This window comes from Bombina bombina, chromosome 2 (genome assembly GCF_027579735.1).
Source record: "Bombina bombina isolate aBomBom1 chromosome 2, aBomBom1.pri, whole genome shotgun sequence".
Taxonomy (NCBI): domain Eukaryota; kingdom Metazoa; phylum Chordata; class Amphibia; order Anura; family Bombinatoridae; genus Bombina; species Bombina bombina.
In genome coordinates this window covers 1,421,239,476-1,421,311,564 of record NC_069500.1, presented here as the reverse complement: position 1 = coordinate 1,421,311,564, position 72,089 = coordinate 1,421,239,476, and the positions used below count along the sequence as shown (strand labels likewise).

General features: G+C 40.0%; 1 long non-coding RNA gene across 1 annotated transcript; it reads left to right on the top strand.

The window, feature by feature from the left end:
- The first annotated feature begins 25,576 nt into the window (after positions 1–25,576).
- On the top strand, positions 25,577–26,444 carry LOC128648337 (uncharacterized). The gene is made up of 3 exons (XR_008400581.1): positions 25,577–25,626; positions 26,118–26,174; positions 26,321–26,444. It is a non-coding gene; the product is annotated as an uncharacterized LOC128648337 (long non-coding RNA).
- The last annotated feature ends 45,645 nt before the right edge of the window (positions 26,445–72,089 follow it).

Here is a 72,089-nt window from a genome sequence, read left to right as displayed (position 1 = left end):
TATATAATCAGTGGTATCTGCATCAGTATAATAACACCCATCGCTATATAATGACACAGTAGTCACACTGGCACATGGGTATAGCCAGAGGAGGGCTGATTATAGGATCAGTGGTATCTGCATCTGTATAATAACACCCAGCGCTATATAATGACACAGTAGTGACACTGGCACATGGGTATAGCCAGAGGAGGGCTGGTTATAGGATCCGTGGTATCTGCATCAGTATAATAACACCCAGCGCTATATAATGACACAGTAGTGACACTGGCACATGGGTATAGCCAGAGGAGGGCTGGTTATAGGATCCGTGGTATCTGCATCAGTATAATAACACCCATCGCTATATAATGACACAGTAGTGACACTGGAACATGGGTATAGCCAGAGGAGGGCTGGTTATATAATCAGTGGTATCTGCATCAGTATAATAACACCCAGCACTATATAATGACACAGTAGTGACACTGGCACATGGGTATAGCCAGAGGAGGGCTGGTTATAGGATCAGTGGTATCTGCATCAGTATAATAACACCAAACACTATAAAATAATGTTTTTAATTCCAAATGTACCTTGGTGTCCTTCACTAAGGTCTGTACTTTGGAAAATGTCCGCCACAGCCTTTGTCTGTGCCTATCCCTGGGTGGTTGTACAAAGAACCATTCACTTTAAAGAGGGGATGACCTGATTCAGGCAAGGAGTCCTACATTATAAACTAATAATTTGTAAGAGGGCAATCCAGTTATTCATATGAGGGTTATACCATGTATTTTGGGATGGTGCTAATTACCGTGATCACATTATGTAGGCACTTATGCCCACTCGTTACCAAACACATCCCTTGTGGCTAATTTGTTAGATAGAGCACAAGTAAGGTATAAGAAGAGACTATTAAAGAGTAAGAGACAAAACAAAACAGTAACAGAGGGAGAGGGGGGGTACTCTTCTGAATACACCCCCAAAGGGCTAAGAGAAGAACACAGCCCTAAGATGAACCAAGCTTCTGTCAATCATCTTTGTGTCTGGGACCATAGTTGCTCAGAGGCGCATTGTCTAGGAATATAGAGAATTATAGAGACAAATTACTCTCTGGAATTTAGGAAACAAAATGCCTATAGAAAAAATGACTATAGAAGCATTAACACAATATGATTAGCTTGGCTGCCATAAACTGGAAGACACCAAAAAATGTTGCTGTGGTTTGCAAAGTTTTGTAAGACCAGGTTGAGGAGGGCAACAGCAGGGAATTTTAAGACCTTATTAGCAAATGCAGCACATATGTTGTGTGCCGTCATCCCATGAAACATGGAGATGGGTCTTAACCATACCACTGCTCTCTTTAAAACAGAGAGCAGATGAGATGTAGAATTTTACACCAAAAGGCACGGTGCAAGGTGCCACATCAGTGAGATTTTAATTATAGAACTTATATACAGTGATGCAATGTACAGTTTGTTTAGTAAGAGAAGTTGCCCACTGACATAAATGGATGACAACTCATACTACAATTGCTAGACTGGTACACTTTTATAAAAACTAGGTGGGCAAAGTACATAAATATAGCAAGATGAGAGTGTTTGATCAATGTTCATCCAGAGTTCCACTCCCTCTCCCATAGTCAATAGTCAGGCAATGCCTGTGTCAAAGACTCAAGACATAAGTAAGCTTTTAAACCTTATACATTTAAGAGATAAGCTTTAGGGATCAGACTATTCTATTTTTAAACAAAAGGCCCAATATCCCTCTATTGGATGCAATAACTGAAACATGGATTTAAAACAAAGTATCTTCCACACACAATATATATATGAAAATGACCAAGCAATAACAAGGGAATAGTTATTGAAAACATTTAAAAGACAGACAAAACATACAAAAAGTGAGATAAAAAACAGCGGGGCTGAGTTGGCAATCGACCGAGATCACAGTGTGATCTGCTAGCTCAGAGAGCATAAGGGCCTTTAAGCACATAAAAAATGTCCTAAATAACACCAAGAGCTGTCATAAAGAAAGGGGCTGCTTTTGTACAGTTGGATGCCTTGGGCGAAGATTTCCTGGACACCAGGACCTTGGATGATTAATTAGTAAAAGCCATTGAAACCTTGCAGCAGCCACCATCTTGCCCAGCAGGAACACTGAACGATAGTTATAACTAGCCAATCTCCCGCAACTACATTGTTGTACCAAGAGATGTACGGATTTACAAGCCATCACAGAGGACGGATCTTTTAACAGTGCTAGCAGCCCTTGCCATGCAACTCCAAAGACCCTCCTCAGCTATCTCGTACACAGGCAACAGGTGGGGAGAGGTAAGGGACTCTAAGATTCAAGACCCTATAACAAATGCTGTACCAAGTAAGTAAACATATGTATGTATGAACTTTCTGGATTCTCAGCCAAGACACCTTACATCCAAAAGGACTTAACGAGAATTTTGATTTAGTATCTTCTTTATAGATAAAATATATTTGTATAGTGTAAGTTGGCTAACCATCAATAGTTAAAAAGAAGGGCTACTATATCCCTTCTATTTGTCTGCAATTTTACTTTTTCCAAAAATACATTAGAAAAATTATTTTATATCCTGCTTGGTCCATACTGGAAAGACATCAGAGATGCAATATGTTTATCAACAATTATTCATTTGCCTTGTATATTTGTCTGCAATTTGACTTCCTTAAAAATATATTAGAAACATTGTTTTATGTACTACTTGGTTCATTCTAGAAAGATATCAGAGATAAAATATGAGTTTTGACAATTTTTAAAAAAATCATTTGAAAATCATTTACATGCTTTGTATATTCAACTGTTCAAGCCGGCGGGACATCCAAATATGACAACGCAACCCAAAAGTGTAAAAACGATTTGAGTATTAAATAAGCTTCAAGTAGCCGATATAAATAAATTAACACAAATAATCCAAGAGCGCCAACTATAAGGCAAAGGAAAAATCTAACAAATACATCAGTGATTATAAAACATTATCAAACATTTAATTCAAAAACATATAGTTAAAAACATGGATCCATGTAACAGAATAGACTTGAAAAATGGAATTTCACAGTACTAGCAGATAAATACTAAAAACACAATGGTAGCAAAAAACGATAAAGGGTATAGGGGTATGTCACCAATTACGGGGATATACAAAATTATAGAAAAGTCCAGATATGTCAATAGAAGTCTATAAAAAGTCCAGTGAGTAAATCCAGTGGAAATAACCAGTGAAAAAATCAGTGAAAAAATCAAATGTTAAAAATAAAATACTAAAAATAAACTGATGATAAAAAGATCCCTTGGAGGGAGGTTGTGAAAAAAAGTATGAAAAAAGTGATGTAAAAATTGTAAAAAATTGTATAAAAATATGTAAAAAAATTGTATTAAAATTAAAAGTGGGGGACCCCCTAAAAATAGGTGTCAAAAATAGTGAAAAAATATAAAATCCGGTTAAACAAAAATTAAAAATTAAAAATTAAAAATTAAAAATATAAGAGAAATAATAAATAGTGTGTATATAGTATAATCCAAGTGAAAGTCTTAATAGTTAGGTATTAGTGAATGATCCTCCTTGTGGCTAACTCCGTATGAATGATGGCGATGAACTCTTTGAGATAGATGGTTTTACCTTCCTGTTCAATATAAACTCTTGTAATCCCTGTAAATCAAAAGAATAACATAGTGCAATAAAATTTCAAAAAGCAAGAAATAAAGAAATAATGCTCACCAAAAATGTCAACGCGTTTCGGCCTCAGTCTTGAAAAAGGCCTGTTAAAGAGGCCGAAACGCGTTGACATTTTTGGTGAGCATTATTTCTTTATTTCTGTGTTTTTGAATTAAATGTTTGATAATGTTTTATAATCACTGATGTATTTGTTAGATTTTTCCTTTGCCTTATAGTTGGCGCTCTTGGATTATTTGTGTTTTTTCTGTTGTTCTTACTAGGGTAAGCTAGATACCCTCTATCCAGGAGCTATAAGGAACCGGGCTGAGCGCTGTTAGATATCTTGTACTCGATATAAATAAATTATTAAGACTTCTTTTCATTTAAGTATCAGTTAGCATAATCAAAGGAAACCAAACAGTATATAATAAGAAATGTAATCAATACATATAGTTCTGTGTGAGCACCAAATGTTTGTTAGAAAATATGAAAGAAACATGTTGGAAAGAAACAAGTATACAGTGTGCATCTGTAAATAACATTTATGTTCCATTTGAAGAGCAATATAAAAATACCGGTGCCATGAGATCTATGTTAGACTTATTTAAAACAATGTCAGCCCTAATGTCTTATTTATGTATAAAAGACATATTGGGGGATATTTATCAAGCCGTCAACCGCAAATACACTGGAATTCCGCAGCGTAATTGTGGCGAGCTTGATCCGACCTAGTTATCAAAGCCTGCAGACTGGCAAAAGTCGAAATCTGTGAAGTAACATACGATCCGCTGGTCTCAATCCGACACAGATCGATGCTTACGTCATTACAGATGTTCCGAATACACATTCAGCACTATTTGACACTTTTAAAAAGTTATCAAATAGTTAACAGGTACGCTTGTGGCTATTCTGGCCCAGCGTACCTGGTTTTCAATCCGCCACCCTGGAGGCCACGAATGCCATAGGAATCAATGGGAGTCTGAAAGCAGCGAAAGCTCATGTTCGATGCTGCCAGTTATCCCATTGATTTCTATGGTTGAAAACAAGTAACGTTTACAACTAACACCCTGACATAAGCCTGAGTCTAAACACCCCTAATCTGCCGCCCGACATCGCCGCAACCTAAATAAAAGTTATTAACCCCTATTCCACCGTTCCCCGACACCGCCGCGACTAAATAAATGTATTAACCCCTATCCCGCCGCTCCCGGACCCTGCCACCACTAAATAAACGTATTAACCCCTAAACCTCTGGCCTCCCACATCACTACCATTAACTAAGCCTATTAACCCCTAAACCGCCAGCCCCCCACATCGCCATAAACTAAATTAAGCTATTAACCCCTAAACCTAACAACCCGCTAACTTTACATTAAAATTACAACATCCCAATCTTAAAATATATTACCTGTAGAATTAAAAGAAACTAATTATAAACTATTAATTAACCTACCCTAACTATTATACTAAAATTACATTAAACTAGCAATTAAATAAACTACATTACATATTAAAAAACCCTAACCCTACTCAAATTATTTAAATCTACTAATAAAAATTACTAAATTACAAAAAAAAAAATGCTAAGTTACAAAAAATAAAAAACACTAAATTACGAAAAAAACAAACCACAGTATCAAAAATAAAAACGAAATACACCTAATCTAATAGTCCTATCAAAATAAAAAAAGCCATGGGGTGGAGCCTGTAGCCGAGCAGGGACCATGTGTTTCTGCTCAGCTCCGACTATAGAAACTTATTTTATTTCACTTTGAACCTGAAAAAACCCTAAATTACACATCCACAACCTAGAGATTACAGGGGAAGTGATTTTGTACCTCCTCTTGAGCCGTATATATCTTGAAGAGCTAGCTTAGGATCAGGGCCTACAAAGCTGCTTCAACCTCACTCGTGGCCCAACTAGCCAATACAGTCATCGGACCTGCTGACACTCTTGGATCTGAGTTAGAATAGCAGCCTACTGTAAACGGCAGCTGGAGATACCACCACCGACAGATTCCATAGACCAGGCTTAGACTGACAGCTCACCATGAATAGTGGTGCAACACGGCCTGGGTCCTCAAACAGCTAAGCTATAGGATCTATTGAATCATGGCTACTTCCTCCACTCTACCACTGATCGTACCAGCGGCACTCTGAATCAAGCCTGCTGTCTTTGTTGGAAGGCATACTCTGCAGCTTAATGTCGGCTCCAATTTGTGGAAATCATCATTCTCATTAGAAAACTCCACGGCCTGCGCTAATTTAGCGATCCTGCATAATATTGGCTAACCGCTGATCACGGCCCACAGAACCATCACACCGTAGAGTTGCAGCTTCACGATAGCCACAGATGGCTCTGACAGCGGTGATTTTCCGAGTATTAGAGCGCATGCAGGCAAGCATGGAGGAGCAGTTCCGAGACCTCAGACAGGAAATAGCATACTTACTGCCTCGGACACCTGTTGCTTACAGACAGTTTCTTGCGGCCGATCCACCTACACAGGAGCAGGTTTCCGTATTGAAAATGCCTGAGGTGAGCACACACCAGAGGGCAGTAGTTCAAGATACCCCCTCAGAGACTGCTGGAAGCCAAGGAACATCTGTGGGCCGGACTGCTACCCTGGGCCACGGATTTCAAGCACTAGTAGGGTAATCATGGTATCCCAGTTTGCAGGTGAGAAACAGCAAGTAAAGCCTGTAACACAGCCAAAGTGTGTGATTCAGAGTGATTGGAGGGCTCTTCCTGGCTCCAAGAGGCTTTCAATATATTGAGTCTTCTCATACATTATCTCCCAAGCTCAGACTCGATTTGATACTATTGGTGTGGGTTAAAGAGAGACTTTATATAGTGCACCTCAAATCATAGGTCCTTTGCTGATCTGTATTCACTGTGCACCAGTAATAAGCCTACACCATAAGGCTACCCTTATGGGAAGTCTGTTGATACCTCCAGATAGCATGACAAGTGTTAGAACTTATGATGGTTACTTACCTGAAAGCCAAACCTAACATTGGACATTTCTGCATCCAGAGGCTCACTACTATTCTCTAACACCAAGGTTCATAATTAACTGAATTGCATAAATTGAAATTTGGCAGCTGATTATGAATAGAATTCTACTCCAACAGACAACTAGACTGTACATACTCACATGCCAAGCTTGTTTATTTTTTGTATTACTTTTTCACTGTCCTGTGCTTTACTAGAGGTTTATTTATAAGGTATTCTCCTAATTACTTGTTCATATATACTAACATATTCCATGTGATCTATGGTGATGTTCTATATGTAGGTTATACATGTCTTTCTATTCTCTCCTAAAAATATTAATCCAGAGAAATGACTGTTGTTCACTCCCTACCAACAGTATGCCCTGTGACATTCACAAGTTTATATAGTATATGCTATGTGTATTCATCTACTTATATTAGGGAATGAAGCCCAAGTCCCTTTTACAGCTCATTTACTGTAACCGACACAGTCTATATGGTCAATACTCACATGCACCCTTGTAATAACCCCTTACTCCTGCAAATAAATTGCCCTCCTCTGTCTCTCATGTCTCACTCAGGGGGCTGAATATAAGCTAATAAATTTAACTTGTTTTTCTTGGAGTCCTCTAGACTACAACCTACAGTTATTCACCCACCCCCTTAAGATTACCCTCAGTCCCCAATATGTTCTATGTTCACATGATCACCTTCTGGGGCTTCTTAAAACTTACCATTCCTGACCATTACCATTTATTTTTATGTTAGAACTAGAATCATAGGATGTATTTGAAGTAAGTTTTTTCTCTTTACTTAGAACCCTTACTTGATGTAAAAGCTGGCCTTACTGAACTGATTGGGTGTAATTACTGTGGTTGTATTATAAAAAGCCATAATACTCAGCATACGTTGGGACTTAGTCCATCCCAAAACTATTAATAAGTTGACTTATATGCTTGATATGGTTATTTACATAACTGACTACTGTAACCCCCCTTCTTATATTTTATTCAACTGTGTAAGAAATTGGGCTCACAATTAAACAACTCCACTATAGGACACCCACAAGTTACCTATAACTCCCAGCTAAGATTTATATATTCTCATTCTCTACAATCACTTCTCGGCGCTATGCAAATGGTTGTAAGTGCACTTCTATTTACTATTCTGATTACCCTTAGCCACATCTGACTATAATGTAATATTTCTACCATTACCTTTAATAATCGATGACACAAAATACCAATGTGCCTTTAGGTGGCCCTTGTGTCAACGGCCGAGACATGAGGGTTTACTTTATATAGCTCTTGGTAGTGTCAAGCAGGAATTTTATCAGTGATACTAAATTGCTGGTCTTGTCAGTCGGTTTTCCTATATATTGATATGAATTGTTTAGGGTAGATGTGATAGACACATTCTGATTTGCTTATAATCAGGGGGACCTATGACTTAGTCTCTCTCTCTGAGGTTATGTGTATCTTACTTGTCAGAGTACCATATAGACCTTCTTCTGTACACGTGCATCCTGCTGCCTTCACCACATTGCTCTGTCATTTTAGAAGGTTCCGTCCCTTCTTCCCTCCCTTATTTCACTCTGAGAGGCTCTCGCCCGCTGAATTCCCTCCCTCCTTATATAACGTGGTCCATGAGTGACCAAAACAAGAAAAGCTAACTCCCCTTGCCCTACCTTTACTTGACCAGATAGCAGATAGAGTGTAATCCATGGCATTGTGGGGACCATATTTCCATTTTTACATAATATAAAACTGAAGTTCCATTATATTGTATCCAAATCTTTACTGACACATTAGTCGAACCTAATCTGAGATTTCACTCTTATATCTTTATTTCATATTGCAGATCTTCTTATCTTCACACAAACAATTTACTTTATGGGTATAACCCCTTCACTGCTCTAGCTACACACCTATTTATTGTTTCGTTAACAATTACTTCTATATATGGCTCCTATGGAGCACAGAATTAATACCAAAAACCGTAACCTAACTAATACTTTGTTATGTTAATGTGTAAAGAGTGTTCATCTTATTGCTATGTGAATATTGTCTATGGATGAATCTTTTCTGTTTCATTTCTCTTAACTTCAATAAAAAATTGTTTTTTTTAAAAAAAAGCCCCCCCAAAATAAAAAAACCCTAGCCTACAATAAACTACCAATGGCCTTTTGCAGGGCAATTGCCCAATGAAATCAGCTCTTTCACCTGTTAAAAAAATATACAAACACCCCCCAACAATAAAACCCACCACCCAACCAACCAACTCCCCAAATAAAAAGCCTATCTAAAATAACCTAAGCTCCCCATTGCCCTAAAAGGGGCATTTGTATGGGCATTGCCCTTAAAAGGGCATTTAGCTCTTTACCTGCCCAGACCCTACTCTAAAAATAAAACCCACCCAAAAAAACTTAATAAACCTAACACTAACCCCCGACGATCCACTTACAGTTTTTGAAGTTCCGCTTGAAGGATCCATCCAGCCAACAAGAAGTCTTCATCTGAGCAGCCTCTTCCATCTTCATCCATCTGGCGAAGTCTTCATCCATGTGGCCTCTTCTATCTTCATCCATCCGGCGTGGAGCGGGTCCATCCTGAAGATATTCGACGCAGAGCTCCTCTTCAATACGGTCGCCGCCGTAAACTGGAACTTGAATGCAAGTGACGTCATCCAAGATGGCGTCCCTTGAATTCCTATTGGCTGAAAGGTTCCAATCAGCCAAAAGGATTAGAGCTGCTAAAATCCTATTGGTAGTTCCAATCAACCAATAGGATGAGAGCTCAATCCTATTGGCTGTTCCAAACAGCCAATAGGATTGAGCTCTCTTCTTATTGGCTGATTGGAACAGCCAATAGGATTGAGCTCTCATCCTATTGACTGATTGGAACCTTTCAGCCAATAGGAATGCAAGGGACGCCATCTTGTATAGCCTGAGGAAACAGCCCTTTGGAGGCTGAGAAATGCATTGCTTTGTTTTAAATAAAATATTGTTTTTATGATACACTCGCAGCTGCTTGGGACTTTTTTATCGTGTTGCTGGTAGTGGATCCTGAATATACAGTCTTCTGGGCAACTGAGAGGTCCCAGTCTGCTACTATTGCACCTGGAGGTGTGCCACACATTGTAAGTGTAACCATTAAGTATCTTCTTTAACTGTCTACACTGTGCTAGGCTATGGTGGATGTGTTTTTTACCCACAGGAATGGATATCTCGCCTGCTGACCCACCACAGAGTGAGCTGGACCACTGCTATTGATCCAGTCTGCTTCATTGGCACCATTGGGTGCTTCATCCGTGTGAGTACCCATTTAATTGTGTTGATACTTCTCTGTACAGACGTTACTAGGCCATATTGGCGCCTCTGTGTCTTCTTTTCTCTGAAGATAGAAGAGGCCGTATGGATGAAGACTTCGCCGGATGGATGAAGATGGAAGAGGCCGCCCGGATGAAGACTTCTTGACGCCTGGATGAAGACTTCTTGCCAGCTAGATAGATCCTTCAAGTGCAACTTCAAAAACTGTAAGTGGATCGTCGGGGGTTAGTGTTAGGTTTATTTAAGGGTTTTTTGGGTTCATTTTAGTAGGGTCTGGGCAGGTAAAAGAGCTAAGTGCCCTTTTAAGGGCAATGCCCATACAAATGCCATTTTCAGGGCAATGGGGAGCTTAGGTTATTTTAGATAGGCTTTTTATTTGGGGGTTGGTTGGTTGGGTGATGAGTTTTATTGTTGGGGGGTGTTTGTATTTATTTTACCAGTAAAAGAGCTGATTTCTTTGGGGCAATGTCACGCAAAAGGCCCTTTTAAGGGCCATTGGTAGTTTATTGTAGGCTAGGGTTTTTTTTTATTTTGGGGGGGCTTTTTTATTTTGATAGGGTTATTAGATTAGGTGTAATACGTTTTTATTTTTCATACTGTGGTTTTTTTTTCCGTAATTAAGTGTTTTTTATTTTTTGTAACTTAGCGTTTTTTAATTTAGTAATTTTTAATAGTAGATTTAAATAATTTGAGTAGGGTTATGTTTTTTTAATATGTAATATAGTTAATTTAATTGCTAGTTTAATGTAATTTTAGTATAATAGTTAGGGTAGGTTAATTAATAGTTTAGAATTAGTTTCTTTTAATTCTACAGGTAAGTTTAAATATATTTTAAGATAGGGATGTTGTAATTTTAATGTAAAGTTAGCGGGTTGTTAGGTTTAGGGGTTAATAGCTTAATTTTGTTTAAGGCAATTTGGGGGGCTGGAGGTTTAGGGGTTAATAGGTTTAATTAATGGTAGTGATGTGGGAGGCCAGAGGTTTAAGGGTTAATGTGTTTATTTAGTGGTGGCGGGGTCCGGGAGCGGCGGGATAGGTGTTAATAACTTTATTTAGGTTGTGGTGTAGTCTGGGAGCGGCGGGATAAGGGTTAATAACTTTATTAAAGTTGCGGCGGGGTCCGGGGGCGGCGGGATAGGGGTTAAACTTTTTGGAATAGTGGCGGCGTTTAGTGACAGGGTATAAATAAAGTTGGTAAAAAGCTGAATAGCAGCGAGATCGATGACTGTTCGTTAACAACAGTTTGATGCTCATCGCCCCGTACTTGGTGCGCTACTTTTTGCTGGCTTTTTTTATAATTATGGAGATCGTATTCAGATTCGCGATGTTAGGCGAGTGTATTGGTGCTGGCGAATGCAGCATAGTTGAGGCTTTGATAAATATCCCCCATAGGATTCGTCAATAAAAGCCTGATATTCTATAGATTTAATTGATTATTACAGTACATACACAGTTCAATAATTTATTAAATGAATAATACATAAATATGATTTTTCATGTTTTCTGTTACTTAACTGCAAAGGGCTTCAATCTAATTTTATAAATGTCTACATGTGTGTACATATGTATTTATGTATTTATATGTATATATGTGCCTGTAAATACATTTATACACATATAAACACATATGTACACACATATAAACACATATGTACACACATATAAACACATATGTACACACATATAAACACATATGTACACACATATAAACACATATGTACACACATATAAAAACATATGTACACACATATAAACACATATGTACACACATATAAACACATATGTACACACATATAAACACATATGTACACACATATAAACACATATGTACACACATATAAACACATATGTACACACATAAAAATACATATTTAGATATGTCTAGTTATGTATCTTTATGATAAAGCCCATGCAGCCCTTTTTTTCCTCTAACACCGGAGACATCTTATCTTTGACCCCTTATGTATACTACAATCGCGTTTGTAACGTGTCCGTCGCCATCGTAAGTTGTCCGGGCGGTTATGTGTTTATTTGTTAATGCTTAGTTTGGCTGCATTAACAAAAAATTACCTAACCGCCCACACGAAATATTGACAAAAAAAATTAATGCCCGCACAAAATAATAACAAGAAAACCTAACCTCTCGCACGAAGTATTAACAAAAAAAATATATAAACGCCCGTACAAAGTAATAACAAAAAAACACCTAACTGCCCGCACAAAGTATTAACAAAAAAACATAAACCGCCGCATGAAGTATTAACAAAAAAAAACATAAAGCCTGCACAAAGTATTAACAAAAAAATAACTGCCCGCACAAAGTATTAACAAAAAGCACCTATCCGCCCGCACAAAGTATTAACAAAAAACACCAAACTGCCCGCACAAAGGCATGTATTTATCAAGCCGTCAACCGCAAATACGCTGGAATTCCGCAGCATATTTGTGGCGAGGCTGATTCGCCTTAGTTATCAAACCCTACAGACCGGCAAAAGTAGAATTTAGTGACGTAACATACGATCCGCCGGACTCAGTCCGGAACAGATCGATGCTTACGTCACTACAGATTTTCCGAATGTAAGTTTGGCACTATCTAACTACTTTTGGAAGTTATCAAATTCCTACCAGGTACGCTCTGCACTATTCCGGCCCAGGGTACCTGGTTTTCAATCCGCCGCCCTGGATTTTTAAACTAATTACACCTAATCTAATCCCCCTAACAAAATAAAAAAGCCCCCCAAAATAATAAAAAGCCCTACCCTACACTAAATCACAAATAGCCATTAAAAGGGCTTTTTGCGGGGCATTGCCCCAAAGTAATCAGCTCTTTTACCTGTAAAAAAAGTACAATACCCCCCAACATTAAAACCCACCACCAACACACCCAACCCTACTCTAAAACCCACCCAATACCCCCTTAATAAAACCTAACACTAACCCCTTGAAGATCACCCTACCTTGAGACGTCTTCACCCAACTGTGCCGAAGTCCTCAACGAAGCCGGAGAAGTGGTCCTCCAGACAGGCAGAAGTCTTCATCCAAGTCGGGCAGAAGAGGTTTTCCAGACAGGCAGAAGTCTTCATCCAGGCGGCATCTTCTATCTTTATCCATCCGGCACGGAGCGGGTCCATCTTCAAGACATCCGACGCAGAGTATCCTCTTCTAACGACATCCAACGACTTAATGACGGTTCATCCAAGATGGTATCCCTTAAATTCCGATTGGCTGATAGAATTCTATCACCAGATGGATGAAGATAGAAGATGCCGCCTGGATGAAGACTTCTGCCCATCTGGACGACCACTTCGCCCGGCTTCGTTAAGAACTTTGGCCCGGTTGGTTGAAAACGTCTCAAGGTAGGGTGATCTTCAAGGGGGTTAGTGTTAGGTTTTTTTAAGGGGGGATTGGGTGGGTTTTAGAGTAGGGTTGGGTGTGTGGGTGGTGGGTTTTAATGTTGGGGGGTATTGTACTTTTTTTCAGGTAAAAGAGCTGATTACTTTGGGGCAATGCCCCGCAAAAAGCCCTTTTAATGGCTATTTGTGATTTAGTGTAGGGTAGGGCTTTTTATTATTTTGGGGGGCTTTTTTATTTTGTTAGGGGAATTAGATTAGGTGTAATTAGTTTAAAAATCTTGTAATTATTTTACTATTTTCTGTAATTTAGGGGGGGGTTGTACTTTAGATAATTTTATTTAATTTTATTTAATTTTAGTTAATTGTAGTTAATGCAGGTAATTAATTTAATTATAGTGTAGTGTTAGGTGTAATTGTATCTTAGGTTAGGTTTTATTTTACAGGTACTTTTGTATTTACTTTAACTAGGTAGATATTAAATAGTTAATAACTATGTAATAACTATTCTACCTAGTTAAAATAAATACAAAGTTGCCTGTAAAATAAAAATAAATGCTAAGATAGCTATAATGTAACTATTAGTTATATTGTAGCTATCTTACGGCTAGATTTGGAGTTTGGCGGTAAAAGGGCTGTTAACGCTCCGCGGGTTTTTTTCTGGCCGCACCATAAATTTAACTCTGGTATCGAGAGTTCAAACAAATGCTGCGTTAGGCTCCAAAAAAGGAGCGTAGAGCATTTTTACCGCAAATACAACTCTCGATACCAGAGTTGCTTACGGACGCGGCCGGCCTCAAAAACGTGCTCGTGCACGATTCTCCCATAGGAAACAATGGGGCTGTTTGAGCTGAAAAAAAACCTAACACCTGCAAAAAAGCAGCGTTCAGCTCCTAACGCAGCCCCATTGTTTCCTATGGGGAAACACTTCCTACGTCTGCACCTAACACTCTAACATGTACCCCGAGTCTAAACACCCCTAGCCTTACACTTATTAACCCCTAATCTGCCGCCCCCGCTATCGCTGACCCCTGCATTACACTTTTAACCCCTAATCTGCCGCTCCGTAAACCGCCGCCACCTACGTTATCCCTATGTACCCCTAATCTGCTGCCCCTAACCCCGCCGACCCCTATATTATATTTATTAACCCCTAACTTGCCCCCCACAACGTCGCCGCAAGCTACTTAAAATAATTAACCCCTAATCTTCCGACCGCAAATCGCCGCCACCTACGTTATCCCTATGTACCCCTAATCTTCTGCCCCTAACATCGCCGACCCCTATGTTATATTTATTAACCCCTAATCTGCCCCCCACAACGTCGCCGACACCTACCTACACTTATTAACCCCTAATCTGCCGAGCGGACCTGAGCGCTACTATAATAAAGTTATTAACCCCTACTCCGCCTCACTAACCCTATCATAAATAGTATTAACCCCTAATCTGCCCTCCCTAACATCGCCGACACCTACCTTCAATTATTAACCCCTAATCTGCCGACCGGAGCTCACCGCTATTCTAATAAATGTATTAACCCCTAAAGCTAAGTCTAACCCTAACACTAACACCCCCCTAAGTTAAATATAATTTTTATCTAACGAAATAAATTAACTCTTATTAAATAAATGATTCCTATTTAAAGCTAAATACTTACCTGTAAAATAAATCCTAATATAGCTACAATATAAATTACATTTATATTATAGCTATTTTAGGATTAATATTTATTTTACAGGTAACTTTGTATTTATTTTAACCAGGTACAATAGCTATTAAATAGTTAAGAACTATTTAATAGTTACCTAGTTAAAATAATTACAAATTTACCTGTAAAATAAATCCTAACCTAAGATATAATTAAACCTAACACTACCCTATCAATAAAATAATTAAATAAACTACCTACAATTACCTACAATTAACCTAACACTACACTATCAATAAATTAATTAAACACAATTGCTACAAATAAATACAATTAAATAAACTATCTAAAGTACAAAAAATAAAAAAGAACTAAGTTACAGAAAATAAAAAAATATTTACAAACATAAGAAAAATATTACAACAATTTTAAACTAATTACACCTACTCTAAGCCCCCTAATAAAATAACAAAGACCCCCAAAATAAAAAATGCCCTACCCTATTCTAAAATACAAAAATTACAAGCTCTTTTACCTTACCAGCCCTGAACAGGGCCCTTTGCGGGGCATGCCCCAAGAATTTCAGCTCTTTTGCCTGTAAAAAAAAACATACAATACCCCCCCCCCAACATTACAACCCACCACCCACATACCCCTAATCTAACCCAAACCCCCTTAAATAAACCTAACACTAATCCCCTAAAGATCTTCCTACCTTGTCTTCACCATCCAGGTATCACCGATCCGTCCTGGCTCCAAGATCTTCATCCAACCCAAGCGGGGGTTGGCGATCCATAATCCGGTGCTCCAAAGTCTTCCTCCTATCCGGCAAGAAGAGGACATCCGGACCGGCAAACATCTTCTCCAAGCGGCATCTTCTATGTTCTTCCATCCGATGACGACCGGCTCCATCTTGAAGACCTCCAGCGCGGATCCATCCTCTTCTTCCGACGACTAGACGACGAATGACGGTTCCTTTAAGGGACGTCATCCAAGATGGCGTCCCTCGAATTCCGATTGGCTGATAGGATTCTATCAGCCAATCGGAATTAAGGTAGGAATATTCTGATTGGCTGATGGAATCAGCCAATCAGAATCAAGTTCAATCCGATTGGCTGATCCAATCAGCCAATCAGATTGAGCTCGCATTCTATTGGCTGATCGGAACAGCCAATAGAATGCGAGCTCAATCTGATTGGCTGATTGGATCAGCCAATCGGATTGAACTTGATTCTGATTGGCTGATTCCATCAGCCAATCAGAAAATTCCTACCTTAATTCCGATTGGCTGATAGAATCCTATCAGCCAATCGGAATTCGAGGGACGCCATCTTGGATGACGTCCCTTAAAGGAACCGTCATTCGTCGTCTAGTCGTCGGAAGAAGAGGATGGATCCGCGCTGGAGGTCTTCAAGATGGAGCCGGTCGTCATCGGATGGAAGAACATAGAAGATGCCGCTTGGAGAAGATGTTTGCCGGTCCGGATGTCCTCTTCTTGCCGGATAGGAGGAAGACTTTGGAGCACCGGATTATGGATCGCCAACCCCCGCTTGGGTTGGATGAAGATCTTGGAGCCAGGACGGATCGGTGATACCTGGATGGTGAAGACAAGGTAGGAAGATCTTTAGGGGATTAGTGTTAGGTTTATTTAAGGGGGTTTGGGTTAGATTAGGGGTATGTGGGTGGTGGGTTGTAATGTTGGGGGGGGGGTATTGTATGTTTTTTTTACAGGCAAAAGAGCTGAAATTCTTGGGGCATGCCCCGCAAAGGGCCCTGTTCAGGGCTGGTAAGGTAAAAGAGCTTGTAATTTTTGTATTTTAGAATAGGGTAGGGCATTTTTTATTTTGGGGGTCTTTGTTATTTTATTAGGGGGCTTAGAGTAGGTGTAATTAGTTTAAAATTGTTGTAATATTTTTCTTATGTTTGTAAATATTTTTTTATTTTCTGTAACTTAGTTCTTTTTTATTTTTTGTACTTTAGATAGTTTATTTAATTGTATTTATTTGTAGCAATTGTGTTTAATTAATTTATTGATAGTGTAGTGTTAGGTTAATTGTAGGTAATTGTAGGTAGTTTATTTAATTATTTTATTGATAGGGTAGTGTTAGGTTTAATTATATCTTAGGTTAGGATTTATTTTACAGGTAAATTTGTAATTATTTTAACTAGGTAACTATTAAATAGTTCTTAACTATTTAATAGCTATTGTACCTGGTTAAAATAAATACAAAGTTACCTGTAAAATAAATATTAATCCTAAAATAGCTATAATATAAATGTAATTTATATTGTAGCTATATTAGGATTTATTTTACAGGTAAGTATTTAGCTTTAAATAGGAATCATTTATTTAATAAGAGTTAATTTATTTCGTTAGATAAAAATTATATTTAACTTAGGGGGGTGTTAGTGTTAGGGTTAGACTTAGCTTTAGGGGTTAATACATTTATTAGAATAGCGGTGAGCTCCGGTCGGCAGATTAGGGGTTAATAATTGAAGGTAGGTGTCGGCGATGTTAGGGAGGGCAGATTAGGGGTTAATACTATTTATGATAGGGTTAGTGAGGCGGATTAGGGGTTAATAACTTTATTATAGTAGCGCTCAGGTCCGCTCGGCAGATTAGGGGTTAATAAGTGTAGGTAGGTGTCGGCGACGTTGTGGGGGGCAGATTAGGGGTTAATAAATATAACATAGGGGTCGGCGATGTTAGGGGCAGAAGATTAGGGGTACATAGGGATAACGTAGGTGGCGGTCGGCAGATTAGGGGTTAAAAATTTTAATCGAGTGGCGGCGATGTGGGGGGACCTCGGTTTAGGGGTACATAGGTAGTTTATGGGTGTTAGTGTACTTTAGGGCACAGTAGTTAAGAGCTTTATAAACCGGCGTTAGCCAGAAAGCTCTTAACTCCTGCTTTTTTCAGGCGGCTGGAATCTTGTCGTTAGAGCTCTAACGCTCACTGCAGAAACGACTCTAAATACCAGCGTTAGAAAGATCCCATTGAAAAGATAGGCTACGCAAATGGCGTAGGGGGATCTGCGGTATGGAAAAGTCGCGGCTGTAAAGTGAGCGTTAGACCCTTTAATCACTGACTCCAAATACCAGCGGGCGGCCAAAACCAGCGTTAGGAGCCTCTAACGCTGGTTTTGACGGCTACCGCCGAACTCTAAATCTAGGCCTTAGAGTTTATTTTATAGGTAAGTATTTAGTTTTAAAAAGGAATAATTTATTTCGATTTATTTAAATTATATTTAAGTTAGGGGTTAAACACTTTATTTATTTGCGGTGGGTTCCGGGAGCAGCGGTTTAGGGGTTAAACACTTTATTTCGTTGCGGCTGGGTCCGGGAGAGGCAGGATAGGGGTTGATAACTTTATGTAGGTGGCAGCGGTATAGGGGGCGGAAGATTAGGGTTTGATATGTATAATGTAGGTGGCGGTGGGCTCTGGGAGCGGCGGTTTAGGGGTTAATACATTTATTAGAGTTGTGGTGGGCTCCGAGAGCGGTGGTTTTAGGGGTTAATAACTTTATTTTGGTGCGGCGGGGTCCAGGAGCGGCGGTATAGGGGGTAAACTGTATAGTATAGTGTGGATGTTTAGTGACAGGGTACCAAGAAAGCTGAAAAAAAGCCGAAGAGCAGCGAGATCGATGACTGTTAGTTAACAACAGTCCGCTGCTCATCGCACCGTACTTGGTGCGCGGCTTTTTGACAGCTTTTTTGGTAACTTTGGAGAACGTATTCAGGTCCACGGCCGCAATGTTAGGCGATCTTAGGCGAGCGTATTGGTGCCGTAGATGCCAAAATATTAACAAAAATACATAAACGCCCACACAAAGTATTAACAACAAAAAAACATAAACGCCCACACAAAGTATTAACAAAAAAAACATTAACGCCCGCACAAAGTATTAACAAAAAAAATAACCGCCCGCAAGAAATATTAACTAACACCTAACGCATGCGCAAAATGTACCTCTAAACCGCCAACCCCCACATCGGAAAATAATAAAGTGATTAACCCCTAATCCACAAATTAAGCAACAATGCAAATAACATAATTAAAATATTAACCATTAACCCGCCAAACCCCCACAAACTACCTAATTACACTATTTACCCATAAAACGCAAAAACTGCCACAACGCCAACTACCTCATTACAATATTAACCCCTAAACCACCAACCTCCCACAATGCAAAGAATTAATCTAATTACTAAGCCTCCTAACCTAACACCCCCTAAGTTAAAACCAATAACATAAAATAAAAAACTATCTTCTTAATAAATGAATGAAAAATTTACAAAAGATTTAAAAAACTAACATACAATTAAAATAAAAAGTCCTAATATTATTTAAAAAAAAAAATATTTTAAAATAAAAAAATCTAAAATTACAGAAAAAAACATGAAATTATCCAAAGTAAAAAAATAAAATAAACCTAACGTAATACCTCTATAAAAATAAAAAAGCACCCCCAAAATAAAAACACCCCCTAATCTAAATATAAACTACAAATAGCCCTTAAAAGCCCTAAAGCAATCAGCTCTTTTACTTAAATAAAGTACCAATTACCACATAAAAGTAACCCCCCTACCCACACAACCCCCCCAAAATAAAAAACCTAAGTATATAAAAACCTAAGCTACCTATTGCCCTTAAAATGGCAATCAGCTCTTTTGCTGCCCATTTAAATAAAAAGCCCTAATCTAAAAAAAAAAACACCCCAAAACAAACAAACCAAGTCTAACCCTAAATAGGTACTCACCGCCGGACTTAAGGAACTGTGAGTACCTATTTCGGGGGTTAGACTTAGGTTTTTGTTTTTTAGATTAGGGCTTTTTTATTTAAATGCTGCCCTTTTTTTTTGTGTGTGTGTTTTTTTTTTTTTAGATTAGGGATTTTTTTTTTTTAATGGCACTAAAGAGCTGATTGCCCTTTTAAAGGGACAGTCTAGGCCAAAATAAACTCTCATGATTCAGATAGAGCATGTAATTTTAAACAATTTTCCAATTTACTTTTATCACCAATTTTGCTTTGTTCTCTTGGTATTCTTAGTTGAAAGCTTAACCTAGGAGGTTCATATGCTAATTTCTTAGACCTTGAAGCCCACCTCTTTTCAGATTGCATTTTAACAGTTTTTCACCACTAGAGGGTGTTTGTTCACATATTTCATATAGATAACACTGTGCTTGTGCACGTGAAGTAATCTGGGAGCGGGCACTGATTGGCTAAACTGCAAGTCTGTCAAAAGAACTGAAAAAAGGGGCAGTTTGCAGAGGCTTAGATACAAGATAATCACAGAGGTTAAAAGTATATTATTATAAATGTGTTAGTTAAAGGGACACTGTACCCAAAAATTTTCTTTTGTGATTCAGATTGAGCATGAAATTTTAAGCAACTTTCTAATTTACTCCTATTATCACATTTTCTTCATTCTCTTGGTATCTTTATTTGAAATGCAAGAATGTAAGTTTAGATGCCGGCCCATTTTTGGTGAACAACCTGGGTTGTCCTTGCTGATTGGTGGATAAATTCATCCACCAATAAAAAATTGCTGTCCAGAGTACTGAAACCAAAAAAAAAGCTTAGATGCCTTCTTTTTCAAATAATGATAGCAAGAGAACGAAGAAAAATTGATAATAGGAGTAAATTAGAAAGTTGCTTAAAATTGCATGCTCTTTCTGAATTACAAAAGAAAAAATTTGGGTTCAGTGTCCCTTTAAGCAAAACTGGGAAATGGGTAATTATCTATCTTTTAAAACAATAAAAATTCTGGTGTAGACTGTCCCTTTAAGGGCAATGCCTATACAAATTCCCCTTAAGGAGCAATGGGTAGCTTAGGTTTTTTTTAGACTTAGTTATTTTATTTTTGGGGGTTGTATGGATGGGGGGGGTACTTTTAGGGGGCAATGCCCTACAAAAGGCCCTCTTAAGGGCTATTGGTAGTTTAGTGTTAGATTAGGGGGTGTTTTTATTGTGGGAGGGCATTTTTATTTTTATAGGGGTATTAGTTTAGGTTTAAAAAAAAAAAATTATTTGGATAATTACGTTTATTTTTTTCTGTAATTTTAGATTTTTTTAATTGTTTTTTAGTTTTACCTCACTTTAAAAAAATAGACTGCCCTCTGGGAAGGTTTACCGTCTAGTAACTTATAATGCAATTTCTTATGAGTGTAGCTGTACTATTAAATGCATTTTTTAGTTTTTTGTGCCCCTTTTTTGTCTTGCGTAACAGTTAACCAGTGATAACCTGACATAATTCAATTGCAATGACGGAAAGATCCGCTACAAGGAAAGCACATACAGCCGCATGTGACGAAGTGCCTCCGGGCAGGAAACGCGTCGGACGTTTCATTCTTTGTGCTCCCTCCCGAGCTTGTATGTACCTGGGCTTCACTTAGACTTTCAATAAAGTCGGCTTTTATTTGCAACTATTGCGGCTGTATGTGCTTTCCTTGTAGCGGATCTTTTCGTCATTGCTCAAGATTCCTTTCTAAGAGACTGAGGAGTGTCTCTATTTCCGACTACAAGGAGCCTTCTTACCATCCACGTAGAGACATACAACGGACATAAGGTAATCTTTTGAATATACCAAGATACCGATTTAACCGTCTACACTATTCACACTTTAAGTTAGTGGTTTTATGTTCTCTACTCATAAGTGGATCAGAGTTTTCTATATACAAGCAAGTTTGCACTTACATTGTTACATTGTTTGGAGTATTACTTAAATCTGAACTATAACTACAGGATACTTTGTATTTAAGTGCAAAGCAATCATAGTGTGTCTGAGTGTGACCAACAGAGCATTAATAATTCAATTGCACTCAAGTGCATGCGTTTACTTTCAACTCATAAAACATGCGCTATTTCTGTTGCATGCAAAAGGCCAAAAAATATCTAAAATTGCTTGCTCGCAACAGTTAGCACACCACTTGTAATTTAGCCTATAATAGGAAACACAATTTCCTGTGATTTCTTGGTATAGAACTCTCTAACAAGCCATGCAAGTTATTTAAAGCAAATTATCAGAAATTGCTTAACGACATTCTCTTTATGTTGTTCTCTTGATGAAGGTGGATTGGGTGTCTTAACATATCCCTCTACAATCAGGCAGTTACTCTCCAAAAGGTATTGGATTGGCACAGAAATATCTTTAAAGCTTGACTCACATATTCTTCATATCCCAATAGTTGGGATTCTTTATTGGACCTCTCCTCAACATAGACTTTCAACCACGCATAAAAGTACTTTATATAATTCATTTTTTTAGCTATTGGGTTTCACTAGGAAAGAAATATGGAAAACTATCCTCCCCTATATCATCACTTACACCAATCTCGTTCAACGCAGAATTCTTATGGACCACTCCGGGTCTGTTCAAAATCTTTAGGCCTTATGGACTTTGTCCCAATATATACCTTACAAGCTGGGTAGAGTATACAAGTGGTGTGGAGGTTTCCAGGGTTACCAGAATGCCAGTAGAATTGGTGCAACTAGGAGAGCCAATCAGAAGAGACGGCAACAAGATGGCAGTGACTCGGAACACTCTAACACGTCATCGGCAGGCGCTGATTCATCCCCTTTCGAGCTGAGTGGCGGCGAAAGCGATGCCGCCGGGTGGGCCGAAAACATCACAAGAAAAGGAATGAGCCAGTCATATCAGACGTCGGATCAAGTGAGGAAGTCACAAAGGAAAGCGGCATCGAAGAAGTGAACGGATCACAGGTCACTGTGGTAAATATTTCTAAACAAAATCTAACAAACCAAGAACTGTCTATGTTGAACAAGGGACTGTCTTATTGTCCTCGTAAAGAGATTGACTTTTTTGAGTTAACTAAAGACTTGCATAGACTGTTTAGGAATATTAGATTAAAATTGTATTTTGGAGAGGGCATGAATCATTCAGGAATTGAGAGAAACTTTGACAAAAATAAAACAATGTTATCTTTACAAAATTTAGACCTAAAGAAAAAAAGTTCTTTTTGTCCTAACATTTTTAACCATAGTATGAATACCTTCATCAATTTAGTGGAGAATGAGATCAAACAAATACAAACTATGGTTAAAAAGAAAGAGGTTATTAATAAACAACATACAAGAATGGGCAATTTCTCTAAATGTGATAATTTGGCACTCAAATCTCTAAAAACTAACAGCAATATCATTTTAAAGAGGGCTGATAAGGGAGGGGCTACTATCATAATGGACAGAGAGTATTATATAGAGGAAATAAGAACCCAGCTAGAAGACCCTGTCACCTATAGAAAGATCCCAGCCAACCCAGTCTATAAAATACAGAGGGATATTAAGCACATTTTGGATCAAATGGAGGCTCCATGTACTAAGCCGTCAATTCATCCGTCATTTTAGACGCGGCTAAACTCGCCGTTACTCGCCGCGGGCGAAATGGTGTCCGCTGTAGCTATGTACTAATAATCCCACAATAAATAGACACGTCTAGCCCGCCGCGAGCAGTGGCGGAATATTGATAAATTTGACGCCTCGCTCGCCGCGACTAAGCTGATGTACTTAACTTTCAGTTGAATTGTCTGGCCAATTGTTAACACGTGACATGTAAGGTGTCATGAACGTCATAGTAGTCACGGGAATAGAATTTTGCTCCTATAAATGTACAACTTTTCTAAACAACTTTATTATTGTTCCAAAATTTTTGGAGAGTAATTACAGAGCGCTCGTTTTTGTGATCTTTATTTACAATTTCGATATGGCTTCATCTGGATCTGAAACCGCTTCAAAATCCAAGAATCCTCACTTTTCTCATCAGCAAAACGTCGTTTTGATTGACATGATTATTGACTCTTATGATTATTTGTTTGGATGTCGTGTCAAACAGACAAATTTTTCTAGGAGGAAGCAGATCTGGCAAAGGATCAGCGACGCTGTTAGTGCCCAGGGTCCAGGAAAAAAGGATGTCGATCAGCTGAAGAAGCGTTACAACGACATTAAACGCTTCGCCAAAGCTAAATTGGCCAGAGAAAAAAATTTGGCACGTGCTACCGGAGGTGGACCAGCATATGTGGCAGACCTCAATGATTATGAGCAGAAGCTTGTTCAGCGTCTGGGACCAGAGATCATCACTGGCATAACAGATGATTGTGACAGTGATTTAAGAGGTAAATGTACAACATAGTTGACGTAAATGTTTTTTTTAAAGTTATGATAGGTCATTGTCTCCAATATATATTTCTTTAAAATAACATTATCTGACTTCTTACGCTTCAGTATCCTAATCTATATAGGCCATCTAGGCCCCAAATACTGTAATCATTTATCTCGCATATATGTATAAGGGATTGTACAAGCCATTTAGGCCCCAAATACTGTAATCATTTATGTCGCATATATGTATAAGGGATTGTACAAGCCATTTAGGCCCCAAATACTGTAATCATTTATGTCGCATATATGTATATATAGGGATTGTACAATAATAGTGTTGTTATACTGCCTTTTTTTAATGGTCTAACGGAACTAAAGATTTGTTGATTATTAATATAGTGATCCCTAAAGATAACACCCATGTGTTTATTTTCAAACCAGTATTGCATAGAAACCTTAAAGAGATAATGACAATAGAAATAATGTAATTTGAAACTATTAAAATAATATTGTTGTATGTCCGACATTAATCATGAGACTAACCCCAGATCACATGCCTTCTTAAATTTCTGATCTATTGATTTCCATGTTGCGTTATTTGACTATAGAATATTATTGTTAACATCTTTCCAAATTGTTCTCCGCTTTATAAACATATACTTTTTTCAGATATAGCTATGCACATAGTTGACGCAGTCACATGAACCATCTATGTGCATCAACCAATGATCATTTACTGTGCCTGTATAGATTTGCTTTTCCTCAAAGTATAAAAATCCAATGAATGCAAAAACATAATACAATTAAATATTTTTGAAAAAGCATTTTCTTATGCAATTTGTAAAGGTAATTATATTTGTTCATGTCCCTTTAAAGGGCCACTAAACCCAAAATCTTTTATTAATGATTCGGATAGAGAATTGAAATTTAAACAACATTACAAATTACTTCCATTATTTCTTTGGCTTCATTTTCTAGATATTCTTAGTTGAAGAAAAATAAATACACATGTTGAGCCAATCACACGAGGCTTCTTTGTGCATCAATCAAATGCTTTTCAACAAAGAATATCAAGAGAATAAAACAAATTAGATAATATAAGTAAATTATAAAGATGTTTATAACTGCATTCTCTTTCCAAATCATAAAAAAAGGTGGTTGGCATGTCCCTTTAATGATTGAGCCTGCATTCACTGCTGTAATTATTATTATTAACACTTTTAGCTTTCAGTTTCAACTAGAAATAAAAATACACCTAATTTTTTTTATTTTTTTTTAAAGCGACGCCAACAACACAAGCAGAGCCTGTGAGGAGTAACGAAGTGCCCACTTGTTCTACTTCATCTTCTGCGGTTTCAAGACCACCCAGTGCAGCTGTTTCCAGACCTTCGGCCAGTTTTACACATGGACAATTAATACGCTCAACATCTAATGTTACACACACAGCTTCCTCGGCGGACACACTTCCTGATCTAAGGACCAGCACTCCAGAAACTGGTGTTGGTAGAGCAACTGGTAAGTACTTTACAAATGAATAATTTCAATGTTGTGTGTTTTATCTCTTTTATCTCTCAATTTTTTTTTTTTTATTATTTTTTTTAAATGTCAAATGTCATTATTGACATATTCTATTTCGAGATCTTTTACAGATGGAATGTAATTTGAAGGACAAATAGCAATGATCATAGATTTTCATGAAAGGGACACTGTACAAATTTTTTTAAATGAGGATTCGTGTAGAGCATGCATGCTATTGTAATCAACTTTCTAATGGTTTTAAAATGTATCATTATTTTCTTTTTGAGAATTGATCATAGTATTACATAAGAAAGTTGATAGAAATTCCATGCAATATATCTTATTCTCAAAAAGATTATTTTTGCTTCAGTGTCCAGTTAATTGCAAAATACATTTCCATTAATAATTTTGAATATATAGTTACATTGACAAAAAAACATTTTAATTTTATTTATTTATTTATTTTTATGTTATTTATTTTTTTATAGGTGATTTGGGACGTCTTTTCCAGCGATTGACTGGACATTCATCTCCATTATTTGATGGTATGTATCACATATGTATATATATATAATATAACTTAAATTGGTGTATGACGGTTGTATCTGCTCTCTCCTTCTATTCTATTTCTGCAAGTGTTTTTATAACATTTTATTTTTATTTACTAACAATTTGTTATGTCTTGATCTAGAAGAAGAAAACTCATCAAGGGAGATCACTATCAATCTCATGCCGATAGTGGAAAATCCCATTCAAGATGAACCACCAGGAGGGCATGATGGAAGTGAGACTCCAGATATTCTTGAAGATTTGGGAGATGCACAACCGGATGAAATTCACACACCAGAAAACATTGAGGAACCTGTTGAAACACAGGCACCACCAATTGCACTGCAAACAGGTGGTGTAAATATTGACAATACACCGGCAGAAGGACTATTGGGCGATGTTGCATTGAGGGAAATGTTGACACTTGCAAGGCAATACAGAGAGGACAACAGAGAAATGCAAAATATTATTAACACTAATATTGACCGCTGGGCTGCTCTGTCAGAAAAAAATGTGGAAATAGAAATGCAAAGGAATGAGATAGAAATGCAGAAATTACAGCTGCAAAGAGAGATGTTCCAGTGGCAGAGGCAGATGGATGAAGACAAAAACCAGCAAATTAACAGAGCTTTAACCATCAGTGAAAGGACATTACAATCTCTGTTGGCTATTGTGAGTGAAAGGGAGGGTACAACAGACCCAAAGAGGCCACGTCTGGAGTGAACATTTAATTTATTATTTATAACACTATATTAGTCACTGTTCATTTTTTTTTCATCTATATATTGTTTAATAAGTTATTTTTGTATATTTTAAGTTTAAAATGTTATTATTTAATAAAGACAATTTTTTTTATGGCCAAAAAAAAAGTTTATTTACATAAATTCAAACTCACTTTTGATTCTTCAACACAAAAGTTTTTCTCATTTATTAATTGTCATTCTTCTGACAATCATCATGACAAAACAAAAAATGAAATCAAATAACATATTTACGGTATAAAAAATCTACTTGCTCCATTAACATTCCCAAAGTTGCCCTAATTTTAGAAATGTTTTGTTTAACATGATCTTCAAGACAACTCTGAATACTTTTGTCTGCAGTTTCAATAGTTGATGTTGAAGATAAATCTGTAGAAAAATAAATGCAAAGCAAATTTTAATTCAATTTTCATATACATATTCAATGTATGATAGGGTTTTTCATCACAAATATTACCTCCTGATGTGCTGTTATCTACGTTATCTACTATATTAGCTTCTACACTTATGTCCACTCCTTTAAAGCTTTCATCTGAGCCAACTCCTATTTGAAATATACAATATGTATTAGTTAAAACTTGGATTTTCTTAGATTTAAGATTACTGAGTATGAAACATACCTTTATCTACCATCATTGTTGGTAAAACTTCTATCCTTGGTTGAGTATCATCTGAAGTCAATGCTTCAAATATTGTCACACTATCAGGATTTTGAAATTCTTCCATTTCCATACTAGTTTCCATGTCTTCCATGGTAATATCTACGAACGTAATTACAAAGATAAAGATAGAAAACTATTAAATCAAAAACCTAGGATATATTATTTAAAACAATAATAATAATCATTAAAAGGGACATAGAACCCAATTTCTAAGTTTCATGATTCAGATAGTGCATGCAATTTAAATAAACTTTCTATTTTACTTCATTCTTTTTGTATCTTTATTTGAAAAGCAAGAATCTAAGTTTAGATGCCAGCCCATTTTTGGTGAACCAACTGTGTTGTACTTGCTAATTGGACAGAACCAATCAAAGAGTGCTGTCCATGGTGCTCAACCAAAAATTGGCTGGCTCCTTAGCTTAGATGCCTTCTTTTTCAAATAAAGATAGAAAGTTAATGAGGAAAAAAATGATAATAGAAGTAAACTAGCAACTTGATTAATATTGCATGCTAAAACTTTTTAAGCCAAAACCTAAAATATATGATTTAAAATTTAAATAATAAGTCATTACCTGTCTGTGTCTTTTTATGACAAATTTCATATGGATTTGGAGATAATTCAATATCCAATAGTGTTATTGGCAAAGGTGGAGAAAGAGCTTCACTTCTGGGTGTTTGCACCAACATTGACCTTAGGTAGCGTGGTGGGTGTGCACACTTCATTCTCCTACTTCTCATATCTATAAACATATATATAAAAAAAAATTGGAATAATTTTTTTTTTTAATTATTCCAAGTAATTTTTTGTTTTCAAAACATTCAGTTCTGCATGCTTACTTTTCTAACATGTTTCAATGGTATATAGTAATATATTTATATTTTATCCTACTAACTCAGTTCTGCATGTTTCAATGGTATATACTAATATAGTTATATTTTACTCTACTAACTTTTTGTATGCTAAGTTTTCTAACCTTTTAAGTGTATATAGTAATATAGTTAAATTTTAATCTACTAACTCATTTCTGCATGTTTACTTTTGTAACTTTTTGCAATTGTATATACTAATATAGTCAAAGTAACACTCAGAAAATAATATTGTCCTGGATTCGTCAATGATGACGCAGTTCAAAAATAAACCCTTTTTTTATATTATTAAAAATTATTTAATATATAATTTTGAAACTTACATGTCCTTATCAATCTTCGAATCGATTTATAGTACTTCGGTTCTCTTCTCTTCAAATCACTATATTTTCTAAGACACTGTCGTCTTGTTCTTTTAATTTTTGAAATACGATGCATTCTTCTCAGCATCTCGTATATAATTTTGTCTCTGCATTCCTGTCTCACTCCCCTCACACCACCAATCCGTTTAGGGAAATATTTATCCATGGCATAAACTAATATCACCAATTCTCCAGCACCAAAAGGTTCAGGACGCGACATGTTAGACGATGACGTGATTAATCGTTATGTCAATCATTAGCGCATTGATATAGATATGTATCCCCGAAAAATAGAGAAAAATATAATGTATATGTAGATTAATGTATTTTATGAAGGTTTGTAAATATCGATGTTTATAGTTATTACAAATTATATTTGTTTTCTATACATTTTCTTTGTTTCAGATGTGTTGATATGTATTAAAATTTACTTTGGTTTACAATTGTTATTTTGTTTCTAAACATTTTCTTTGTTTCATATGTGTTTATATGTATTAGAATTTATTTTGGTTTACAATTGTTATTTGGTTTCTAAACATTTCCTTTTTTTTCAGATGTGTTTATATGTATTACAAGTTACTTTGGTTTACAATTGTTAATATATAATGTTTAAAGATTCTAATTTTGTAATAAAATAATTTATTTTGCCATTATTTTCTATATGCCACTATTCTTTTAACAAATCTTGAATGCAAAAATATATTATAAAGGTTAAGAAAATAAGTGTTAAGAGTAAGCCCTTAAGGTATTTATTTGAATATGGGAAAACCTAGTAGCTGTTAAAAATAGAGGTTAGAATAAAACAAATAAAATTAGCAAGTCTTTTTAACTCAAAAATCCTATCTGATAACATAAAGCACTGTTGAATATACTGTCGCTTGTTACAGCTACAATTCAATGACACAATAAAATGAATTAGCATCAGCTATGGAGGGATTACATTACACTAATCACATTATGTAAAAGAGTGAGAGCAGCTGTAGACACTAGTGTGATGTCACAAAGACAATGTATTACCTATAATATATTGTCTGTAATAACTTTGATCATAAACTTTATTTATTTGAAACCTTTGATAATTGAAGAGCAACAACTATTATGTATTTAACTGTTTATCATGAGTGATTTTTAATAACCTTAATTCTTAAAAAAAAAATGGAGACAAGTTAATAAAGAAAGTTTTTTTATTGATCAACTGAAACTTTAATCCTCAAACACAAAATATTGTTCTGAAACCATGTCCCTTGTTGCATTTCCACGCCTATTAGCTTGTTCTACACATATTTCTTCTGGTAAATCATCAGCATCTATTGGATCTTCATCTTCTAATGGACAGCCTCTTTTAATTGCAATATTGTGCAGTATGCAGCAAACCAATATAATTTTTGCAACTTTCTCTGGTGCATACTGCATAGCACCACCAGAATGATCAAGACATCGAAACCGCATTTTCAAAATACCGAAAGTCCTCTCAATAATTCCCCTGGTAGATCGGTGAGCTTCATTGAAACATACTTGACTTCTGGTCTGTGGGTTGTTATAGGGAGTCAACAGCCATTCTGTACATGAGTACCCTCCATCTCCTAATAGAAGATATAATAAATATAAATATTAATATAAGAATAATTATAAAGATTCAGAACTATACAATACAAATTTAAACTATACAGATTACAGTCGACAAATTGGGCGCAATTTTGGTACATTGAAATGAGAAACATATTAGACGCCAGTTATGCTTACCTAGAAGCCATCCGTCAGGCATATTTCCGTCCTCGAACTTCCGGTATAACCCAGTCTGCCTTAAAATGTAAGAATCATGACAGGAGCCAGGAAAGTTAGAACAGACACTGATAATCCTCATGTTGGGGTCACAGACCATCTGGACATTCAAGGAATGGAAATGCTTTCTATTCCTATAGATCTCCTCACGAGCTTGAAGTGGTCTTACAGCAACATGGGTACAGTCTATGGCACCTAGGACATTGGGCATCCCAGCCATCCTATAGAAATTTGACTTTATAGATTGCCATTCTTCAGGGGTAGATGGCAAACAAACATATCGATGAAAAATAACCATCATAGCCCCTATTACTTTGGATAAGTGGCGTGAAAAAGCAGATTGACTCATTCCAATAATGACGCTAGAAACTGCCTGAAAAGAGCCTGTTGCAAAAAAATGCAATGCAGCTAATAGTTCCAGAAGTCCCGGAATAGCTTGTGAACGAGCAGTCATCGGCTCCAAATGATCTTCAATCTCTCGATACAGGTGTAATATCGATTCACGATCAAGCCGGAATCTTTGTATGATCTCTCGGTCAGAAAGGCCGTGCAAACCAACCCGTGGAAGGAATACACGGGGGACTCAAACTCTCCTTCTTCTAACCAATCGATTAGCTACATTTCCAGTATTCTGTCTTCTAGCCCGGATTTGCATCAAACGGAGAATAAACAAAAACAGAATTCTCTCCATAGCTGCTGAAATGAACAATGTAAGTACAATGCTGATATTACTGCCTTTTATATATGTATAGACTGGCGTCTAGTGGCTTTCCTATTGTTTTGTACCTTGGTACGAGGTGGGGGCGGAGATTGACGCGAGCGGACAAATAGATTTTTTAGTACATTCGTTTTTGGCGAGTTGGTGGTCAAATGTGTCTAATTACAGTAAAAAATGGAGAGGTAGCGAGGTATGGCGGATAAGTACGCTCGCAATTTTAAAGATGTGAGTTTTTACATAATTGACGGCTTTGTACATATCAGTTTTGCGAGTTTGGACGCGAGATTTGTTGCGGGTAGCTCGCTGATTGCTTAGTACATGGAGCCCAATAATGATCAGAAATTGGCCGAGTATTTATATGCAGAGAAACCAAGGACCCCAATCTTTTATACGGTCCCAAAAATTCATAAGGATCTTTATAGACCCCCGGGGAGGCCCATAGTCTCCAGTATAGAATCTGTGTTTACAAATATCTCTAAATTCATAGACAAATTGCTGCAACCAGAGGTCATGAAAATGGCCAGTTTTTTTTAGAAAGAGCTAAAATGTTAGAACTGCCTACTAGCCGGTATCTATTATTTACTATGAATGTGAGGAGTCTATACACCTCCATCAAGCACGAAACTGGAGTAGCTATTATGAGAAAGACTCTCATAGTAAGTGGTAGATACACGGTAGAACAATGTTGTTTTATTGAAAAATTGCTCTGTTTAGTCTTATACTGGAATTATTCCCTCTTTCAGGATGACTGGTTTGTCCAGGTGAAGGGAACCGCCATGGGCTCCAACGTCGCCCCATAATACGCCAACTTGTATATGAATGAGTTTGAGGAAAGAAGGGTCTATGAGAATCAGCTATTCAAAAACAACGGGGCTGTTTGGCTTCGTTACATAGACGACGTGTTTGGCGTGTGGTGGGGCGATGTTGGATCCCTTACTAGATTTGTTGGGGAGCTTAACTCAGAGGTAAGGGACCTTCATTTTACAATGATTTATAGTGAAGAATCTGTCACCTTTCTTGACACCAGAATCACCAAATGTGCAAATGGTTTAAAATTTGATCTTTTTACCAAGGATACTGACAAGAACACATTACTAAAACACGATAGCTTCCATCCTAGGAGACTAATCGAGTCACTCCCTAAAAGTCAACTCCTCAGAGTACAGAGGATTGTTAGTGAAGAAGAGGATAAATCATTAACGCCTAGATTTAGAGTTTGGCGTTAGCCGTCAAAACCAGTGTTAGAGGCTCCTAACGCTGGTTTTGGGCTACCACTGGTATTTAGAGTCGTGTAGGTAAGGGTCTAACGCTCACTTTGCAGCCGCGACTTTTCCATACCGCAGATCCCCCTACGCTATTTGCGTATCCTATCTTTTCAATGGGATCTTTCTAATGCCGGTATTTAGAGTCTTGGCTGAAGTGAGCGTTAGAAATCTAACGACAAGACTCCAGCCGCAGAGAAAAGCCAGGAGTTAAAAGCTTTCTGGGCTAACGCCGGTTCATAAAGCTCTTAACTACTGTGCTCTAAAGTACACTAACACCCATAAACTACCTATGTACCCCTAAACCGAGGTCCCCCCACATCGCCGCCACTCTAATAAAGATTTTTAACCCCTAATCTGCCGACCACACACCGCCGCTACCTACATTATCCCTATGTACCCCTAATCTGCTGCCCCCAACACCGCCGACCCCTATATTATATTTATTAACCCCTAATCTGCTGCCCCCAACGTCGCTGCTACCTTACCTACAATTATTAACCCCTAATCTGCCAACTGGACCTCACCGCTACTATAATAAAGTTATTAACCCCTAATCCGCCTCACTAACCCTATAATAAATAGTATTAACCCCTAATCTGCCCTCCCTAACATCACCGACACATCACCGACACCTAACTTCAAGTATTAACCCCTAATCTTCTGACCGGACCTCACCGCTACTCTATTAAATTTATTAACCCCTAAAGCTAAGTCTAACCCTAACACTAACACCCTAAGTTAAATATAATTTAAATCTAACGAAATAAATTAACTCTTATTAAATAAATTAATCCTAATTAAAGATAAATACTTACCTGTAAAATAAACCCTAATATAGCTACAATATAAATTATAATAATATTGTAGCTATTTTAGGATTTATATTTATTTTACAGGCAACTTTGTATTTATTTTAACCAGGTACAATAGCTATTAAATAGTTAATAACTATTTAATAGCTACCTAGTTAAAATAATTACAAAATTACCTGTAAAATAAATCCTAACCTAAGTTACAATTAAACCTAACACTACACTATCAATAAATTAATTAAATACAATACCTACAAATAAATACAATTAAATAAACTAACTAAAGTACAAAAAATAAAAAAGAACTAAGTTACAAAAAATAAAAAAATAATTTACAAACATTAGAAAAATATTACAACAATTTTAAGCTAATTACACCTACTCTAAGCCCCCTAATAAAATAAAAAGCCCCCCAAAATAAAAAATTGCCCTACCCTATTCTAAAATTAAAATAGAAAAGCTCTTTTACCTTACCAGCCCTTAAAAGGGCCTTTTGCGGGGCATGCCCCAAAGAAAACAGCTCTTTTGCCTGTAAAAAATAACATACAATAACCACCCCAACATTACAACCCACCACCCACATACCCCTAATCTAACCCAAACCCCCCTTAAATAAAGTCTTGATCCAAGCGGGAGCTGAAGAGGTCCATGATCCGGCTGAAGTCTTCTATCAAGCGGCATCTTCAATCTTTTTTCTTCCGGATCCATCTTCATCCCGCCGACGCAGAACATCCTTCTTCACCGACGACTTCCCGACGAATGACGGTTCCTTTAAGGGGTGTCATCCAAGATGGCGTCCCTCGAATTCCGATTGGCTGATTGGATCAGCTAATCAGATTGAGCTCGCATTCTATTGGCTGATCGGAACAGCCAATAGAATGCAAGCTCAATCTGATTGGCTGATTGGATCAGCCAATCGGATTGAACTTGAATCTGATTGGCTGATTCAATCAGCCAATCAGAATTTTCCTACCTTAATTCCGATTGGCTGATAGAATCCTATCAGCCAATCCGCATTCTCCGCTCTCCGCATTCATCATTGCACCAGCATCTCTTGTGAAGTGCTGGTGCAACGCCACCCCCTTGCAGATTCGTGGCCAATCGGCTGCTAGCAGGGGGTGTCAATCAACCCGATCGTATTCGAGGGTCAGAGGATCGTATTTGAAATTGTAGCAGGCGGACAGGTTATGGAGCAGTAGTCTTTAGACCGCTGCTTCATAACTGGTGTTTCTGGCCCTCGAGCTCTGTACGGAGCTTGATAAATGGGCCCCTTAATCACTAGAGACTGGGTTAATGAGTTATTGTCTATGGTGGGATGTGGGTATAACAAGAGGAAAAAGATAGATTTCTTTTACAATATTCACTTTTACTGGGACCATTAACAGTCAGTGTGCGCAACTAGTCCTGGATTATCCTCATAATCAGACATGATTCTAGTAAATATACCTCAGGATTATCCTCATCAGACATGATTCTAGTAAATATACCTCAGGATTATCCTCATCAGACATGATTCTAGTAAATATACCTCGGGATTATCCTCATCAGACATGATTCTAGTAAATATACCTCGGGATTATCCTCATAATCAGACATGATTCTAGTAAATATACCTCGGGATTATCCTCATAATCAGACATGATTCTAGTAAATATACCTCGGGATTATCCTCATCAGACATGATTCTAGTAAATATACCTCGGGATTATCCTCATCAGACATGATTCTAGTAAATATACTTTGGGATTATCCTCATCAAACATGATTCTAGTAAATATACTTTGGGATTATCCTCATAATCAGACATGATTCTAGTAAATATACCTCGGGATTATCCTCATAATCAGACATGATTCTAGTAAATATACCTCAGGATTATCCTCATCAGACATGATTCTAGTAAATATACCTCGGGATTATCCTCATCAGACATGATTCTAGTAAATATACCTCAGGATTATCCTCATCAGACATGATTCTAGTAAATATACCTCGGGATTATCCTCATCAGACATGATTCTAGTAAATATACCTCGGGATTATCCTCATCAGACATGATTCTAGTAAATATACCTCGGGATTATCCTCATCAGACATGATTCTAGTAAATATACCTCGGGATTATCCTCATCAGACATGATTCTAGTAAATATACCTCGGGATTATCCTCATCAAACAGGATTCTAGTAAATATACCTCGGGATTATCCTTATCAGACATGATTCTAGTAAATATACCTCGGGATTATCCTCATCAGCCATGATTCTAGTAAATATACCTTGGGATTATCCTCATCAGACATGATTCTAGTAAATATACCTCGGGATTATCCTCATCAGACATGATTCTAGTAAATATACCTCGGGATTATCCTCATAATCAGACATGATTCTAGTAAATATACCTTGGGATTATCCTCATCAGACATGATTCTAGTAAATATACCTCGGGATTATCCTCATCAGACATGATTCTAGTAAATATACCTCGGGATTATCCTCATAATCAGACATGATTCTAGTAAATATACCTCGGGATTATCCTCATCAGACATGATTCTAGTAAATATACCTCGGGATTATCCTCATAATCAGACATGATTCTAGTAAATATACCTCGGGATTATCCTCATCAGACATGATTCTAGTAAATATACCTCAGGATTATCCTCATCAGACATGATTCTAGTAAATATACCTCAGGATTATCCTCATCAGACATGATTCTAGTAAATATACCTCAGGATTATCCTCATCAGACATGATTCTAGTAAATATACCTCGGGATTATCCTCATCAGACATGATTCTAGTAAATATACCTCGGGATTATCCTCATCAGACATGATTCTAGTAAATATACCTCGGGATTATCCTCATCAGACATGATTCTAGTAAATATACCTCGGGATTATCCTCATCAGACAGGATTCTAGTAAATATACCTCGGGATTATCCTCATCAGACATGATTCTAGTAAATATACCTCGGGATTATCCTCATCAGACATGATTCTAGTAAATATACCTCGGGATTATCCTCATCAGACATGATTCTAGTAAATATACCTCGGATTATCCTCATAATCAGACATGATTCTAGTAAATATACATCGGGATTAAACTCATCAGACATGATTCTAGTAAATATACCTCGGGATTATCCTCATAATCAGACATGATTCTAGTAAATATACCTCGGGATTATCCTCATCAGACATGATTCTAGTAAATATACCTCGGATTATCCTCATAATCAGACATGATTCTAGTAAATATACCTCGGGATTATCCTCATCAGACATGATTCTAGTAAATATACCTCGGGATTATCCTCATAATCAGACATGATTCTAGTAAATATACCTCGGGATTATCCTCATCAGACATGATTCTAGTAAATATACCTCGGGATTATCCTCATCAGACATGATTCTAGTAAATATACCTCTTGACGACATTCTTCTGAAGACGTGGTAAACCATATGGATTTTAGCCATTTCTAAATCTGGCTTTTCCATTATCCCTACTTTATTCATCTTACTATCTGTATCTTTGCATGTATCTACAGTAAACTGACATTATACTTAGCGTCATTTAAAGGGACACTGAAACCAATTTTTGTCTTTCGTGATTCAGATAGAGCATGTAATTTTAATCAACTTTCTAATTTACACCTATTATCAATTTTTCTGCGTTCTCTTGTTTTCTTTATTTGAAAAAGAAGGCATCAAAGCTATTTTTTTTGTTCAGACCATGAACAGCACAACCCAGTTTGTTCACCAAAAATGGCCCGGCAACTAAATTTACATTCTTGCATTTCAAATAAAGATACCAAGAGAATGAAGACAATTTGATAATAGGAGTCAATTAGAAAGTTGCTTAAAATGGCATGCTCTAAAAAATTGGGTTCAGTATCCCTGTAAGTGAAGATAAGAGAGTTGTAAGTTTCAATCATTTTAGCAATTCCAGGTTTAGAGCATTGTCAGAATTTCTGTATTTATCCTGAGTATGTAAAATATTACTTTTATTTTAAACTAATACAGATTAATAAATTAAAAAAGAAAACAAGGGGCACAGAATGCATCACCCATACGCTTTCATGTGGAGCTTTTCATCACTGCAGCAGGATACTTTCTAACAACCTCCTTAAATACCAATTACAACCGCATGTGTAAATTGTACCCCTTATAATCCACTTTGTAGCTAACACAACAGCTCATATTTTTCTTTAAATACTAGATGAGAATTATCCAAGAATATAAGATCCATTATAAATCAAATTCTAACTTCTACCAGATAGTATACATACACAGAAAAAATACTGTACTTAAAGGGACAGTCAACAGAATTTTTGTTGTTTAAAAAGAAAAATAATTCCTTTATTACCCATTCCCCAGTTTTGCATAACCAACACAGTTATAGAAATACCCTTTTTACCTCTGTGATTACCTTGTACAGGCTTGCATTTTAGCCAATTAGTGCTCACTACAGGGTAACTTCACGTGCATGAGCTCAATGTTATTTATATGAAACACATGAACTAATGCCCTCTAGGGGTCAAAATGCATTCAGATTAGAGGCAGTCTTCAAGGTCTAAGAAATTAGCATAAGAACCTCCTTTAGCTTTCAACTAAGGATACCAAGAGAACAAAGCAAAATTGGTTATACAAGTAAATTGGAAAGTTGTTTAAAATTGCATTCCCTATTTAAATCATGAAATTTATTTTTTGGACTTGACTGTCCCTTTAAAGGCCAATGCATAAACAGTCAAACTAAAGAAATACATTTACATCTGCTTCTAGAGCATATGATGCCCTGGTGTGAAAATAAAAAATCCAAGAAAAAGGAAGTGATTAATAAATTGTACCGGGAAAAATGAAGTATAACTAGCTTAACATTCATTAAAATGTTGTAACATAGGTGTTTGATGTCACTAACTGTACCTAGGTTTTCCAACATACTGTTTTTGGCACCCTCTAGAGGTAATTAACTACATTACATGAGAGGTTTGACAATTAGATAAAAAGTGTCACTAGCATTGACAAAAGGACACATCTATAAAACCACTTCTCTTAGAGGGTCAAGTACCAATGGTTTTAGCTTTCCTAGAAATAAAGATACATACTACTTTCAATATGGTATCCTGCAATGTAATTTTGGTTAAAGCCTTAAGAATATCACAGATCTTTTGATACTGCAAACTGTAAGAGCTAATAAACCTCAGTTTATGATATTTAGATCCTGCGCCTATTCTTCCCTTTTTCAGATTGTAATAGATCACTTCTTGAGATTTTAGCCACTTCTGTGAATTTTGTAACAAATTAGATTTTCCATCACCACTATCCTGAATGCAACCAATTCTGTGGCTTGTTTCTGATATGTAAGTTCACTTGTGCATAATCTTCTTATTCTCATCAACTGGCCCTTAGATCTTAGTCTTAAGTACATGTTTAGGAGGACAAGTTTGTAAATAACAATAGTATTACCAGATGTCGGTTACTGAAACATAAGTACTACCTGACTCTATATCCGTTAGTTAATAATCAAAAATTGCACCATGTTGGGGTAATGATAGCCAGCAAAATAGAATTGAAATACAAATATTGCAAAATAAAACTCATCTGTAGTTTGATCCTGGTCCCATACAATGATGACATCATCAATGTTAACTCCATAATATAAAATGTGATGATAAAACTGTTTCTTCTCTACAAAAACATGAAATATCAACCACAAAACCATATATACAATATACAGGTTGGCATAAGATGGGGCACTACGAGCAATGAGAAATTGCCTCTTACTCTAGTAACCTCCTGAATGTAAGTGATGACATCATGCACCACTTAATGACATCATCACACAATACTGACTGACAATGACCCCACTATAAAGAGAAAATATGTGGAACCAGCTGGCACCAAGGATTCAGGGTCAATTTCTGTTAGAACTCACGGTGATCAGATGGTTTGACTGAAACTTGTCTGAATATCAGATCTCTTTCTAGATTAACTGAATTTGCAGAGTAGTAAAATCATCTAAATCTGGCACTTATTCTATTCGGAATAAAAAAGTACAAAATATTTACATCCTTAACTACTTACTTAAAAAAAAACATGAAACCCACATTTTTTTCTGATTCATATTCATGATTCAGATAGAACATAACATTTAAAAAAAAAAAAACTTTTCAATTTACTTTTATCATCAGATTTGCTTCATTCTCTTGGTATCATTTGTTGAAGGAGCAGCAACACTACTGAGAGCTAGCTGAACACATCGGGTGAGCCAATTAGATAATTCAAATAAACTGAAAGTTTTTTTAAAATTGCATGCTCTGGGGCCTATTTAACAAAGGTCCGTCAGACCTTGCTGTATGCGGAAAGCAGTACGCTCTCCGTATTCAGCATTGCACCAGCAGCTCTTGTGAGCTGCTGGTGAAACGCCGCCCCCTGCAGATTTGCGGCCAATCAGCCCGGGGGTGTCAATCAACCCGTTTGTACTCTATCGGGTTGAATTGCAGCGATGTCTGTCCGCCTCCTCAGAGCAGGCGGACAGGTTATGGAGCAGTCGTCTTTAGACCGCTGCTTCATAACTAGTGTTTCTGGCGAGCCTGCAGGCTCGCCAGAAACACGGGCCCTTAAGCTCCATCCGGATCTTGATAAATGGGCCGCTCTATCTGAATCATGTTTCATTTTGACTAGACTGTCCCTTTAATAGTGGTGCAACTTGTTTTTACTTTAAATGATTAACAGTTGTAAGCATCCTAACTTGTTGCTAAGATTTAGTTGATGTAAGCACCAATGCTTCAGAAACTTGTCCAATATGTCCTGCAATACCCTGTTGTGTTCTCATCCAAAAAATCTGTTTAGCACAAGATTCCAACGCATTTCATTTGTCAACTACAGAAAGGAATTGTGGGTAAAGACATACAAACCACATGTTCAGTGCCACAGGGTGTAGGTGCGTAAGCTAGGAAAGTTGATGATGTCATTAACCCGATTCTTTTAAATCAGGTGGCAGGAGTACAATGTACAAGACTTGAGTTATTATGCTTTATGAATCAGAACCTATAGACTCCACTTTAAATACCTGCCATGTGCATCCCCCAGTATAAGTGGGCAGTAAGCACAGGTCAGTGCAATAAGATTAGGGAGAACCTGGAATTGGTAAATGTTAGATACAATACTGAGGTACACAAATTTATGCTTCATATTCAAACAGGCTTTTTTCTGCTACACAATCTCTTTAATGAACCGTCAAATAAACTGTTTAGCACAAAATCCAAAGACAATTCATCAGGGGTCAAGTCCTACAAAAAAGGTGTGGGAACTTACCAAGACATCCTCCTCACAATTAAAATTGTTTTATACACACACACATACTTACATACACACACACACATATGTCCACACACACACACACACATATATCCACACACACATAGTACATACACACACACATACTTACATACACACACACACATATATCCACACACACACACATAGTACATACACACACACATACTTACATACACACAGACACACATACTTACACATGCATACATACTTACATACAGATACATACTTACATACACACACATACTTACACACACACACATACTTACATACAGATACATACTTACATACACACACATACTTACATTCGGAAACACACACACATACTTACATACAGACACACACATACTTACATACAGACACATACTTACATACACACACATACTTACACACACACATACTTACATACAGATACATACTTACATACACACAGACACACATACTTACACATGCATACATACTTACATACAGATACATACTTACATACACACACATACTTACACACACACACATACTTACACACACACACATACTTACATACAGATACATACTTACATACACACACATACTTACATTCGGAAACATACACATACTTACATACAGGCACACACATACTTACATACACACACATACTTACATACACACACACACACACACATACTTACATACAGACACACACATACGTACATACAGACACACACATACATACTTACATACAGACACACACATACTTACATAAACACACATACTTACATACAGACACACACATACATACTTACATACACACACACACTTACATACAGACACACGCACATACTTACATACACACACATACTTACATACAGACACACACATATATACTTACATACACACACACACACTTACATGCAGACACACACACACATACGTACATACACACACATACTTACATACAGACACACACATACAAACATACACACACATACTTAAATACAGACACAAACACACATACTTACATACATACACACACACACACACACACATACTTACATACAGACACACACATATGCTTACATACACACACATACTTACATACAGACACACACATGCTTACATACAGACACACACAAACTCACATACAGACACACACACACACACACACACATTCTTACACACACATACATACACACATACATTCTTACATACACACACACATACTTACATACACACAGACACACATACTTACATGCACACACATACTTACATACACACATACATACTTACACACACATACTTACATACACACACATACTTACATACAGATACATACTTACATACACACACATACTTACATTCGGAAACACACACACATACTTACATACAGACACACACATACTTACATACAGACACACACATACATACTTACATACAGACACACACACATACTTACATACACACACATACTTACATACAGACACACACACACATACATACACACACACACACACACACACACATACTTAAATACAGACACACACATACATACTTACATACACACACACACTTACATACAGACACACACACACACATACTTACATACACACACATACTTACATACAGACACACACATATATACTTACATACACACACACACTTACATACAGACACACACACACATACTTACATACACACACATACTTACATACAGACACACACATACACACACATACTTACATACAGACACAAACACACATACTTACATACATACACACACACACATACTTACATACAGACACACACACATGCTTACATACACACACATGCTTACATACAGACACACACAAACTCACATACAGACACACACAGACACACATTCTTACACACACATACATACACACATACATTCTTACATACACACAGACACACATACTTACATGCACACACATACTTACATACACACACATACATACTTACACACACACACACATACTTACATACAGACACACACACATACATACACACACATATTTACATACACACACACATACATACATACACACACATACTTACATACACACACATACTTACATACATACACACACATACATACACACACACACATACTTACATACAGACAGACACACACATACTTACATACAGACACACACACACATACATACACACACATACATACACACACATACTTACATACATACACATACATACATACACACACACGCATACTTACATACAGACACACACAAATTCACATACAGACACACACATACATACATACATACATACATACTTACATACAGACACACACACACATACTTAAATACAGACACACACACACATACATACACACACATACCTACATACATACACAGTCACACACATACATACATACATACACACACATACTTACATACAGACACACACATACTTACATACAGACACACACACACATACATACACACACACACACATACTTAAATACAGACACACACACACACATACATACACACATACATACACACACATACTTAAATACAGACATAAAACACATACATACACACATACATACACACACATACTTACATACATACACAGTCACACACATACATACATACACACACATACTTACATACAGACACACACATACTTACATACAGACACACACATACATACACACACACACACATACATACATACACACATACATACACACACATACTTAAATACAGACACACACACACATACATACACACATACATACACACACATACTTACATACAGACACACACACACATACATACACACACACACACATACTTACATACATACACAGTCACACACATACATACACACACACACATACATACACACATACATACACACACATACTTACATACATACACAGTCACACACATACATACATACACACACATACTTACATACAGACACACACATACTTACATACAGACACACACACACATACATACACACACATACATACACACACATACTTATATACAGACACACACAAACGCACATACAGACACACACACACATACTTACATACATGATACATGTAGACACACACTGTATTTATATGTGTATAATCTATACACTCCCGTTAATGAAAGCTAATTAAAACTAATGAAGGGCTGAATGGTTGCCTTTGGGCCTGAGAATGGACACCCATGGTTACAATTTTACATGGCTGGGGTGACATTTTTATTTGTAATTTAGGATTCAACTAATACTAAATACTGAGAAGCCAAACAAAAACTTTTTTAGAACACATGAAGGGGCATTTGTATATAGTGAAGGGGCATTTGTATATAGTGAAGACGCATTTGTATATAGTGAAGGGGCATTTGTATATACTGTAGTGAAGACGCATTTGTATATAGTGAAGGGGCATTTGTATATAGTGAAGGGGCATTTGTATATAGTGAAGGGGCATTTGTATATAGTGAAGGAGCATTTGTATATAGTGAAGGGGCATTTGTATATAGTGAAGGGGCATTTGTATATAGTGAAGGGGCATTTGTATATACTGTAGTGAAGGGGCATTTGTATATACTGTAGTGAAGGGGCATTTGTATATAGTGAAGGGGCATTTGTATATAGTGAAGGGGCATTTGTATATAGTGAAGGGGCATTTGTATATAGTGAAGGGGCATTTGTATATAGATGATGTTGAATAATCCAAAAAGCTCAGCGCTTTTGTAAAATGTTAGGATATTTTACTACCTGGCTCTAGGATGTGTAAGTCTCTGTAATGAAAACAACTGATATCGTGATCTTTATTAGGGTTGTGTGTGCACTCACACTGTAATAAAAAAACAATGACAATGTGATTCAAAGGGACAGTCTAGTTAACATTAAACTATCATGGCTCTAAAGATCGCTGCTCCATAACCCTGACCGCCTGCTCTGAGCAGGCGGACAGACATCGCCGAAAATCAACCCGATCGAGTATGATCGGGTTGATTGACACCTCCCTGCTGGTGACTGATTGGCTGCGAATCTGCAGGGGGCGGTGTTGCACCAGCAGCTCACAAGAGCTGCTGGTGCAATGCTGAATACGGAGAGTGTAATGCTCTCTGCATTCAGCAAGGTCTGACGGAGCTGATCCGCCAGACCTTTGATAAATATCCCCCAAAGGGGCGGATTTAACATGCTGCGAATGCAGCAGTTTCCACGCGAGCTGTCAGGCTCGCCAGAAACATAAGCTAAGAAGCAGCAATCTTAAGACCGCTGCTCCTTAACTTATTTGCCATCTCTGAGGCTGCGGACAGCAATCATCCCGATCAGATATGATCGTGATGATTGACACCCCCTGCCACGAATCTGCAGGGGGCGGCATTGCACAAGCATTTAACTATTAATCTGTTCACTAGAAATGCTTGTGCAATGTTAAATGCCGACAGCAATTAGCGATGTCGGGCAGACACGATCCACTACAGAAGATCATGTCCACCCGCATCATAATAAATTGGCCCCAGGGAATGCAATTTTAACCCCTTAATGACCACAGCACTTTTCCATTTTCTGTCCGTTTGGGACCAAGGCTATTTTTACATTTTTGCGGTGTTTGTGTTTAGCTGTAATTTTCCTCTTACTCATTTACTGTACCCACATATATTATATACCGTTTTTCTCGCCATTAAATGGACTTTCTAAAGATAACATTATTTTCATCATATCTTATAATTTACTATAAATTTTTTTTATAAAATATGAGGAAAAAATGGAATAAAAACACTTTTTCTAACTTTGACCCCCAAAACCTGTTACACATCTACAACCACCAAAAAACACCCATGCTAAATAGTTTCTAAATTTTGTCCTGAGTTTAGAAATACCCAATGTTTACATGTTCTTTGTTTTTTTTGCAAGTTATAGGGCCATAAATACAAGTAGCACTTTGCTATTTCCAAACCATTATTTTTTCAAAATGAGCGCTAGTTACATTGGAACACTGATATCTGTCAGGAATCCCTGAATATCCATTGACATGTATATATTTTTTTTAGAAGACATCCCAAAGTATTCATCTAGGCCCATTTTAGTATATTTCATGCCACCATTTCACCGCCAAATGCGATTAAATACAAAAAATTGTTCACTTTTTCACTAATTTTTTCACAATCTTTTGGTTTCTCACTGAAATTATTTACAAACAGCTTGTGCAATTATGGCATAAATGGTTGTAAATTCTTCTCTGGCATCCCCTTTGTTCAGAAATAGCAGACATATATGGCTTTGGCGTTGCTTTTTAGTAATTAGAAGGCCACTAAATGCCACTGCACACCACACGTGTATTATGCCCAGCAGTAAAGGGGTTAATTAGGGAGCATGTAGGGAGCTTTTTGGGATAATTGTAGCTTTAGTGTAGTGTAGTAGACAACCCCAAGTATTGATCTAGGCCCATTTTGGTATATTTCATGCCACCATTTCACCGTAAATGCGATGAAATAAAAAAAAACGTTACATTTTTCACAATTTTAGGTTTCTCACTGAAATCATTTACAAACAGCTTGTGCAATTATGGCACAAATGGTTGTAAATGCTTCTCTGGGATCCCCTTTGTTCAGAAATAGCAGACATATATGGCTTTGGCGTCGCTTTTTGTTAATTACAAGGCCACTAAATGCTGATGCACATCACACGTGTATTATGGCTAGCAGTGAAGGGGTTAATTATGTAGCTTGTAGGGAGCTTGCAGGGTTAATTTTAGCTTTAGTGTCGATCTCAGCCTCCCACCTGAAACATCAGACCCCCTGATCCCTCCCAAACAGCTCCCTTCCCTCCCCCACCCCACAATTGTCCCCATCTTAAGTAGTGGCAGAAACTCTGCCAGTACAAAAATAAAAGGTATATTTGTTTTTTTTTTTAGGTTTTTTTTAAGCATATTTACATATGCTGCTTTGTAGTATCCCCCTTAGCCCCCAACCTCACTGATCCCACACCAAGCAGCTCTCTAACCCTCCACCTCTGCCTTAGCGGGCGCCATCTTGGGTACTGGCAGCTGTCTGCCAGTACCCAGTTTAGTAAAAAAAGGAATCTTTTTTTTTTTTTTTTAAATCCCCTTTTCTGTAGTGTAGCTTCCCCCCGACCAACGTCCCACCAGTTGCAGATCACTTAGAAACTTTACATAACATTTTTACTTTCTTATTTATTATAGCTATTTTCAGATTTTTTTTCTGTAGTGTAGAGGTTCCCTCCCGCTCCCGCCCCATGCACGCGCCCGCCCGCCACCCCCCGTGCACGTGCGCGCTCCCGTCGGTCCCGCCCCCGATCCCGCCCCCTGCACATTACACGGCGCATTGATGGCTGCCCACCCGCCTCCCAAGTCCGCTCCCACCCACCAACGATACCGGCCATCGATGTCTGGTGCAGAGAGGGCCACAGAGTGGCTCTCTCTGCATCGGATGGCCATTTAAGGTTATTGCAGGATGCCTCCATATCGAGGCATCACTGCAATAACCGGAAAGCAGCTGCAAGCGAGCAGGATAGCTTCCAGCTGCTTTCCACACCGAGGACGTTCAGGGTACGTCCTCAGGCGTTAACTGCCTTTTTTTTGAGGACGTACCCTGCACGTCCTCGGTCGTTAAGGGGTTAAACATCTTTCCAATTAACTTTTATCATCAAATTGGCTTTGTTCTCTTGGTATTATTTGTTGAAAGCTAAACCAAGGTAGACTCATATGCTAATTTCTAAGATCTTGAAAGCCTCCCCTTATTTCAATGCATTTGGCAGTTTTTCACAGCTAGATGGCATTAGTTCATGTGTGCCATACAGATAACATTAAGACCACCCCCCATGGAGTTACAAAAGAGAGAACACTGATTGGCTAAATGCAAGTCTGACAAAAGAACTGAAATAAGGGGGCAGTCTGCATGGGCTTAGATACAAGGTAATCATAGAGGTTAAAAGTATATTAATATAACCATGTAGGTCATGCAAAACAGGGGAATATGTAATCATGGGATTATCTATCTTTTTAAACAAGAACAATTCTGGAGTAGACTGTCCCTTTAAAGTAAAATTATGGTAACAAGGCATCAGAGTGCCGTTTTATTTTACCATTAACACATATACCAAGTAAAAAAAAAACAGTTCACCTTGTACTTTGGGATGAAACTGGTGAGATTGAATCTGCAGCAATTACATTATCTTGCACAGGTCAGCATTCTGCAGAGAATCTGGCCTGCTGACCATACATTTAAAGACATACAGACACCAACATAGAAAAACAGACTGTACGTACTATTGGCATATTTAATAAAGTAATGGGGCATATCTTCAATATGTTTCACAAACACCTTTAATTGCAAGTATTATTTCCCTTTGTGTGTACACATGTATTTCCCTTACAAACCTCATCCCAGCTATCTCTGGAAGAACTAAAAGGGATTGCAATCAAAGAGAAAGCAGAAACCTGGAAGGACATGACTCTTCCCTGCTTGATGAGCACATTTTTTCTTTGGTGAAACACTGGACTTGTTTTAAAACTTTAAAATAACTAAGCTAGACACACATGAACACCTGTTTAATGTCAAGATCCAGGGTTTACATACTTTGTTTTTAACTCAAATGGTGCATAGCCAGTTTAGCTTCAGTTCCTCACACCCTTTTTCCTTCCCTCTCCTTCCTTTCCAGGGTGGGCTGAAACCTTTGTGTCTGACAGCAACTCTAGACTCCTCCTCTGTCGCAGAGTCTCACCCACTTAAGGTGCAATAATACTATTTCTGCTGAGGGGAGATAAATAACCCCAGAGCAAGCCACCCAGTGTGATGTTATTTAGTGTATTGTAGAAAGTCTTACTGACGATTATTAGAGGATCTCACTATCCCTGCTCCTCCCACCAGCAACAACAGTGTTTACTGAAGTGTTTCTGTTATTTCTCAAGGGGGAGCTTAGTTCCTTCTGCAAAAATAGTACAGAAACTCTATTCCCATGTGTTCCCACTGGACTTGACCCGCGCATTTCATGTTTCCATATCAGCAAGGAATTCTGTAAATAGACGTGCTAACCATATATGATTTAATAATGTAGCAGGGTGAAGGTGAATACAGTAACTGGTGGTGCAGTTCACTTGAATATTTCAAAGCTGGGGCAGGAATAAAATGTACAAGGATGGCTTTGAATATTTAGTGACCAACATCACCACTTATAATGCTTTGTAAATCAGAACCTCAAATGTACAGACTCAATATGTTCCAATATAAGGGTGGTCAGTAAGTAAGGGTTGACACAATTAATATCTGTTAAAGGAGCAGTAAAAACCTTTTGATTCCAAGATTATTCTGCAGTTTTGCAGTCCACTAACATACTGTGCAAATTTAAAAATGTTTCACATGCATTATCATCTTGCTTGCTGCAACTGTTTTGCAATAGCCAAACTCCACCCATCAAACACATGACTTATTTAGAGGAGCTAATCAGGACTTGTTACTGGTGCAGACAGCACTAGCCACAGGCATAATGTTAGCAACGTGTCCATTAAAGACTTAAATTGCAGTAACAGGGCGCAAAGCAAATAATAAAAGTATACTGAAAAGTTTAGTTTCTTTCTATACCTCATGTAATTAAACATTTTTTATTACACTCTGCAAGTGCTTACTGACCCTTTAATACATCAACAAACATTAATGTTAATATAATTATTGGGATACACAAATATATATATATGTTTCACACTGTAGTACTTTTTCCTCCTTCACGTGCCCTTTTATTCACTCTCAGGGCCAGATTATGAGTGGTGCACTTTTGATATCGTGAGGAGTATAAACAATATCGCGAGACTGCAGTGGTTTTTATGCTCAAATCTATATTACAAGTGGTGCGCTGTTTAAATTACTGCTATTTTTTTTGCACAAGCTCACAGTAATTTAGAATCCCTATATTTTCTTTGGGCAATGTCCATTCGTACTACAAGTTGAAAGTAAATGCGGTCGCTTAAATGCAATCAAATTTAAGGCTCAAATTCAAATCAGCTAATAGAATTATTTGAATTTGAATATCAGTCAATAGCAGTGCAAGGAAACCGCATAAAAAAGACGTCATATGGAGGTTCAGAAGAAAAGAAGATGGATGAAGATAGAAGACCACTGCCGCTGGTATGAACAAAGAAGACCACCACCGCCAGGATGAAGATAGAAGATCACTGCCGCTGGAATGAACATAGAAGACCACTGCCGCTGGAATGAACATAGAAGACCACTGCCGCTGGAATGAACATAGAAGACCACTGCCGCTGGGATGAACAAAGAAGACCACTGCCGCTGGAATGAACATAGAAGACCACTGCCGCTGGGATGAACAAAGAAGACCACTGCTGCTGAATGAACATAGAAGACCTCTGCCGCTGGAATGAACATAGAAGACCACTGCCGCTGGGATCAACAAAGAAGACCACCACCGCCAGGATGAAGATAGAAGACCACTGCCGCTGGAATGAACATAGAAGACCACTGCCGATAGAATGAACATAGAAGACCACTGCCGCTGGGATGAACAAAGAAGACCACCACCGCCATGATGAAGATAGAAGACCACAGCCGATAGAATGAACATAGAAGACCAACACCGCCAGGATGAAGGTAGAAGACCACCACCACTGGCGATCATGTAAGAGCCGAATTTAAGTTTAGTGAGTACCATCTTTGGGGTTAAGAGGTAGGGTTTTTTTGGGTGTGTTTTTTTTTAGAATAGTCACTTTAGGTCAATGCCCTACAAAAAGCGCTTCTAAGGGCTATTGATATATTTTATTTTAGTATTAGTATAGGGTTTTTTATTTTTTGGTAATTATTTTTTTCTCTAATGTAAGCTTTTTTAAAAAGTAATATTAGTTTTTTTAAATGTAATATTAGTTTTTTGTGGTAACTTAGGGGGTGTTAGGTTATGGGTGTTAGCGGGTAAGTAGGGTTAGAGGTTAGTCGATACTTTGCGATGAGGGTTGTGGTGGTTTAGGAGTTAATAGTGTAGAGGGGTACTTCGCGAAGTAGGAGTGTGGCGGTTTAGGGGTTAATAGTGTAAAGAGGTAATTTGCAATGTGGTGGTGTGGCGGTTTATGGGCTAATAATGTAGCAGGTACTTTATGATGTGGGGGTGGGGGCAGTTTAAGGGTTTAAAGTGTAGTGGGGACTTTGCGGAGGCTATGTGTTGGCTCTGGAGTTATTAGAGTAGGGGGCTTATAGCGATTCGAGTTAGCTTGCGAGTATGAGTGTTAGTTTTTTTTCTGCTTTTCTCGCTCCATTAAAGTCTATGGGGGAGTACATCAACGCGGCCGCTATATTCTAATTTCGGCTCTTTGCGCAAGTTAGGTTAGCGAGCAAATTACTTTATTTGACTTTCAACTTGTAATATGCGCGCTACCTGACACTCATAATCAAACCCTCAGTGTCTGAAACTAAGTCCAGTGGAACTAGGTTATGGCCACATGGAGGAGAGTCCGCAGCCTGAAGATAAGGAATCCCTTACCCGATACCAGCTTTGAAGGAGCAAAAGTCAAGGCGTTCGACTAGTGTAGAGGTCTGCTTAGCATTAATTTTGGATAGAGAGCCAGGAGACCAGCTGTCCGGTAGAAGCTGAAGTCCGTAATGCGGCTCAGTATTAGTGTAAGATGTGATCCTTGAAGAGTAGTGGAGCGCTGTAGTGCCTAAGCGAACCTTCGACCAGGGGATTGACACCTCCGTTATGGGTCTCTTTTGGAGCAGTTCCGCCTCCATGACCATCCAAGTACTCGGACTTACTATGCCGCCTATATTCTTGATATCCACTCTGAGGTGATTTAAGTATGCTGTGGAGGCTTGTGACATCGGGGTCTGTATCATCCCATCCGGTATCTCAGAATGGTTCCCCGCTGTTCCCTTATCATCCGGTGTCAGTGCTGTGAGATTATCGAGTGGCCAGTTGCTCCATTCCTGTGAAGCAGCCTTAAATGTAGTGGAGCAAGAGCCAGACTGTGCTTTCTCACGACATGGTGCTGTAAGGTAGTCTGGTGGTATCTCCTGCAGCGTAGTCTCCGGCTCCATGTGTGCTGTGCTGTTTCTATCCGCTCCCACCATTGCTTCTCTTAATGTGTCAGAGTGATCTGCAAAGGAATAGTCCAGTTGATGGATCAGATCTTGCAGGAGAACTTGTAGCATCCCCATAATTTCCTCGGTGAAAGCCATTAGTTTCCACTGAATAATAAATTATCACCAGGTAATAGTGATGGTCGGCAAGCCGGGAGAGGGCTTCAGAAAACGTGTGAATCTAGGCCTTACCTGCATGGAACAGGTCCCAAAACGCAATAAAATTTATAAGGCCAAGTATTTTTATGAACCCCAATCTTTCATATAAATAGTTGAGCAAAAGTCTATCACAAATGTGGATTGATTTTCGTATAAATTAAGTCATTTGAAATTCTTAGCTGGAGCTCAAAGAATTTGCGACCTCTCCCGGCACTGCCTGGACACGCCCTGACTAATATTTCTTACTATAGTATAATGTTTGGGGTACTTAGCATTTGGTAGAACTTTCACTGGAACCATCTAAGAAGCAGAATATCAGCGACTAGGATTCAGCTGAGCACTTGGATTAATTCTGACTAATATTTCTTACTATAGTATAATGTTTGGGTAACTTAACATTTGGTAGAACTGTCAATGGAACCATCTAAGAAGCAGAATATCAGCGACTAGGATTCATCTCAGCACTTGGATTAATTCTGACTAATATTTCTTACTATAGTATAATGTTTGGGGTACTTAGCATTTGGTAGAACTGTCACTGGAACCATCTAAGAAGCAGAATATAAGCGACTAGGATTCAGCTCAGCACTTGGTTTGATTCTGACTAATATTTCTTACTATAGTATAATGTTTGGGTAACATAGCATTTGGTAGAACTGTCACTGGAACCATCTAAGAAGCAGAATATCAGCGACTAGGATTCAGCTGAGCACTTGGATTAATTCTGACTAATATTTCTTACTATAGTATAATGTTTGGGGTACTTAGCATTTGGTAAAACTGTCACTGGAACCATCTAAGAAGCAGAATATCAGCGACTAGGATTCAGCTGAGCACTTGGATTAATTCTGACTAATATTTCTTACTATAGTATAATGTTTGGGGTACTTAGCATTTGGTAGAACTGTCACTGGAACCATCTAAGAAGCAGAATATCAGCGACTAGAAATCAGCTGAGCACTTGGATTGATCCTGAATAACATTGCCTCACTATAACATAATGCAAACAGCATCTAGTGTAAGAGAACAAAGTAGCTAAAACGACAGGAAAATGATGTCCCCAACAGATATGTTTGTAAAACAAAATGACACAGACATTCTGATGTTTTGAACGATAACATAAGCTACAGCTCAACAATCCGAGACTCTCTTTTTAAAGTTTCCATTTGTTATTTAGTAGAGATCCACACGTCAAAGGATGAGTTTAATAAAAACATCACTCTGTGCCACATGGCTCTAATTGGGTATTTTATAAAGGAACATAAGCCAGAGACAGTGCCAAATGTCGTAAGATAAACATGAAAATTGAATTCACGCTGCATAACTCAGGGAAGCATGTGGCTCGGATACAGAGCAGTTTGCCTGACAGCCATGCTAACAATGTGTTGACAGCACACTGACATCACACAGATGCCTACTGCATCTGCCTTCCTTGTCTCATAAATATTAATTACCCAATAAGCACACAGTATCTTTCTAGATGAAGATTTCCTGCAATGCTTCACTCTAGTTAGCCGATATCAGTTAGGTTTAACTCTACAAAAACCGGGCGTACGGTGAGAGTTACCACGTTCTCACCCGCAACTTGCTTGTCTAATGATAAATACATAATCTGCTGCCATTATATTTACCCAAAAAAGTTTATTTTTATTTTTTAAGTACACATAGTGAAAAAGTTTTATTACAATCTTACATTGTTTAATGTGTTTTTAATCATAACAAATCAGAACAGGCATAATATAGGCCAGGGATTACAGATTTAGTGACACCGATATGCTGTCCATGTAGCTATAAGATAAAGGAGTTAACCTGAATTCCAAATATTCTCCCCAAATTGTAAGCATGGTCTCCTCTTGTTGTAGGATGTACTGAAGTCAGTGACATAACAGGTGGCCCTCCATATACATTTGTCATCGCTTCTGCCCGTGTCCTCATTACCTTAGTGTAAGCAGCTTCTGCCCGTGTCCTCATCACCTTAGTGTAAGCAGCTTCTGCCCGTGTCCTCATCACCTTAGTGTAAGCAGCTTCTGCCCGTGTCCTCATCACCTTAGTGTAAGCAGCTTCTGCCCGTGTCCTCATCACCTTAGCGTAAGCAGCTTCTGCCCGTGTCCTCATCACCTTAGCGTAAGCAGCTTCTGCCCGTGTCCTCATCACCTTAGCGTAAGCAGCTTCTGCCAGTGTCCTCATCACCTTAGAGTAAGCAGCTTCTGCCCGTGTCCTCATCACCTTAGCGTAAGCAGCTTCTGCCCGTGTCCTCATCACCTTAGCGTAAGCAGCTTCTGCCCGTGTCCTCATCACCTTAGCGTAAGCAGCTTCTGCCCGTGTCCTCATCACCTTAGCGTAAGCAGCTTCTGCCCGTGTCCTCATCACCTTAGTGTAAGCAGCTTCTGCCCGTGTCCTCATCACCTTAGCGTAAGCAGCTTCTGCCCGTGTCCTCATCACCTTAGCGTAAGCAGCTGTGACACACCAAACACATTATCTGATTCTCTGCGCCAGACAAGCTTTTTGCAACTCATAAATGGTCTTAAATGTCTTTGTGAAGTGGAGTCTATGGGGCATATTTTTCAAGCTCTGTAGGGAGCGTGATGTCCCGTGTTTCTGGCGAGCCTTCAGGTCTAAAGACCGCTGCTCCATAACCTGTCTGCCTGCTCTGAGGCGGCGGACGGACATCGACAGAAATCAACCCGATCGAATACGATCGGGTTGATTGATACCCTCTGCTAGCGGCCGATTGGCCGCAAATCTGTAGGGGGCGGCATTGCACCAGCAGTTCACAAGAACTGCTGGTGCAATGATAAATACCGACAGCATATACTGTAGGCATTTATCAATGTGCAGCGGACATGATGCGCAATATTGGATCATGTCCGCTCGCACAATGATAATTCAGCCCCTGTATGTTTTATATTTACACGTGCTAAGTTACCTGCTAATAAACCATTCTCTATTTATTTTTTATTTAATATAAAGGTAAAAAGGAAAGTTCAAATCAAACTTGAAAACTGCTTTTGTTGTAAGCAGGGATGTATGCTTAGGAGCTGGCCCATTTCTATTCAAAGAATACTATCCCTTAGCAAGAGCACTAGAGGGCAGCACCAGTTTCTGCCATGTAGTGCGCCAGATGCTACCTAGGTATCTCTTCAGTACAGAATATCATGGGAACAAAAGCACATTTAATATAGAAGTAAATTGGAACCTTTTTTTTAATGCCGTGCTCTGTCTGAGTCACAAAGGAAAATGTTTGTTTGTTCTTTAATTATAAAATGAATACTCTTCTAACATTATTAATAACACATCCACCTAGATTACCAGTTCTGCGCTATAGAGGGTGCGAAACGAACGCAACACAAGTTGCGTTATTCAACCCTCCATAGCGCTGCCATTTTGAAAAGCCGCCTTGTGCGTGCAATATGGTTGTGTTAAGCTCCATACCGCACAAAATACAACCGCTGCTTTGACGTGCTCGTGCATGCTTTCCCCATAGACATCTATGGGGAGAGAGTGTTAGAGAAGAATTAACACCTGTGATCGCGGAATGAAATGCTTCGTAACGCAACCCTATTGATGTCTATGGGGGAAAAAAAGTTTAAACCTAACACCCTGACATAAACCCGACGTCTAAACACCCCTAATCTTCTGCCCCCGACATCGCTGACACCTACATAAAGTTATTAACCCCTAATCTGCCGCTCCCGACATAGCCGCCACCTAAATAAAATTATTAACCCCTAATCTGCTGCTCCCGACATTGCCGCACCCTAAATAAAATTATTAACCCCTAATCTGCCGCTCCCGATATCACCACCACTATACTAAAGTTATTAACCCCTAATCTGCCGCCCTGACATCGCCGCCACCTAAATAAATTTATTAAACCCTAATCTGCCGCTCCCCATATCACCGCCACTATACTAAAGTTATTAACCGATATTCCCCCGCACCACAACATCGCCCACACTATAATAAAGTTATTAACCCCTATTCCCTCGCACCTCAACATCGCCCACACTATAATAAAGATATTAACCCCTAGTCCCCCACTCCACGACATTGCCGCCACTAAATAAAGTTATTAACCCCTAAACCTCTGGCCTCCCACATCACTGCCACTAAATGAACCTATTAACCCCTAAACCGCCAGCCCCCCACATCGCAAAACACTAAATTAAACTATTAACCACTAAACCTAACAACCCCATGGCATCTACTTATCAAGCCGACAACTTACTTGCATTCAACGGCACCAATACGCTTGCCTAAATTCGCCTAACATCGCTGCCGCAGACCTGAATGAGCTCTCCAAAGTTACCAAAAAAGATGTCAAAAAGCCGCGCACCAAGTATGGGGTGATGAGCAGCAGACTATTGTTAACTAACGGTCATCGATCTCACTGCTCTTCGGCTTTTTCATAGCTTTATTGGTACCCTGTCACTAAACACCCACACTATACTAAACTGTTTTACCCTACACTGCCGCTCCTGGACCCCACCGCAACTAAATAAAGTTATTAACCCCTAAACCGCCATTCCCAGAGCACATCGCCACTCTAATAAACGTATTAACCCCTATCTTGCTGCTCCCGGAGCCCACCGCCACCTACATTATACTTATTAACCCCTAATCTGCCCCCCCTACACCGCCGCTATTGATAGTTTAGTTTAGGCTGGGGGGGTTTATTGGGGGGGGGGGCTTTTTTATTTTGATAGGGCTATTAGATTAGGTGTAATTAGTTTAAATTTCTGTAATTTGTTTATTATTTTCTGAAATTTAGTGTTTGTTTTTTTGTACTTTAGATAATTTAATTTAATTTAGTTAATTGTATTTAATGTAGTTAATTTATTTAATTATAGTGCAGTGTTAGGTGTAATTGTAACTTAGGTTAGGTTTTATTTTACAGGTATTTTTGTATTTCTTTTAGCTAGATAGTTATTAAATAGTTAATAACTATTTAATAACTATTGTACCTAGTTAAAAAAAAATACAAACTTGCCTGTAAAATAATAATAAACCCTAAGATAGCTACAATGTCAGTATTAGTTATATTGTAGCTATCTTAGGGTTTATTTTATAGGTAAGTATTTAGTTTTAAATAGGAATAATTTAGTTAATGATAGGAATATTTATTTAGATTTATTTAAATTAGATTTAAGTTAGGGGGTGTTAGGGTTAGACTTAGGTTTAGGGGTTAATAAATTTAATATAGTGGCCACGATGTTGAGGGCGGCAGATTATGGGTTAATAAGTATAATGTAGGTGGCAGCGGTGTAGGGGGTGGCAGATTAGGGGTTAATAACATAATGTAGGTGGCGGCGGTGTCGGGGCAGCAGATTAGGGGTTAATAAGTATAATGTAGGTGGCGGCTGTGTCCGGGCAGCAGATTAGTGGTTAATAAATATAATGTAGGTGGCGGCGGTGTAGGGGGCGGCAGATTAGGGGTTAATAAGTATAATGTAGTTGGCGGCGGTGTCGGGGCAGCAGATTAGGGGTTAATAAGTATAATGTAGGTGGCGGCGGTGTAGGGGATGGCAGATTAGGGGATAATAAGTATAATGTAGGTGGCGGCGATGTCGGGGCAGCAGATTAGGGGTGTTTAGACTTGGGGTTTATGTTAGGTGTAAACATAACTTTATTCTCCCATAGGAATCAATGGGATATCGGGCAGCAGCGAACATGAACTTTGCTGCTTTCCGACTCCCATTCATTCCTATGGCATCAGCCGCCTCCAGGGCGGCGGATTGAAAACCAGGTACGCTGGGCCGGAATAGTGGCGAGCGTACCTGTTAGTTATTTGTTAACTAGCAAAAGTAGTCAGATTGTGCCGAATTTGCATTCAGAACATCTGTAATGACGTAAGCATCGATCGGTGTCGGACTGAGACCGGCGGATTGTATGTTACGTCATAATATTCTACTTTTGCTGGTTTGTAGGGTTTGATGACTAAGGGGAATCAGGCTCGCCACAAATACGCTGCGGAATTCCAGCGTATTTGCAGTTGACGGCTTGATAAGTAGATGCCCATAACTTTAAATTAAAATTACAAGATCCCTATCTTAAAATAAATAAAATCTTACCTGGGAAATTAAAAAAAAAAAAAGTTTAAACTATATTTTAAACTAACATTACTATTACACTAAAATTAAAATAACTACAAATTAAATTAAATTAGACATTAAAAAAAACTAACACTACTAAAAAAAAATCTACAATTACAAAAAATAAAAAAATACTAAATTAAAATTTTTTTAAAAATACTAAAGTACAAAAAATAACAAACACTAAATTATGAAAAATAAAAAAATTATCCAAAATAAAAACAATTACACCTAATCTAATAGCCCTATAAAAATAAAAAGCCTCCCCAAAATAAAAAAAACCCTAGCCCTAAAGAAAACCTAACTCTAAAAAAAACTAAGCTACCCATTGCCCTGAAAAGGGCATTTGTATGGGCATTGCCCTTAAAAGGACATTCAGCTCTTTTCTTGCCCTGAAAAGGGCATTCAGCTCTTTTAAGAAAAGCCCAAACCCTAATCTTAAAAAAAAACCACCCAAAAAAGTTTTAAAAAAACCAAACACTAACCCCCGATTATCCACTTACAGTTTCTAAAGTCTGGACATTCATCCTCATCCAGGCGGCGAGAAGTCTTCATCCAGACGGCAAGGTCTTCATCCATCCAGGCGGCGTCTTCTATCTTCATCCAGGTGGCATCTTTTATCTTAATTCCGGCGGCACGGAGCGCGTCCATCCTGAAGACATCCAACGTGGAGCATCCTCTTCATACAGTCACCACTGTATACTGAATCTTCAATGCAAGGGAGCCTTATCAAAATGGCATCCTTTGCATTCGTATTGGCTGATTTTATTTTTTAAATTTAAATCAGCCAATAGGATGAGTTCTGCTGAAATTCTATTGGCTATTCAAATCAGTCTATAGAATTTCCATAGCTCTCATCCTATTGGCTGAAAGATTTCTATTAGCCAATAGGAATTAAAGGTGAAAAAATCCTATTGACTGTTGCAATTAGCCAATAGGATTGAGCTTTCATCCTATTGGCTGTTGGATCAGCCAAAAGGATTTTTCACCTTTAAATCTTATTGGCTGATAGAAATCTTTCATCCAATAGGAATTCAAGGGACGCCATCTTTGATGACGTCGCTTAAAAGGAACCTTCAGTTAACCGTATGAAGAGGATGCTCCGCGCCAGATGTCTTGAAGATGGACCCGCTCTGCGCCGGATGGATGAAGATAGAAGATGCCGTCTGGATGAAGACTTCTTTCCGCTTGGATGAGGACTTCGCCGGATGGATGAAGATCGAAGAGGCCTCCTGGATGAAGACTTCTTGCTGCTTGGATAAGGACTTCGCCGGCTGGATGAGGATGGATGTCCGGACTTCGATAACTGTAAGTGGATCATCGGGGGTTAGTGTTAGGTTTTTTTAAGGGTTTTTTGGGTGTTTTTTTTAGATTAGGGTTTGGGCAATTCCTAAAAGAGCTGATTGCCCTATTCAGGGCATTGCAAAAGAGCTAAATGCCCTTTTAAGGGCAATGCCCATCCAAATGCCCTTTTCAGGGCAATGGTTAGCTTAGGTTATTTAGATTTGGGGGGTTTGGTTGGGTGGGTGGTGGTTTTTACTGTTATGGGGTTGTTTGTATTTTTTATTGCTATGTAAAAGAGCTGTTATCTTTGGGGCAATGCCCGCTAAAGGTTCTTTTAAGGGCCATTGGTAGTTTATTGTAGACTAGGGTTTTTTTTTATTTGGGGGGGGCTTTTTTATTTTGATAGGGCTATTAGATTAGGAGTAATTTGTTGTTGTTTTTTTGATAATTTTGTTTTTTATTTTATATAATTTCGTGGGGGGGGGGTAGTGATTTATAAATTGTATTTTAATAATTTAATTTATTTTATTTTATTGTAATGTTAGTTTTTAGTGTAAGGCAGGTTAGGTTTTATTTTACAGGTAACTTTGCGTTTATTTTAACTAGGTCGCTAGTAAATAGTTAAATAGTTAATGACTATTTTCTAACTAGTCTACCTAGTTAAAATAAATGCAAACTTAGCAGTGAAATAAAAATAAAACCTAAGATAGATACAATATAACTATGACCCCCTTACTTAGGGACTACGTTATCCTAAAATAAAGACACAAACTCAACTTGTTGGGGTAAAAAAGGCCGCAGCTTGTTTATTAACCATCTTTTAACATGTAGATAAACAAAACACATAAACTATCTAAATAACTTAACTATAAAAAACCCCTCACGGGGCTTGCCATGTAACCCAATGACTCTCCACTCCACGGTCCCCTCCGGAACCGAAATACACCACCCCTGCCTGGCAGGAGGTACCCCAGCAAGTTCACCACTACTGAAGGCAAGCCCCACCGCCAAGCTGCGACATGAAAAAATTCGCCTCCGTACCGTAAATCCAGGGAGGGAGGGAGGGAGCTTCTTTCACCGTCAGGTCCGGATAGAAGAATGAGGGCACTTCCTGCTCACCGTCCTTAAGGACTCCCCTGAGGACCCACCCCCCCCCAACATCTCTATTGGTTCCCAACTCGCCCTGCTCTGGGGTCAAATGCCCTTACAAAATAGGCATTTCTCCAGGGCGGGCTTGACCCCCTTACTTAGGGACTACGTTATCCTAAAATAAAGACACAAACTCAACTTGTTGGGGTAAAAAAGGCCGCAGCTTGTTTATTAACCATCTTTTAACATGTAGATAAACAAAACACATAAACTATCTAAATAACTTAACTATAAAAAACCCCTCACGGGGCTTGCCATGTAACCCAATGACTCTCCACTCCACGGTCCCCTCCGGAACCGAAATACACCACCCCTGCCTGGCAGGAGGTACCCCAGCAAGTTCACCACTACTGAAGGCAAGCCCCACCGCCAAGCTGCGACATGAAAAAATTCGCCTCCGTACCGTAAATCCAGGGAGGGAGGGAGGGAGCTTCTTTCACCGTCAGGTCCGGATAGAAGAATGAGGGCACTTCCTGCTCACCGTCCTTAAGGACTCCCCTGAGGACCCACCCCCCCCCCAACATCTCTATTGGTTCCCAACTCGCCCTGCTCTGGGGTCAAATGCCCTTACAAAATAGGCATTTCTCCAGGGCGGGCTTGACCCCCTTACTTAGGGACTACGTTATCCTAAAATAAAGACACAAACTCAACTTGTTGGGGTAAAAAAGGCCGCAGCTTGTTTATTAACCATCTTTTAACATGTAGATAAACAAAACACATAAACTATCTAAATAACTTAACTATAAAAAAACCCTCACGGGGCTTGCCATGTAACCCAATGACTCTCCACTCCACGGTCCCCTCCGGAACCGAAATACACCACCCCTGCCTGGCAGGAGGTACCCCAGCAAGTTCACCACTACTGAAGGCAAGCCCCACCGCCACAAGACCGGCTCATAGCCGGGCACCACCACCCACAAAGGCCTTTTCAACCCCTTCTCTCAAATTAAAATTAAATAAGTGTAACCCCACCTCATTAAGATGGACTCCATCTCTCAAAAAGAAACATTCCCCAGAACCTCCTTCGAACTCAACGTGTCGTACTGACACCCCACCATTTCGCTCCACAAATTTACTCAGGATCCTATTAACTTTCCTCCTAGACAACTCTAATCGCCTCACATCCCATGCTGCTATCCACCTCAATCTTGGTACAATCTCAGACCACACTATCCTTAGCCCAGGAAACAGCTCCCATAAACGTAGCAAGTCCCTCCGGACCCGCTCAATCAATTCCTTTTGAGAGATGAAGCCCAAATCGTTGCCCCCTGTATGCAACACCACCATCCCCGGGGGGCCATACAACCTGGCAAACTCAACGATTCGAACTATAACCTGATCCCATCTCATTCCCCGGTACCCAAACCACCGTATCCGCAAGGTCTCCGCATCGAAGCCTAGTTGGCTCCCCCCATCTCTTGTCATAGCCGCTTTCCTGGCCCAGTATATATAGGAATGGCCAATGATCCAACATTCCTTGCCGCACCATCCTATGGGAAAAAGGACATACTACATTATCAAGTCACTACGGATGTACGATCTAAAACTATTAGATTCCCACCTCCCAATCCCTCTGATCCTTGTATCTGACATACCCAGCATTCTCGCCTCGGTGGCGGCCCCGATTCGAAACGAGTGGGATCCGAAGTCAAGCTGCGGGAGCCCCAAGGCACCCAACGCTTTCCTAAATACCGAAATAAACTGAAACCGCGACAACGATTCCCCATTCCTATGAATCAGCAAAGGGCCGGGGACGTCCGCCCGCACCGCTAAAAAGGCCGATACGGTCCCCACTGGGCAGCAGGCCCCCCCAATTTTTTGAAGCATAATCGCTCTTCCCCGACCCGTTTGATCCGTTTTTGATCGACGCAACCATATAGACAGGTTGTGTCCCTGAACCCAAACATCGCTCCGTTGAATACCTCCCCCGTCCCTTTTTGAAGCCCCTACTATTTCCGACACCCGGAATGCTGCGAAAAAGGCCAACACATAAGCCGCTCTAAAAAGTGCCAACTCGTATCCATCCAGGCATATCGTGTCCAAGGCCCCCACCACTTTTTGCAATAACGCAAAGACTACTGGCCTCCTTGAGTCCCCTGTCCTGCTACCCCTACATAACCCCTTGGCCGCCATTCGTACCACGAACGCCTTAGTGACGTCTTCCCACCCCATGCACTGGCATAGGAATGCCAGCGCGGCCAACCTCCGTCGCACCATAGCCCTTGACACTCCTTGTCTACTCCACTGTTCCATCCACGCCAGTAGAACTGCTAACCAGCTTTGGGCCGTCATGGCCCCCCCAAATCGCTTCACTACATCACACCATTCTCTCCATACCTGCGAGTATGCTTTCCACGTGGATTCGGCTAAGGCCCCCCCGAACCAACCTCATCAATCCCCGAAGTCCACCTTCCACACATCCCCCGGGCACTGATATCCCATGTCCTCTGCCAACGGAGCTAGCTCCCGGAACCTGTCCCACTGGAAACGGGAAAGCGAGTCAGCTATTTCATTGGTCTTACCAGGCACATGCACAGCCCTGAACAGAACATTACATCTCAGGCACTCCAACACAAACAGACGGAGGAGGACCACCACCGGAGGTGAAGATGCTGTCAAAGAATTTACCGCTGCCACTACTCCCATGTTATCTGAATGGAAAAGCACTTTCCTATCACTCATTAATTCCGGCCAAATAATCAGGGAGACCCACAACGGAAACAATTCCAAGAATACCAAGTTCTTGGTCAAACCAGATGCCGCCCATTCTTTCGGCCACGGGCAGGCGCACCATTTGCCACCCAAATAGGCTCCGAAACCGTTTGCCCCCGATGCATCCGTAAACAAATGCACGTCGGGGTCGGTCCAACCGTCTCTCTGTATCAGGGACCGCCCGTTGAAGTCCCCGAGGAAACTCAACCACAAGAACATATCCGCCTTCAAGTTCTTCGTCACACGAATGTGGTGGAAATGCTCTTTCACACCGACCGTCGCCAATGAAAGCCTACGGCAAAAAACCCTCCCAACCGGGATGATCCGGCAAGCGAAGTTTAGCTTGCCCAACAAAGATTGCATCTCCCTGAGCGTCAATTTCTGACGCCCCAGGGAGAGCTGCAAAACTCTGCAAAGGTCGGACACCTTGTCCTCCGGCAGGCTGCATTCCATGGCTTCCGAATTGATGCAAATCCCCAAGAAGCTTAAGGCCACACATGGTCCCTCCGACTTATCAGGAGCCACCGGAATCCCGAATTCCCTGGCCACTGCCAAGAATGCATCCATCAATGCCCGGCAATCCGATCTGCCCGCCGGCCCGACGAACAAGAAGTCGTCCAAATAATGGACAATCGACTGTAAGCCCGTGACTTGCCGAACCACCCACTACACAAATGAGCTGAATTTCTCAAAGTAGGAGCACGAGATGGAACAGCCCATCGGCAAGCACATATCAACGAAAAACTGCCCCTCGAAAGAACACCCCAACAGGTGGTGACAAGCCGAGTGGACCGGCAGCAGACGAAAGGCGGCTTCGACGTCTACTTTTGCCAGGAGGGCACCCACCCCCGCCCTCCGCACCAAGGCTATTGCGTCATCAAATGACGCGTACCGGACTGCCGTTACCTCCGGGTCAATCCCATCGTTAACCGAAGAGCCCTTCGGATACGACAGGTGATGTATCATGCGGTACTGCCCATGTGCCTTTTTTGGCACCACCCCCAGCGGGGACAGCCTTAGGTTACGCAAAGGAGGGGCTGCAAAGGGGCCAGCCATCCGCCCCAACCTCACCTCTTTGTTCAATTTCTCCCAAATGATTTCCGGGAATTCCCTTGCCGATCTCAAATTCCCCGCCCCTTCATTTCCTTCCCGCTCCTGAAAGGGGATGTAAAAACCCGAGCTAAAGCCCGTTAGGAGCAGCTCGGCATCCCCCCGCTTACCCCGAACTTTAGCGTACTGTTCTAGCCACGGGACCATCTTTCTGATGTCCACCGGCGTCCTGGATCTGTACAACCACCTCTCCGGTTCTGACCCCAATTTTACCCTTTTATAAAGCACTTTTTAAAGCACATCCCGAGCACTCGTGCTTATACTTGCACGCTGTTCCGAAGCGACACTGGCCATCGTTAAACTGGAAGCAGAGGCCCTTTCTAAGGGCCGCTGCCGCCCCGCTCCCAGATGCCGTGGAATGGCCCCCCCTCCCCCTCCAGCCCGAAAGGACTGTGATCCTCTCAAAGGCGTCATTATCTCGAGCCATATCCCCATGTCCCGATCGTCCCACCGCATGTCCGGTCGGACGGCGATTCGCTGCCTGAATTGCTCGTCGTACCTCCACCAGCCCATCCCCCCGTACGTACGATGCGCCGCCGATATCTCATCGTAATAACAAAACAAGGCGGAGCCTTGTTCTGGGAATCTTTGCGCCATCACGCTTGCAAAGATACTAAATGCCCTGGACCAATTGGAAAAGGTTTTCGGAATTTTCCGATACCTTTTCTTACGTTCCTCCTCCTCCTTCTTTCCCTGCTCCCCTTTAGGGTCCTCCTTCAGTTCAACAAACTGATCAATGGGCAAGAGGGAGAACAATTCAAGGAATTCCCTTTTCCATATTTTGTCCCTTACCTCCGACTCCAAGTGCAACCCCAGGGGGCCGATGGAACATAAACATGGCCTACGCAACGCCTCGTCCGATACCTTGAAGGATACGACCTCAGAACCCCCGGACGGCACCTGAACGCTCGCGGCACCAGCAGCACTTGGCCCTTGCCCGGCCCCCACCGTAGTCTCATTCTGGCCAGCCGTGGCAACCACGGCTACGGGCGCAGAAACCGCCCCTGCGCCATTCCCGCTCCACGCGCCAGCAGGGCCCCCCTGGCCTTCCACCTTCGCAAACAAATCTTTCAAACCTCTCAACAACTCACACTGTGACACATTCTCAGTCCCCTGTGGTGCAATAATAACTGGAATGGTACCTCTTGGCACCCCCGTGTCCGTCCTTTGCGCCGTCTCAGCTCCCGTGTCCCTTGAAGCCTCAGCTCTGCTCTGTCTCCTGTCGACACTTCTCGGCGATACACGTCGCCTCTCAGGCGTCCGTCTTCTAATCCTGGAATCGCGATGCCTGTCCCCGCTCCTGCCTTCGGGCCTCCGGTCCAGACGTGCCCACGTGGGTGACAACCTTCTCTCACCCTCAGTTCTGCTCCTGGGGGGTGAGCGGGACCATCCCCGCCTCCGCATCGGTTCCCGCCGTCCACTGCGGGACCGATCCCTCCTTTGCGCCGTCTCCACCTGCAATTGGACATCCAAAGTATTAACACCAGTCCCCCCCCGCTCCCTACCCAACCCCCCCCCTGGCAGTACTGCCCCCCCATTTCCCCATGCCCTCCGCTCCTCAGAGGAGAAACAGAAGCTAAAAGCTGCGCCAAGGCATCAAGCTCCCCCACCTGGCCAGCTGCATGCTGCTCCCGTGTGTCTGCCTCCCGGTGCTCATCCCCATCGAAATCACTAGGGATGTCCTCAATTATGAGGGAATCCCCGTCCCTGTCCCGAATCCTGACGAGCTCCTGTCTCTGCACAGCAAGTGGGGTGGAAGCCGCTGGAACTATCACAACAAAAGAGAGAAGGAAGATCAACAATCTGAGGCAGACGTCACCCAGAACCCTGACACCAGGGGAGGGGAATGGGGGGGCGGGGGTTTTAGGGAAGGGGGGGGAAGGGGAAAGGGGGGGGGGTGCTCAACCCAACACTGCCGGCCCCCTACGTGGCGTCCACAACCCCCCTCCCCTGCTGCTCCTGGGCCTCCCCCACCTTACCTAATCATTCACCATGCGCACCACACAGTTGTTGCCATCGCTGCTCCCAAGGGCCCTGGTGCCCCCACCCCGCTCATCTCATGCAGTCTGTCCTACCCTCATCCGAACTCCACTACCCCCCCTTTCCCTAGCCCCTTGCAGCTAATGCCCCGCTTGCAACCTGCAGCCCCTAAGTAGCCAACCCCAGGTGGATATGCCTCTCCGGAAAATTGCTAAAGCTGATTAATGCGCTCCGACCTGCCTATAAATCATCCAAATATATTGACTAGAATTAGGGAACATAGTGCAGGGGTGTGGGCATGTGTACGGGGGAATCTTTATTTGATGGCAATCTGGCCTTGTCATACCGCTCTCCCTGTCAGGCCTCATCTGTGCCGCTCTCGCGCCATAATAACCCCGCCTGGCCTCCAAACTCGGCCCACCCGTGCCTCCAGCGCTGCATTAACCCTCCCAGGCTGGCCTCATATGTGCCGCCGACCCGAGCTATCCCCATGTGGGTGTCCCCCTCCCCCCCACAAGCACCTCATCTGCCCCGCGGCCTCATATGGGCCCCCCTGTAAGTACCCAGAAAAAAGACACTGGCCCCTCTATCCAGGTCCTACCCCCCATGCCGTCAAACCCCGGCATCCCTGTTCCCGCCTAAATGCTGATCTCCACCCTTGCTGCGCGCGGTCTTCCTTCCAGCCTGCCACCACGCAGCCCCGCTCTCTTCGATAGCCCAGCGGCTTACCTGTAAGCACCTCCTGTGCGGCGACCTGCGCATCCTCTTCAAGGCCGACTGCCAGACTCCTGGGCTCGCCTCCCACGTGGACCTCCGCCACCACTATCTCCTGCTGCGATCCGCGTTGTGGGCCGCACCTCCTCCCAGCCGGCCGTCCTCTGGCCCTTCCGCCGCTGCCTCCTACACGCACCGCTGATCTTCCTCTTCTTGGTGGTACCGTGGGGCTGAGGCGCTCTGGCGGCTGCGACCGCCGCACCAGCCTAGCCCTTGCTGAGGAATCCGTCCCAGGGGACCTCGCCGGAACCGCTCCGATCCCAGGTAAGACACCGGCTGCCTGCAGCTGCTCCAGCAGCCACTGAGGGCCTCTCTCCCTGGCAGCAGCTGCAGCAGCCGTGATCAAGTCCTGTACCGCCGACATGTGAGCAGGGAGCCCCCTCACGTTCTCTCCTGGCTTGACGAGGTGAAAGAAACAGAGCTTCTTTCACCGTCAGGTCCGGATAGAAGAATGAGGGCACTTCCTGCTCACCGTCCTTAAGGACTCCCCTGAGGACCCACCCCCCCCAACATCTCTATTGGTTCCCAACTCGCCCTGCTCTGGGGTCAAATGCCCTTACAAAATAGGCATTTCTCCAGGGCGGGCTTTAGTTATATTGTAGCTATCTTAGGTTTTATTTTACAGGTTTGTATTTATTTTTAAATTGGAATTATTTAGGTAATAATTGTAAGGTTTATTTAGCTTTATTTTAATTATATTTAAGTTAGGGGGTGTTAGGGTTATGCTTAGGGTTAGGGTTACGTTAGGGTTAGGTTTAGGGGTTAATATATTTATTTAGTGTTAGTGATGTTGGAGGCCAGAGGTTTAGGGGTTAATAAATTTAGTATAGTGGCGGCGACATTGGGAGCGGCAGATTAGGGGTTAATAAGTGTAGGTAGGGGCGGCGATGTTGGGGGCAGCAGATTAGGGGTTAATAACTGTATGTAGGTGGCGGCGATGTTAAGGGCGGCAGATTAAGGGTTAATAACATTATTTAGGTGGCGGCGATATTGGGGGCGGCAGATTAGGGGTTAATAAGTGTAGGTAGGGGTGGCGATGTTGGGGGCAGCAGATTAGGGGTTATTAAGTGTAATGTAGGTTTCGGCAATGTTAAGGGCGGCAGATTAGGGGTTAATAAGTGTATTTAGGTGGCGGCGATGTTAGGGGCAGCAGATTAGCGGTTAATAACTGTATGTAGGTGGCGACGATGTTAAGGGCAGCAGATTAAGGGTTAATAACATTATTTAGGTGGTGGCGATGTTGGGGGCGGCAGATTAGGGGTTAATAACTGTATGTAGGTGGCGGTGATGTCAGGGGCGGCAGATTAGGGGTGTTTAGACTAGGGGTTTATGTTAGGGTGTTAGGTTTAAACATAACTTTTTATTTTCTCATAGACATGAATGGGGCTGCATTACAGAGTTTTTTTTCCGCGATCGCAGGTGTTAGGCTTTTTTTTTTGCCGGCTCTTCCCATTGATGTCTATGGGGAAATCATGCACGAGCACGTCAAAGCAGCGCTTGTTTTTGGTGCGGTATGGAGCTCAACGCCACCATATCGCCCGCACAAGCCTGGTTTTTGTAAACCTGTAATAGCAGCACTATAGGGAGGTAAAATATCGCCACTTTTGTGGCGGTCGTTAATTTCCCTATACCACGCAAAACACGTAATCTGTCTGAATATCAATGCATGACATGCACAATTAATAATTTTATTTTAATTAATTTTATAACTAACATGTTTAAAGTGATGGTAAATTTCAGACTTTAGGAATGTTGCAATGAAAAATATATGTGTACAAGCAAAACCGCATCATTTTTTTTTAAAAGTGTATATATATATTATAATAAAAGATTTATAATCCTACTTGGTATCTTCGGTTTTTCCGCCCCCTTTCATTTCTCTTTTGGCTGTGAAATAGAGAGCAGTCCCACCCACTCTCTACATAGGCATCCTAAGGTCTTTTAAAGGGATTGACATCAAGAGTGTCATATGACACATACACTGATTGGATGTTCATTGGAATTGTCATTCAAAAAAAGAGTTCATCCAAGTGGGCTGGCAAAACATTGTCATAGAAGCATTACTGCAGACACGGATTTAACCCTTTTCACGGATAGATAAAAAAAAACGGTACACATACATGTTTTTAGAATCAAAGATTACATATATCTATTTGATTAGTAAAAGTTTACCCTCACTTTAAACCTCCAAACGCTTCACTGAAATTGTAATGGAACATCTGAATTATTTTATTTAATTAGTGTTCAATTTATCATAGTGAAAAAGTGTGATATGAACTTTGTTTTTAACAAAAAAATAAAAATAATTTGGCTTCCTGAATGCTACTAAAACTCGTATGGAGGGAAAGTTGCTTATTCTTCTGTTTATTATATTAAATATTGTGTCTCTATGGCATTAAAATACTGACTCAGGTGATTGCTGATGCTCAAATATAGGGAACTAAATTCTAAATTCCAAGGTGGGGGCATTTGCCCTGCTCCGGACACACAAGTCTGGTTTGTTAACATGTGAGCTTAGCGCATGCAAGAGTTTTACCATTGACAAAAAGTGTAAAATGCTATTAAAATAAATAGGAAAAAAATGTGTTTTCAACTATTTAAATTTTTCAAACAAATAGGAGTGTGTTAGAATTAAAAACAAAACACAAAAAACAATTCAATGAGCTTCATAAAGGATTTTTGATTGATTGGAAAGGAACAAAAATATGTTTGCTTTCTTATGTAGATTGTGAAATTTAAGGAACTGATCTACTTCAATGTTTACATATTTATAATGATTGCCAATGCATATTGTACAGGAAACTTAATAAAATAGATATTCTCACTACCGGGGCTAACATAGTAATGTCTTAAACCACAATTCAAATGTGTGGTAAAGTGCACAAAAGGATATAGTCCCAATTATACTGTGATGGTCCACCACTCTGGGATCTTTCGTTAAATGTCAGCCAACCAACCTCATCTCTAAAACATGCACTGGTCACACCTATCCTTATAAAACCTTCTTTCGATCCAACCTCCCCATCCATCTACCGCCCTATTTCCCTACTCCCTCTTGCTTCAAAGCTTCTTGAAAAGCTAGTATATGCATGCCTATACCATTTATTTTCATTAAACTCCCTCCTTGACCCATTGCAATCTGGATTTTGCTCCCATCACTTCACAGAGACATCAATCATTAAGTTTACCAATGATCTACTTACAGCAAAATCCAAATGCCACTTCTCTCTGCTTATCCTCCTTAATCTGTCTGCAGCCTTTGATACTGTTGACCACCCTATTTTGCTCCAAACCCTCCAATCCTTTGGCATTTGGGACACAGCCCTCTCGTGGTTCTCATCCTACATGTCTAGCCGTACCTTCAGTGTAGCCTTCTCTGGGGCTTCCTCTGCCCAATTACCACTTTCTGTTGGGGTACAGCAAGGCACTGTCCTTGGTCCCCTCCTCTTCTCAATCTACACGTCATCATTAGGTTCCTTAACCTAGTCCCTTGGGTTTCAATATCATATGTATGCCGATTACACCCAAATCTACCTCTCTGCACCAGACCTATGCCCTTCCTTGCTAACTCGTGAAACTAACTGTCTTTCTCACATCTCATCCTGGATGTCCTCTCACTACCTTAAGGTTAATCTCTCCAAAACTGAGCTCCTTATTTTTCCCCCTTTTTCCAAATTTTCCACCCTGCATCTCATAACTGTCGACAACTGGACTTCCTGTTGGAGGCGGGGCATGCAGGTAGCTGCAGGTAGCTGCAGGTGCTGAGGACGCTCCGTGCCTCTGAGAGAGGCCTAAATCTAACACCAACATATGCATTTGTTTCCCTTGGCCACATCCAGGCTTGGGAACATGGATTCCGGTCCAGCATGGGAAGTCAAAATTGCAGCCTAAAAGTGCACGGTGGCTGGTGCACACCATTTTCTACAGGAGTCCCTGAGCATTGGACCAGAACTATTTCAGTCAAGCCCTTTGCCACGTTTAAACCGTTATATCAAGGACTGTCAGAGTCTCTATGTACTGTCCCTGGCAATTGAGTTGCACTTAAAAAAAAAAAAAAAAAAGAGAGGCTCTGGGCTTATCTATACAAGAGGTGTTATTTTGAATAAAGCCGTTCACACATTGGTATTCAGGATACAGAGTGGTGACTCTGACACTTACCTGGTTGAGTGTGCTGTATACCTGGCGGCGACCCCTTCATCCCTGGGTGATAACTGAATGGGACATCTAAGTGCTCAGGCAGCGCTACCATCCCTGGAGATCCTAACACTGGTAGAGGAGGTGTCCCTCTCCCGAGTTGAGAGCGGAGCAGTGGCGGTGCTGAGTGGGTCACAAGGAAGTCTGGGCCCCCTGGATGGGCTAACAGTGAAAGCAATCCCGCCCTCTACAGAGTGAGTCATCGGGGCCGACACTGCACATCGCTCCTGGTTGCTGTGTGCTCAGACCCTCCCCCCACCGACGGCGTGCACTCTAGCAGAGAAGGAGTGTTTGGTGTGAATGTTCTGTTGGCTGCTCTCTGCACCGCGGGCGTGCGGTACTGCCATACAACAGTTCCTCTGCTTAGGATACAGTAGAAGGTCTCCTCGAACACGGAACACTTCAACCTGGGTAAAGTGAGCAAAGGCAAGGTGCTCATGTTAAGTCTCTGGATATTGGCGGCAAGGTAGCGTATCCTGATCTTTGAATTTTTGCCGGACTGGGTACGTAAAAACTTTTTTGAGCTCTCTGAACATATTGACACATTTTGCCTATGCGCTTCAAAGCTCCCCTTATGTATGCAGCGCATTGAAGCCTTTCTGCTATACCCACAAAGTGGACTGATAGCTCAGGTTGCCTGGATAAACTGTATGAACTGGCTGCAAAGACATTGCTATAATTAAGTTTAATGCTTAGATGTAGGGTGAGGTATTATGAAAGAGCTATTATCCTCCTTTGTGCTGTTAGCTCACCTATGTATATTTTGAAACAGCATAAGATTTTTCTCTGGTTCTG